Below are 72,089 nucleotides of genomic sequence, written 5' to 3' on the forward strand. Positions count from 1 at the left end.
TAAAAGGAGCCAAAACCTATGATAAAACCCTTAAAATGATATGAAATAACATAGAACAATTGGGTTCAATCAGCATGCATTGTATATTCAAGTTTCCAAATCTACTATGACTCTCATGTTTTAAACTTTGTCTTCTTGGGTTTAGAATTTCCAAAAGGAAAAAAATGATAAAAGAAATAGAAAAAAATATTTGAGAAAAGCCAAAGAAAGAAAGATCAAAATAAAATGGTACCAAAAGAATAAAGCTTTGAAATAAGACAGTTCATTGGTGGTTTAAAGAACAAGTTATGCTCCAAGAGAAAGAAAGTAAATGTTAGTTGGAAGCCTTTTCTATAATTCATGATGCTTTATCATTTCATATCTTTTCACTTCATCTCATTTCATTTAGCCTTTTCCATCATCATAACTCTAAAAATCCTCTTGATTATCGTTAACTTAGGACCAATAATAAGGCTCCAACAAATAAGATGACTCAAGGTATGCCTATAATGCAATCCTTGGTTTTAATTTTGAATTTGACCCCAAAGAGTAAGTGAATGTTCATTTCAAGTAGCACTATTACCGAGGAGCCAAACATTAGTTTCCTAAGATAATTTGTGTCAACTTATTGTTGACCAGGGTGAAGAGCCTTTTTAGATTGCTTTTTTAGTTTAGTTGTATATTTGTCCCACCACATATTCATTGATATGAGGGGATGTACGGATCGACTAGAATCAAGTATAGGATGGAATAAGACCCCAAGAGAACCTACCTCTTGTAACTTTAGACACAGGAAACCAAATGGGTGATCGAGGTAGGGCCTTAAGAGAACCTCTCTCTTACAACCCTAGCCATGAAGACATCACAAGATTGATAACTCTCTTGATACTGTCAAGTATTCTCATGAGAATATAAGGATACAAGCAAGGCTCACACAATGAGAAATAAAATTCTCATATTATTAATTATTCAAATCATCTACTACTACAAAAAAGAGTTTTCACTACGCTAATTTACGGCGGTTATTAGAAAAAAAACTGTAAAAAATATGACGGTGGCATTTCTGTAATTATAGGCATACTTTTAAAGGCGGTTATTAAAACCGCCGAAAAAATACTTTTAATGGCAGTTTTTTAAATAACCGATGAAAAAAAATACTTTTAACGGCAGTTTTTTAAATAACTGCCGTAAAAAGTCTATCAAAATTTTAAAATCCATCGCGCGATAGTTTTCACTTTTCAGAGTCAAAGCTCATAGTCCCCCATACCATCCTCACTCGATTTTCCTCCTCCTCCTACATTTGTTGACATTTATCCATTACTTCTATCATTTCCGCCATGTTCTTCCATCACCATCACTGTCACTGTTGCCGTCGCCATCTCATCCTCTTCATTCTTATTTGTGAGTTTTTCACCTCCATTCTTTTCGTGGATTTCATAGTTTTTGTGGTTTGATATGATTTTTTTTTTGGTTAAAAATATGATGTTTAATCTAAGTTTTTCACCTCCATTCTTTTCGTGGATTTCATAGTTTTAGTCTTTGATTTTATTAGATCTAAGTCTTTGATTTTATCTTTATTAAATCTTAGTGCTTCGATCTGGTGGCTGAAGGTGAAGCTAGTGATGTTATTACGGCAAGAAAGAATCAATATTTGCTCCATCAGAATGCTTTTAAATAACTGGTGAAAGACTTCCTTTGAGGCTTTATTCTCCCATTTCCATCTTGATCAGTAGGGTGAAACATAGACTAAAAAAAAATTTTCACTACAGTTATTTATATAACCGCTGTGAAAAGTCACATACCACGGTGGTTCTTAAACCGCCGTGAAATCCTCTACATTTTATGTCGATGGCATAGACGTCGGTCTCAAAACCACCGTAAAAAGCTCATTTTAACTGCCGTTAAATTTTTTTTTGTAGTAGTGATCTCTCCTCTTGAAAAGAGTACATGTTGAATAATTTATAGACTAAGAATCTTGAAAACCCTAAAATGAAAACCCTCATTGATACCTAAGCCCTAAAAGCCCATTATAAGCTATTAGAGCTTAAAACACCACCAAATAAAATGCATAAAAAATAGATGGGAAAATGCAAAAAAAATAGGAAAATTAGAAGACCTTCTAGAATACTCTAACTTGCTAGTCAAAATAAAATAATCTAGATCACTCACTACCTAAGAGGATCCCATCATTAATGATAAGGATCTTATTTGACTCTACTAATTAATAAAATACATATTAGGAAACTCTTTGCCTTCGAGAAGTAATCATATAAAATAGGAAACTGTAAAATAGGAAACTAATTAAAACAAATAGAATCATATTTAATGTCATATAAGATCACTCATGATACTTCTTGAATCTTCATGGACCTTCCAACTGGATCTTCATAATTGCTATTCATGTCCATAAGCATGCGTGGGCCTTTTAGACATCCATTTGGGCTTGAATATGATTGAATCAAATTCTGAAACTCACATGGTCTACAATATAATGTATTTGGGCTCTAATTTAAAAGATTATAGCTCCAATAGACTTCTTCCAAGTACATATTTGTGTTGGGCCTTTAATAACATAGAAATTGACTTCAAATGCTCCTTTTGGGCTCTTAGAACGTGCTCTTGTCTTTCTCAAGGTTGAAGTGTCCAGACTCCAATGACTCACATGCCATGGTGGCTTTCGGGTGGCCTTCCATATGTCATGTTAAGCTCCACATGTATCCATGTCATCATCTAAGCAATGATCTATGTCATCCTCCATATAGGCATTCTTGACTTATAAATTCCTTAAATACTTTGGAGGGCATATAGGGCCTCTAACTGAATGAGTGCTATTTCAACTTCACTACCTCCACATTAAACGCCCTCCTAGTATGCTATCATTCATGCATTAAAAGTGGAGAGATAGGATTTTTACAACCTTATGATAAAGTGGTTGATTAAGTGGATTTGAGAAAGAAATACCCCAACTTGGTGAATAGAGTGAAACAGTTATATCTTGAGTGTTCTTCTCTTTTGTTCATTCCTATTACATTGATTGTTCTCTACTTTAATCCCTTCTCATAAACGTGGATCACTATGATTGCTTTTTTTTTTTTGAATTCATAAAGATTCCCATTTGTATTATTGCTATTCCCTTCTTTGGTCTTGTATTGCCTTTGTCCAGGAATACAAAGGTTTAAGTGTGGGGGAATTGATTGGGCCCAATTCTTTTATATCTCTTCATATCTTTTTCAGGGCTTTTATCATAGTTAGTAACTCTTTTAGTGATAATTGTGCTTGATTTAGATTGAGAGTTGTTACTTTGAGTTAGTGTTTTTTTGAGTATAAAATTGTCATAATTAGTTATTAATTGTATTCAATTGAATTTTAGGAACAATTAATGCTTCAAATTGTTTTTTTTATTGCAGGAGCCAAGATTGGAGATCAAGGATTATACAATAACAGGACCTAGAATATTGTTCCTAGAAAGCTTCTTCGTTGCGACCAAGATAATTATGCACCGCAGCGCAATTGGAAGATGTGCATTAATGTCGTCTCGAGATGTCTTTGCCACAACCACAATTCAACTTCGCCGTGACAAACAAAATTTTGCTGAAGCTCCTTTCAGGAAAGCTTCACCGTGGCAAACAATTCCCTTCGCCAGGGTGAAGTCCTCATATCAGCAACCCAGATTCAGATCCTAATCATAAAATTAGAGTACTCACTCGTTAAATCCGACCCATTTCACCCCCTAAACATTTAGAAACCCCTATTTTTGACCTATCACTCCATTCACTCATCCATGGCCTCCCCCATTCGTCCTCTCTCATTTTCCCCCGTTAAACCTTTATCTTCTTCTATTTTTCCTACGTTTTCCACCATGGGTATCTCAAAATCATTGATGATTGTGGTGCTTCCTCCTGCTCCAGTGCGTGGCTAGGTATCAGTTTTCTTGAAGATGGGTTGATTAGCATGAGTTCCAGAGCTTCAAAGGTTAGTTGATTTCATCGATAGTTCTAGTTGCTCTTTTATGAATTCCTAGATCTAGGGTTTGTAAAATTGTGGCTGAACTATGTTGATTATGATTGTAATTAATTCTAGATGATTATCTTGTGTATGGGATTAGTTAATGTTGAATGTGAGCTTCTGTATATGTGATTACATATATGTTTCTTTGTGATTCTGTTGATACTCTCTTTCTTGCATGATATTGTGTAATTGTTGAGTTAATCTAGATTTACATTGAACCAAGTACATTAATTAATTGTAATACAAATACTTAGTGCGCTTCATAGGGTTTTATGATTAGATGGTCATTTATTAAGATCCTAAAGTTAAAGGATTCTTGAAAGTTTTTCATTTAGAAAACTTAGTGATTTCTACTCCTAAAATCATTTTGAGCTATGATTGCCAAAGATCTATTTTTAAGAGGTTCAATCAACTGTTTTTTAATACTTATTTTTCCATCCATTCCATCCTAATCTCCTGAAAATCCAAAATTATATTTACATTACACTTTATTTCAATTAATAGTTTTAAATGAAAACACCTCAACTTTTTCCTAGTCAATCTATGTTTTTATGACATTTAGTTAACTTAGGGTCAATAACTAATGGCTTTAACAAGAGAACGACCCAGGGTTGCACCTTATAGTGCTATCCTTAGATAAATTTTGCATTTAACCCTAAAGCATTAAGCGAATGGTTAAATCATCCATTCTTCCAAACTTAACCCTTAACAAAATATATTATTCTGTCCATGTCCTCTCTCCCCCATTTTGGTGCCAAACCATGCAAAAAAATTAGGAAAAATTTTGCTCCAACAAGCTTTTAGTTATTATACTGTATAATTTTTCAATATCGGTTAAATTTTTCTGGGTCCTATCTAATCCAATACTTTTAAAAATTTATCTCTCTGCCCCAATAACTTCCTTCTGATGAGGAGAGGTTCTCTTTTTTTCTTTCATATTTAATTTTGACCTATAACTCTTTCTATTCAATTTTTTCTAGAATCAACTTTATTTATTTTAAAGCTAACCTCCACACTTTTAGAGGTTAGCAATAATTTTAAAATTTATAATAACCTTTAAAATAATTTTTCTCATTTTTTCATGAATTACTGAGGCCTCTATATATTTTAAAATAATTCATTTTGACCATTTTTTCCTAATCAGCCAAAAATACCATTAATTACAAAAAATTCAAAAATAAACTATTTTCATGTTTTCATTTTCATCAAGCCTCAACACTGTTCTAAACCTTTTTTTGTTCTATTTTTATGAATTTTTGGATATTTTGAGAATTTCGAGCATAATTTCCTCTTCTACTCTCTTCTGGACCAAAACTTTTTAAAACGACAGTTTCACTTCAAAAGTTATTCTATCTATGTTTCTACTATACTGTCTGGCCCTCAATCAATCCTAAATTCCTCATTTTGCATGTTATAATTAATAGGATATGACATGCAACATATATTTTGATTTTAGGAGAGGTCCTATAGGTTTCCAAAATTAAAAAAAGTCTCTATAATTTAGGTAAATTAAAGGGGAGGTTAATATATTTTACTCAAATATATTTTAATGTATTTTGACATTTCTTGTTATGAGTTTCAACCTAAAATGCTTATGTCATGATACTAGATTTGCCCCACGATTTAAGAAATTCATTACAAATAGAAAAACATTTTATCTAATCTAAACCATAAAATTTTAAAAATTGTTCACTAAGGCATAGAAATGTAAATATGAATTTTGAAAGAAAGAACCTAAAAGTGTTACTGAATACATGTGTGCATCTAATAGAAATTTCTACCCAGCTTTTTGATGCCATGTTGCGTTTGAATTGGTTGAGGCACAATTTGACCCAAAACAAAAAACAAAAAAAGAATGAGTTGAGCCACCATACAATTCAACTAGGTTTTCTAATTTGATTTTGAAGGAAACTGACAGTTAACTACTTATATTTTTTCAATTAATACAAAATTACCATATCTCTTAGCAAAAATCACCAAACAAAACCACCGAAATTAAAAAAAAAATTGTAAATAAAGACATGTTGATATTAATATGAGTTTTAACAACAATAGTATAGGTTTTGACAACTTTTGTGAACAGATCACTATATGCAATTTTTTAATTTCAGCAATCTTTTTCTGTGATTTTTCATATCTCTTTTCTTTTAATCTTTTAGTGCAAATTAAAAGGGAATCATGCTACATGATGAGAGAGGCAACATTCAATTTTTAATTCATGATAAGCACAATTGTACCACCTTCGACTTTAGAGTGCTTCGTGTGCCAATAATTGAGACAGAACTTTTAAGTTAATCGAAAATTCTTTAACCCAAAGTCATTTTAGAATTGATGATCAATGTTAATATCCACCGGCCAATACTCAGCATTGCAACAACTTTAACACCAACAAAAAACACTACTCAAAACAGTTTCAGATATTGAGTTCTCGTTGTGAAATAGTTGAGGAGAGACAATGCTCTTTAACCCAACTTTTTAACTATCTGTGACGGGTGATGTTTCCATGAGGAAAATATAATGAAGTGCATGTGCAATGTGGAAGAAAAAAATTACATGCAAAAACAATAGAATGAGAAATTAACAAGAAATAACATGACCGGTTCATTACGAACCAGCCCTCAATACCCAAAACAAAAAGAAAAGCGCTACGTGAGAAAGTGTACATATTTGCAAGTTTAGGTCTTGACTCCCTGAAAAGACGAATATAGGATCCTGAAGAGTCCATCTGGGTTATCTGCATGTACCTGTTGAAGAGGAAAAGTTAGTTTCATTACACAATGACAAGCTACCACATGTACTACAATACTCCCTCGTTTCCATTTAAAATACAGCCACTTGAAGCGTAATTAATAGGCCCAATAGAATGCTGGACAATTATAAGATCTAAATATGACTCAATCAACTCACAACTCTCTGTAAGTTGAGCAATTCAAAGAAATTTCTATCCTCCAATTTACATTATTGGTACGACGCATGCTACCACTCAATAATCTAAATGTTGCACTTAACAAGTCTTTGACAGACTAATGGTAGCCTAGTTCCAACATACTCAACATCACAAACACGCGCACACACAAGGTTGAAATGCATTTTTGCCCTAAAAATACCCTTGGATGAGCTATGAACACCTTGTAGAAAATTGCAGGGCAACATAGCACATAATCTTTCAAACTCGGTACAATGTCCCCCTTTTTAACAATCAATAATACAAACCAAGAGACTTCCATTGACGCAAAATTGGTTATTAAAAAAAGGACAACATTGCAACAACATTGAAAGATTATGTGCTACATTGTTATGTAATTATCTTTAGAGTGCCCATAGCTCATTCAAGAATACTTCTGGAGCAAGAATGCACTTTAACACATATACATTGTGTGTCTCAAAGCCTGAAGATCTATCTCCAAAATCAACATAAATGCGATATGTTCAAAAGGTAAGGACCAACAAACACGCCAGCAAGCTTAAAGATCAACTAGAGAACACATTTCAGAGTTGATCTTAAGCATTCATGTTGGGACGAATAGATAGACAAGACAACAAAAGGGAATGTAATCAAAAAAAGATTTGTAGCATCATGCTTTTATTATTAATCAAAAATGTCTCTCTTTTTATTACTTAAGCAAGGACATAAGGTTATTTTATCATCCCAACCTCATTCATTTTTCATTTTTGTAACTAACTTCCCATCATACCAAACATAAAAGACATGCAAAGGGCACAAGCATACTCTACGTGACTAACTTACCCAGTGGCCAGCATCTTCAAGAACATGCATTTCAACTCCACCACCTTCCTCGGCAGCCAGCTCCTCAGCAGCATGGATTCGTTCAAGATCTTCAAGAGCCCATCTGTGTAGACTTCTCTCTGCTTTCAGAAAGTTCATATGCACACCACGAGGAACATTTTCAACAATTTTCCTACGAGAATGAAAAAACAAAAAAGGAAAAAGCTAAATCATTGACTCCATAGACAAACTTTTCCAGAATGGATTATTTTTATTTAAATTTTAGTGCTTATATCATTAACTTAAAGATTCATGAGTGCATTAAATAAGGAATACTTTCTCCAGTTATGCAGCCAACATTTCTTATTCAACTTGCACAGGCAATTTAAATCATGATAATTCATGACAGGATCGACCCCATATTGTGCAGATAAGTCAGGGCAATAAAATTCACACAACTACAGCTACTATAATAGCTCATAACAAGTACCACAAATTTGTTTCTTCATATGACTGATACATTTCAGCAATCGCCTTTAGGTCAAACATCCACGAGAAGCTTGACATTCGTGAGCCAAAAGGACTGGTTGGTTGTAGGTTAGTGACTACCCACTGCATGCCAAAAATAAAATTATCATCACTCTATCAGGACACTATTAATATTATTTTTCTCTTTATCATGTTTTAAATGTATAAAGTCAATTTCATTATTCATAACTTGACACAGACAAAAACATATTTTCAATCAGTCATCAAAAAGCCTGCTCAACAGACTTGAGTGTAGTTATTTCAATTAGAAAAAAACATATATTGGTCTTGGGATCTTATGATTAATAATTCATTTAGTTTTACAGTAGCAGCATACATTTTACAATTAATATGAAAATGAATTGGAAAGATTAATAATTCAATCTGTATTAGTTCTTTTGAATTTTCAATTTTGTTCGTGCATTTTTTTTTCTTTTTAAAGGAATGTTTCTTCCTTGCCAAACGTTAAAATGTATACCCCTACTATATTTACATATTATACCAAATAACTTCAGAATGAGAACCCAACAGCAATCAATATTGATGAACGATGTGGGAACGTTACCTGCGCGACATCATTAGAAAATCCTCGTTGAATTAGAGCTTTGACAACTTCCCTCTTCGATGAGACCTTAAGAAAAAGATCATAGAACAATTATAACTTTTCTCACAAAGACATAAACTTAATAAATTTTTTAGCAAGAGTTCAAGGCTTCTACTAAGGGACAACCATAGTACTTTGAGAACCCTAAAGAAAAAGGGGGAATGAGAATTAGCATGATTGACATGCACAAAATGTTGAGAAACACATTTTCTGATAGAAAGATAAACGTTATTAGCAAGACAACAGATGAGGATAAGTATATCCTCTAAAAGCCAAGGAAAACACAAAAGAAATGTTCCCACATCTCTTGTGCTACGTCTGTGTCAAATCTAGCAAATCCAGAGAGCCCCAAGCAGCTTGCTTATCTTGTATAAGAGACATGGGTGAGAAGTCGCATGCTAGCATTGCTTGCTCAGGCCCTCAAGAAAGTGGGGAAGAGAGGAAGTTGAAGCATAGAAATCAAGAAGGCAACCAAGCAGTACAATTACTTTAGATATAAGGTTGGAGGAAGAACATCAAACATAAGTCAAACAAAAATCTCTCCAACAACCAATCAAGAGACTCCTTTATTGCGATCCTCTCTGATAGGCTTCTACCATTTTGCAGTGGATTCAACAGACAATAAGATAAAATTGAACATTGAGCAATACCTTTTACAGTAGGTTCTACTTTACACACAATAAAATATGCCACATCTCATGCTGGAATATAGAGAATACAAAACAACCTCAAGACTCACCAGAACACAAATGCAGCCACATAGCATCACCAAGTTAACAGCAACTCATTCGGCCAAATAGCATCACACATGAAGGAAGTGACACAAGACATAGAAGGCACCAAATTGAAGAAAAGAAATAAACAGCAACACAGAAATTGAAGTACACAAAAACAGGGAATAAACCTACTAGCATTCAGTAGGTTAGCAACTCTCAGATATTTTCCCCAAATCTTTTCCACACTTTCTGTCCCTAATATCCCTCCTAACTATCTCTTTATCTTCGTATCAGCAACTGCCAACTCAAACTCTTAACGTCCACTGAGTCAATTATTCACCAATAGGTATTACAAGTATACAACAAGATATTTGCAGCTTAAGGGAATCAAAGATCTCAATGAATAAGGAGCAGAACCAGCAATATGCTAAAGCATACAATACCCTGTCAATCTATCCGATAATCTCTCTCTCTGCTATAATCAGAAAATAATACATTAAATATCAATGGCTACAAACTATATATGTTAGTCGGCCCAACCACAAAGTATCTTAATTATGCGGTATTAATGTTTAGCAAACTATTGTTCAACACAGACACATGACATGCTAGAGCATTACCTGACCAATGACAACCCTTGCACATAGCCTATCAATCAAGTCCGTTGTTAAACTAAGTCTATAGATAATGGAAAACAAAGGGAAAAAAATAATATCAATATACCCATGGGGGAGACAAAAACTTTGTACCAGCATTAAGTTTGTTGGGTGCTAAGTAAAGCTTCTTATTCTACTACAGATTGAACTACAAGCACAAGAAGCATTACCAAAGAGTGCACTCTCAAATGAGTTATTAAATATTTGTTATTTCCCTATTCAACCATACTTTCATCCCACTAAGTCCCATGTACCTTATCCAATTAACCGGTTAGGTAGCTAAAAATGTTAGTTAGATGCTAAGAATGTTGGCTTAGTCAGATGCAACTAAACTTAACACAAGTGAAACAAGCAAGTTTAGCTGACAAGGAGATTCACTTCACCCATTGTCCATTCCATAATAAAATAGAAAATCATAAACAAATAGTTAGTAACACTTATCTACAATAGTTAATTCATTTTTGTCATTCCCCTTGGTTAACTTGTAATTAACACCTACTTACTCAGTAGTTTGTAATCGAAGCAAAGAGACTCAAGTAACAACTTTTGCTATGGAAAAGAGCTCCATCACGCAACTCTCCAATAAAGAAGTTGCTTTATAGAATTATAGGTTAGGCCACCCAAGTCCTAATTATATGTCTAGAATGTTTCCAAATTCTACTAATAAAAATGTTTTTTCCCATTCCGTATGAAGTGTGTTAACTGTCCAAACATACAAAAGGCAATTACAAAGCCCATCCTCATCAATTTTCTTACCCTTTTTCTCTCATGCATAATAACATGTAGGGACCTACCCGTGTTTCAACCTTAACAAATGCAGAAATGGTTTCTGACACTAATAGATGATCACACACAAAGTTACTTGGGTGTTTCTTGTAACATCCTGAATTTTATCGGGTTTTAATTACCTCTTTTGGTTGATTTTGAGGATAGATTAGTGATTTAAATGTTGATCTTGGTGTTTGGGTTGGAATTGAGGTATGTTGCAGGAATAGGTGAAGGTACCTCCCTCAGGGTATGTTAGCCGCGGCGAAGTTTTACTTCGCCACGGCACACCGGGAGTTCCAGGGGAGAGTATCCTTTCGGGAAGGTTTCACCGCGGCGAAGGTTAGGGCATGCCGCGGCGAAGATTTTCTGGGCGAGCGAGAGTTTCCTCTCGGGAAGCTTTCGCCGCAGCGAAGTTGGGTTTTCAGGCGAGTAATCCCTCTCGAGATTAGTTCGCCGCGGCGAAGGAGTCCAAATCTCTATAGTCGCGGGAGGGGTTCAGTGTGCAAAAATTAGAAAAATCTGAGGTAGAGAGAGAGGCTCTACTAGGGTTTCGAATTTCTGGCTTGAAGGGGACATTTCTAAGGATCCATTACCTCAAGTAAGTGATTTTAACCTCTAAGCTATCTTCTTTCTTGGAATTTATAAGGATTTATGGTGAAACCCTAGAGTTTTCTAGGTTGTTATGGAATTGAGGTTTTTGACCGATTGTTTTGAGTTTAATTGCTTGCTTTGGGTTAGCCTAAGTATTTAATCGGTGTAGTTTTCTTGGATTTGGAGAACCTTGAGTTTTTGAAGCTAGGGTTTATGAGATTGGAAGGTATGTGATTGAAGATGACAATGTGGAGATTGATTTTGAGTTTTGTGACTTGGGTTATATTAAGGAGGGTTAAATTGGATGTTTAATCGGTTTAGAATGTTGTTAAGACTCCAATTATTCAAATGGGATGTTTAGGTGTAGAATTCCTATAGTGGGTCCTTGAGGTTTGAACTCTAATTGATGCTTAAAAAGGGGATTTGATGTTTTAATGGACTTTTATGATTTTGGAGTGTTGTTTTGATGGTTATACCCTTTGAATTGGGTAGAGCTTTGGTTGGAGCTAGGAATTTTGTGTCCCCAAGTGTTGTTTTGGCCACATTATTAGTTTGAAAGCTAATACATATGGTTGTGTGTTTGTGTGCTTGTGTAGACCGGTTGTGAGCCTTGTTGGTGCACAGACCGTATCGTTGGTTGTTATTCCTTGCTTAGGCGAGAAGTAACCACTTTCTAATCCTTAGTACATGCTTCTGTGGTATTGTGAGTAGATTTATGTTTTGTGCTCCGAGTAATAATTATGTTCAAAGTATATGTTATATATCAAAAGGAAAACCGTCTTGTGGGGTTTCGATTGATGATAAATGAATCTTGGAATCGTGAAAGATATGCCACTGAAAGAAGTTAATTATAAAATGTTCAATTACTATTTGATTATGGTTTGAGCATGATGCATGAATTGAGATTTGGTGAGAGTTTTTTATAGTCACTACCACGTGGTAAGACCTCCATTAATGCATGATAGTCACTACCTAGAATTGGAAAGGTTGGTTACTGAGACTCCGTCTTACCCCGTGGTTTCCAATGTTTTCAGGTGAAGTTTCTAGGCGTGCGCCTTTGGGAAGAGACGCAGAAGCTTGAGCTTGGTTAGCTTTAAGCCTCTAGCATTTGTTTATGTATGGCTAGTTATATATTGCCACAGTTAGGGTCCTTTTTAAATATTTTGATTACCCGGCCTTGTTGTAAATTGGGAAAATGTTTTCTCCTTATTTTAATTGGCCGGAGGCCATTTCTATTGCTTTGTGAGACTTTGTTATACATGGTTGAAAACTAATTGGATGGGCTGATTTTGATGTATGTTGTTACCCGGGCCGGAGGCTCGGAGGCCCAATAGATGTTAATGAATGATTCTTAGTTGCATGCAACAAAGTTCGAGTTTGAACCGAGTTTAAAAGTTAATTTCTAAAGTTATGTAATTTTTTTCTACTATGGTAGTTTGTTGTAACAGGTTTCCTTTTTTACCATAGTAGTGAATTTTACGACAAGTTTATAATGTTTTTGGGGTAAAGGGTTTTACATTTCTCACAAAAGAAAAATCAGACTTCACCTAAATCATCAGGAACTTCCACAAAATGATTATGAATCAATTTGACACATCAACAAAAATTCTACAGAGTGATAATAGGAGGAAATATGTGAACTCAAATCTTCAAGCATACCTTAAACAACATGAGATTATACACCAAATAAGCTTTGTAAACATACCGCAACAAAATGGGACAGCAGAAAGAAAAAATTGTCACCTCCTAGAAGTACCTTAATCCACCATGATAACCAATAACGTGCCAAAATTTTAATGGGGGGAAACACTTTTGACTGCCACACTCACAAATCGTCTACCATCCAAAACCCTCAACTTCAATACTCCAATCCATTATCTAAAACCTACCCAAACTCACTCATATTTTTGACAAAGTGTTCGAATGCATGGCATATGTTTAGCAATAACCATGGTAACAAACTTGACCCTCACACCATTAAGTACATATTTCTTGGCTATTCCTACACCCAAAAAAGGTACAAATGCTACTCACCCAGCTTGAAAAAAATTCTCTATCACAATGAACTTTAACCCTACTGCACCAAAACACCCATTCAGGAGGAGAGTGGAGAGGAATGAGAGTTTTTCCTTCCAGAAAATGAACCTCAAACAGCACCAAACCTTACTAGATCCACACCTAAACCCCAAACCACCGTGAATCCACCTTAGGCCGAGCCCATCCATTCTAGCTAATCATGGCCTCAATCTAAACCTGGACCGAACTGAAGAGCCCAGGAATGCTGGAAATGAGGAATCTGGTATGATGGACCCTAATGATCCAGAATCCAAAGAGAAGAAATCAATCTAGAACCCACAAAAGGCATGGAGATTGAAGCTGAGACAAATCAGCATATTGAAGTGCCCTCTAGTGTTGACCAACACCAAGAGTCAACTTCAGCTCCCAGTCCTGATGATCTCGAATGGCCTATTGCTTTGAGGAAAGGGGTAAGATCCTGTACTTGACATCCTATTGGTAATTCTTTTTCATATGACCGGTTGTCATCTTCCATGCGTAGCAGATCTTGTACTTTCCAAGAGGCAATAGAGGATCCAAATTGGAGAAAGGCCATAGAAGACGAGTTAAGGGCCCTAAATAAAAACCAAACTATAAATCACTCTATAGGTTGAAACAATCTCCCAAAGCATGGTTTGAGAGATTTACTAAAGCTGTCAAAAGTGTAGGATTTATTCCACGCCAGGCAGATCACACACTTCTTGTGAAACATTCAAGAGGTAAAATAGATATCCTAATTATCTATGTTGATGACTTCATTATGACTGGTGATGATGCAGATGAAATAATCAGAATCAAGAAGTCCCCAGAGAGAGAGTTTGAGGTAAAGGATCTAAGGCGTCTCAAATACTTCTAGGGCATACAAGTAGCAAGAATCCGTGATGGAATCTTTGTCTCTTGAAGGAAGTATGCCCTGGATGTATTGAAGGAAACAGGAATGTTAAGAGTCAAGCCTGCAGAAATTCTAATGGAACCTACTTGCAAGCTTGACAATCAAGAGGAAGATAAGGAAGATGGAAAAGATACTACAAGGGATGACCAAAAAAAAAAAAAAGACAAAGAAAGATCATATTCCTATTGATGCTAAAAGATACAAGAAGCTAGTAGGAAAACTTCTATATATCTATCTCATGCTCGCCCAAATACAAACTATGCAGTTGGTGTTATTAGCAAATTCACTAATGAGCCTAGAGGAACACATGAATGCAGTATATAAGATCCTGCATTATTTAAAAGTGAATCCACGTTGAGGACTCTACAAAGGGCAAATCTCACGAAATAAGAGCATATACTGATGCTAATCATGGTGGGTTTCTTCGTGATAGAAGATCAACTTCAGCCTACTGCATTATGGTGTGGGGAAACCTAGTGGCATGGAGGAGTAAGAAACAGACCATGGTTTGTGAAGGCTTATGTACACTAAGTATTAAGAGAATTGAAGTTTGCACCTAATGCACCTATAAGATTAAGGTGTGATAGCATGTCTGCCATGCCATGGCAAGAAACCCAGTTCATCATAAACAGACGAAGCATTTAGACATCAGGAAACACTTCATCAAAGAAAATGAGGATTTGAGAATCGTCAAAATAAAACATATGCCATCACATTGCCAAGTGGGAGACTTATTCACTAAAGCCCTAGCCAGACCATAAGTTGAAGAACTCAGAAGCATGCTAAAAAAGATAGACAATGAGCTTGAGGGAGAGAATTGACGATACTTGGGCCTTGGGCCTTCATTATTATGCAGCAGTTAATTAGATTAAATTTCCTGTCAATCTAATAGAGACCAACGTCCTCTCTTAGTCTATGCTAGGAGGAAGGACCGAAAGGAAGCTTAAAGAAGTCTTGTGTCCGTTTGTGTCAGTTATTTATGTCATTTATTTTCAGCTTGTCAGTTGTTTATGTCAATTATTTTCAATTATTTGACAGACCTATATAAACTTGTTATGTATGAAGTTATGGCCGGCAATATTATGAATTATTCAGATAACTCCTCGTCTTTCCCTTAGGATTATAGATTCTGGTCCTAAGTCTTCTTCTCTCCTTGTTCTCTTCTATTCTACTCTCTCTACTTTCAGGATTTATCATTTTGGCATCAAAGCCTCTTCCTGGTCCTGTTAGGTCAAAATGGTGAATACCCGAAACTCTTCCTAAAATAATCACCCAACCCCACTATTACCCAATCCCTCTTCTAATACTTCAAATTCTACAGCTTCTGAGTTATTAACACAACAGTTGGCAGCCATAATGGCTAAACTTAATTCATTGGATGAAGACATGGTAACGTTGAAGCAGCAACGAGATTTTCCAGAGCCGAAGGGAAGCCAAAACTCTGGTGGCAAACAAGTTTGTGAGGACATGGAAAATGATGAACAAGATGCGCCCTGGTGGAATAAAAATCCCAACCGAAGACCACACTCTAAGACAGAAAAATATTTTTGTTATTACCAAACTCCTGATGATTTAAAAGTTGATGTAGCGGCCATGAATTTTGAAGGTGATGCTTTAGATGTTTTCACTTGGGTTGCTTTAGGAAGAACCATTCATGATTGGGAGGAATTAATTCAAATAATGCAGGAGCATTTTGGTCCGACTAAATTTCAAAACCCAGATGTCTATTTATGTAGTATACGGCAAACAGGGTCTGTCTCAGAATATCAACAAGAATTTGTGAGGAGATCTTCGTGAGTTTGTGGGTGGCCTGAGCATTGCTTGTTAGCAGTTTTTATCAATGGGTTAAAAGAGGAACTTCAATCGGATGTTAAAATCCAGAAACCACGAATAGTTTACAAGGCCGCTAGTTTAGCATTGGAGTTTGAGGCAAAACTGTTGAACCAGAATACGCGTCATTATGGTTAGCGTTCTAACATAACACGTGTTGCTGTTGATAATTATTGTTCTCGTGAAACTAAAAATTATAATTCATATGGGCAGTTTTCGAGTTCAGTTACCGGCAATTCTCATGCAACTTCTAATAACTCCACCCATTCAAGAGCAATTACCTTTACTTCCTTCTAACTTATCGCAAATTTCAAACACCGAAAAACAAATTAAAAGGGATGAAGGTTTGTGTTATAAATGTGGTGAGAAGTTCTCTCTAGGGCACCGTTACAATTCTTCTTCTCTTAAACTTATGGAGATCAATGAAGAGCCGGAAGAAGTTTGTACTGAGAACATCAAACCTATGGCTACTATAGAGAGCAGGTTTGCAGAAATTTCACTTCAAGCCATTCTGGGCAGTTCGTCTACAACTACGATGAAAGTAAAAGGGATTTTGGGCAATCGTCAAGTGTTGATTCTCACTGATAGTGGGTCAACACATAACTTTGTTTCAAAGTCCCTTGTAACAAAGCTGCATCTTCCTACACAGCCAACCCCTGCTTTTGGAGTTCAAATAGGAGATGATAGGCAAGTTGCATCTCATTCTATTTGTCGGGGGCTCCAGGTACAGATACACACCCTTACCGTTAAGGATGACTTTTTCCCTTTCACTCTTGGTGGTGTAGACATGGTGCTGGGTATTAAGTGGTTAGCTTCTCTTAATACAGTAGAAGCTAATTGGCAGAAGATGTATGTGATATTTTGGTTGGATGGGAAGCGTTACAACCTTCAAGGAGTCCCTAAGGATAAAACGAAAGCTTCTTTGCAGAGCTTTTCTTGTGAGGGAACTAATTCTTTCATTACTCAAAACTTACAAAGACTGTTACATTCCTTTTCTTCGATTTTTGATGAACCCAAGCATCTACCTCCATTACGTGAACATAGTCATGGTATACCCTTGTATCATGGGTCTGTTCCTCCCAATATTAGGCCATACAGATATCCCCATTCACAAAAAGATGAGATTGAGAAGCAGGTTGCTGAATTGTTGCAAAAAGGCTTTATACAACCTAGTGTGAGCTCTTTTGCTAGTCCTGTGTTGCTAGTTCCCAAAAAAGATCCAACTTGGCATTTTTGTGTGACTACCAGGAACTCAACAAAATCACAATCCTAGATAAGTACCCAATACCAAATATAGATGAACTCATTGATGAATTTCATGGGGCTTCTTTCTTTTCTAAAATTGATCTTTGTTCTGGTTACCACCAAATTAAAGTAGTGCCAAAAGATATTCCCAAAACTACTTTTAGAACCCATTCAGGTCACTACGAGTTTACTGCCATGCCTTTTGGTTTTACAAATGCCCCTTCTACTTTTCAAGCTGCTATGAATGATCTGTTTAGACCACATCTAAGGAAATTTCTTGTTGTTTTCTTTGATGACATTTTAGTCTATAGCAGCAACCATCAAGAGCATTTAACTCATCTACATATTATGTTCCAAATTTTGTCCCAACATGAGTTCTTTGCTAATCCAAAAAAATGCCTCTTTGCACAAACAGAAATTTCCTTTTTGGGTCACATAATTTCCCAAGCAGGTGTTGCGGTGGATCCTGACAAGATAACTTCAGTTATAAACTGGCCTCAACCTTCTAATCTCACTAAACTTAGAGGATTCCTGGGTCTTACAGGGTACTATAGATGTTTTATTCGTCAATATGGTCAGATAGCTAAGCTACTTACTAATATGACAAAGAAAGATGCTTTCCAATGGAGTGCAGCTTCAATGATCGCTTTCAATGACTTGAAGCAAGCTTTAATTAATGCTCTAGTGTTACAACTGCCTGATTTTTCAAAAATGTTTATTGTTGAATGTGATGCATCATCCACTGGGATTAGTGCCATTTTGCAGCAAGAAGGTCATCCTATAGCTTTTTTCAGTAAAGGGCTATCTTTTTCAAACAGGCATAAATCTGCTTATAACAGGGAGTTGCTTGCTTTAGTTTCTGCATTCGAAAAATGGCGACATTATCCACTGGGGCATCATTTCAGGTTCATATTGATCATTTCAGCCTTAAATATCTCCTGGAGCAACATGTTACTACAACAGAACAACAACGTTTATTAATGAAACTTCTTCCCTTTGAGTTTCACATAGTGCATAAATCTGGTTCTTCAAATTCTTAGAGCCGATGCTTTGTCTAGGCGTCCAATATCAGCTAAACTCTGTTTTAGCTATTCCTCATGCCTCTGATTTGGACAATCTTCCAGTTTTATTGTAGAATGACCATTATACAGCATCCATAATTTCATCTCTTCAATTTGATTCCAAATCAGTTCCAAACCTTACTTCGGTAGCTGATAAGTTGTACTTCAAAAATCATTTGGTTATTCCAGCTCCTTTAGATTTATCTTCTAAGTTGATTTCTGAAGCACATTCTTCATTCACTTGTGGTCATGGTGGTGCGCTCAAGACTTTGAAAAGATTGCAGCAACATTTCTTTTGGCGCAATATGAAGGAGGAAGTTAGATCTTTTGTTCAAAATTGCTTGACATGCCAACAAAGCAAATATGTGCCTCAATCTCCTGCAGGTTTGTTACAACCTTTGGGTATTCTTGAAAACATATGGGAAGATATTTCTATTGACTTCATGCCTAGCCTACCAAAATCTAATAACTGGGAAGCTATTTTAGTGGTGGTGGATAGCCTCAGTAAATATGCTCACTTCATCGGTTTACCTCGACATTACACTGCTAAAGCTGTTACTGCAAAATTCTGTCAGGAAGTGGTTAGCTTACATGGTTTTCCCTAGTCAATCATTTCTGACCGTGACACTATCTTCTTGAGTGCTTTTTGGCAAGAACTATTTCGACTTAGCGGCACACAATTGAAGATGAATACTACTTACCCTCCTCAAACAGTTGGTCAAACTGAAGTTGTAAATAGGTGTCTTGAAACCTTTCTGAGATGTTTTTCCCAGGATCATCCCAGAGTTTGGAGTCAGTTTCTTCCATGGGCTGAATTGTCCTACAACACTGGGTATCACACTTCTTTCGGATGTACTCCATTCAAAAATGGTTAATGGTAGGGACCGTCCAACTCTCTTACCAAGGGCGATAAAAGGATTGCGGACTTGGGTGATTTCCTTGAAGAAAGAGATGCTATTCTGACAACTATTAAAGACAACTTGTCTTTTGCTCAGACTCGAATGAAAGCTTATGCTGATTCTAAAAGGCGAGAACTTAACTTCCAACCTGGTGATTTGGTTTTCCTTAAAATTCAGCCTTACAAACAACGCTCTCTTGCCAAGCACAAATTTGAAAAGTTATCTTCCCGCTTTTGTGGCTCATATCCCATTGTTAGAAAAATTGGTGCAGTAGCTTACGAGTTACGACTTCTTGATAATGCTCGAGTACATCCAGCCTTCCACGTTTCCTTATTGAAACCTGCCCATGGTTGTTCTTCCAACATTGTTTTACCGCCTCTGCCTATTAATGCTGATTGGGAGTTTCAACTTGAACCTAAAAAAATCCTTGATTCCCGCCTTTCTGATGCCTGCAACTCTAACTGTCCGGAAACAAAAACTGATGAGCTTCTGGTGCAACGGAAGGACCGTGCCCCTGAGGAAGCTAGCAAGGAGTCATATGACTTCATTGCCAACCAGTTCCCCTCCTTTCGCCTTGAGGACAAGGCTTCTTTCCCAGGGGGGGTAATGATAGAGACCAACATCCTCTCTTGGTCCATGCTAAGAGGAACGACTGAAAGGAAGCTTAAGGAAGTCTTCTATCTGTTTGTGTCAGTTATTTATGTCATTTATTTTCAGCTTGTCAGTTGTTCATGTCAGTTATTTTCAACTATTTGACAGACCTATATAAACTTGTTATGTATGAAGTTATGGCTGGCAATATTATGAATTATTTAGATAACTCCTCGTCTTTCCCTTAGGATTACAGATTTTGGTCCTAAGTCTTCTTCTCTCCTTGTTCTTTTCTATTCTACTCTTACTCTACTTTCAAGATTTATCACAATCTCCTAGGATCACGACAAATTTGATTCTGTTATTTGAATTTTGAGTTTATTTTTTTTCCTGATTCTCCTTTGATTATGTAATCAGCGACTGATCCTAGAATCTTCTAATACCCTAGGATTATTCCCATAAGAATTGTACTTAGTAAATCGAATAGAATAACCTTTCCTGGCATCAAATTATTCACCATATGTAACATTGTGAAAGAAGTTATCATCAAGAGCTTTGTTTAATTTCTTTCAGGACACATTAATTGAGAAAAGCAAAAGAAGAAATCAAAGATCTGCTACCTCATTAGGCAAAATATTCAAGAATGATATGAGTTCTGCGGGGTGGTCCTCTCCATCTCCCCCTCCTCGAACTTTTCCAGGAGTTGCATCCAAAACCCAGACCTTGAAATAGCATATAAGAAATAAGACACAACTTAGTGTCACTGATACATGAATACAAACAAACAAACACGAGAGAAGACATAACTATAAAAGCAATCTTTAACTTCCATTCACCCTTCCCTATTCAAAGCCAATGAAAACCCACACAACTTCTAGGTCTTGCAAACTAAGCGATTTGAAAATATAACCCACCAGTCAAGAAAATATTATTCTCTGACACATACACAATATCTCATTAGATATACAGCCAAAAGAAATAGCTAGAAATTTATCACAACATAGGATTTATCTCAAACAATAACCTTGATTTCAGGGGCTTGGAGCTGCACAAAAAATCTTTACTTAATGTTTTTATTGTCTTACACACTACTAAGAATTGAATCCCATCAAGGAATTTGTTCTAAAATCATCTTGTCATAATAGGAACTTTGCCCTCTCACTCCCCTTAAGATCTGAAGCCGTCTTTTGTACATTATAAATATACCATGAGGTGCTAGGATGATCAAAGGGAGATCTTTCCTTCCTAAGGTCCCTCATGTTACCTCTCCATATCCTTGTCAAATTATGTAGAGACCACTTAGAGGGAGAAAACATACTCTGAACAATAAATAAACAATCATAATGCAAAGGGGAAAAAAGACAGTTTAAACTTACTCTAACTGGACGAGCAAGAGGCTTTGCAGCTTGATCCACCATGCTCAAGACAACTGGGGAAATAGAGCAATCATGTAATATAACTCACAAGGACAACTATTCAGAATAATATATATGTTCTAAACGACACCACTAGAATCAAACTAAATTTAAAAGAAACAAAGTAAAAACAAAAACCTTTTCCTCCGAAACTATGACCAACCAACACACGAGGCGTTATCCTTAGCTCTCGAACCTAGAGAAAAGAAAAGGAAGGATGCTAACACATGAAGTGAAAATAAAATTTATACCCATAACTTAGATCTACTCAACTATCCTAAAACAGAACATATTGACTGCAAGAAATTTTTTGTGCATTGCAATAAAGTTTGTGTTATTACAAACTATTAAATCAGATGGAATGTTTTGAATAAAACACTCTTAAACAATTAAATTCCCCACTACTGAAATCACTAGCCAGTTCATTGTCAACAGACCGTTGAATTATAAAATTTTATCCCACTAGGTAGGTAGAGTCAGCCATTGAATAATACCAGTAACTAATTGTTCTGTTAAGCAAAACAAAATGGAACGAAAAAAAATAACCAAAAGGCGTACAACAGTAGGGGCCAAGTCCCAAAGGGCAAACTGCAACAACTCTTGGGTTCCCCCCGCCAGGTCCCTCAAAATTAGATGTAGAGTAGGTAAAACCCCATATCGTGTAGCTTTTGAAGGTAACAACACAGGGTGATCGGGAAGAAATGGATGAATGAGAGATTCATGTAGTTTGAGCACACAATTTAAATCCAATAAAGTGCACAAGATATTTAGGTGCAACAATCAGCTAACGTACAAAATTTTAAAGGCATTAGCATGAAAACTAATTATGACAAATCGTGAAGAAAGCATACCAATTTCAAAACATCAAGAGCAGCAGAGGCAACAGTATGAGGACCCCTTTTTTTTATTGATGCTGAATTGCCATGACATCGCAGGTCCACTAAAAGAAACTGTCAATAAAAACAAAACAAGCATAGAAGATAGAGATAGTTGTAAATCAAATGCCCCGTCTAACTACGATGTTGGAAATAGATTCTATTTCCCTTGCAAAAAAATCAAATTATGCACAAGGGAAATTTCTCACTTGCAAAATCATTTTTTCCCATTTTATTCCCTTTATTATTCTATCTTATTCTACATAACAAAAAGGTAATAAGTATTCTAACATCTTATTCCACAGCAACAAATATGAAAATAAATAATTCAAAATGTGTCATACAAAGTCCATAAATCAATGTCTAGTATTGTCTGGAATAATTAATAAACTAAAGCCCAAATAATTCATAGCATAAAAACATGTGGAAGAATACCTGCCACATTGGAAATTCTCGAGACAATCTTTGAGCAAAAGTTCCTGCAATATCATACTTTTTAGAAGTGCATTTGCAAACTAGCAAGCTCATTCATTTCAAAAATTTACATCTCTCATTGGACTCTTCTGTTTCTAAACTCTGCTTACTGTCAAAATCCTATTTAATGATACTTAATGTTTCATATTAAGAGTAGGGAGATTGATTAGAGAGAAAAAAATTCGATGTATTCTCTGAAGGGATTTTATACCATTATATACACTAATTCAGCAAGATAAAAGGAAAGGGAATAAATATGATATAACGGTGAAGAATCAATCAATAAAAGAATCAAATAAAATCAGATCAATGATTCCTTAAAATAGGGAGTTAATTTCCGAATTTTCACACTCCCCCTTAACTTGAATCATAGATACTAATCAAATTCAACTTGCCCACAAAATCTTCAAATTTCTCTCTGTGTAAGCCTTTTGTAAAGATATATGCTATTCGTCTCCATATAGGTACATGTATGAGGGTTACCAACCTGTTGTCAATCTTTTCTTTAATGAAATGTCTATCCACTTCAATATGTTTGGTTTTGTCATGTTGTACTGGATTGTGGGACAAGTTTATGGCAGCCATACTATCTGTGAATAGTTTCATAAGGAACTCCATTTCATCGTAAGTTCCTCTAGGACCCCTTTTATCCAAATTATCTCACATATCCCTTGTGCTATGGCTTGGTATTCTGACTCTGCACTGCTCCGTGATACTACTTTCTGTTTCTTGTTTCTCCAGGTAACTAGGTTTCCCTAGACATAGGTACAATAGCCTGCTGTGGATCTTTTATTGTCATGAGCACCTATATAGTCAGCATCAGTGAATATCTCAACACTTTGCTCTTAGCATTTTTTTGTACAATATTCCTCTACCTACTGTGCCCTTTACCTATTTTAGGATTTTGTAGACTGCTTTGAGGTGCTTTTCCTTTGGAACATGTGAGTGTTGGCTGGCTACATTGACCACAAATGCAATGTCTGGTCTTGTGTGAGAGAGACAAATAAACTTTCCCACTAATCTTTGGTACTAGCCTATATCAGCATTGCTCCCTTCATTTTCTTCTTCTTCACCTCCTTCATCACCGTCATCGGCTTCTTACTTGCTCTTGGATTCATCCTTCTTTTTCTTCTTTCTCTTGGTTGTGACTTCAATAAAGGCAGAGCTGGGTTTACATCCCAACATGCCAGTTTCTTTGAGTAGGTCCAGTATATACTTGCATTAAGATAGGTTCCCTTTTTTTGATCAAGTTACCTCCATTTCTAGGAAGTATTTCATCTCTCCCAAGTCTTTCACCTGGAATTCTTGTGCCATGACCACTTTTATCCTCTCAATTTCTTCTGAGTCATCTCCAGTGAGGACTATATCATCCACGTACACACACTTAATAGTTTTCTTTTCCTGTCTGTGTTTGAAAAAGAGGGTATGATCACTTTGCCCTGGTACGTACCCCTCTTTTCTTAGGACCTAAATGAATCATTCAAACCATGCACGTGGTGATTGCTTCAGGCCATATAAGAACTTCTTCAACTTGCACACTATGTTAGGTTGTTTGTTTGGGAGACCTGGCGAAGCTGTCATATAAGCTTCTTCCTTAAGATCACCATTTAGAAATGCATTTTTGACGTCTAACTGGTAGATAGGCCAGTCTAAGTTTGTTGCAAGTGACATCAAGATTCTAACGGTGTTTAATTTTGCAACTAGTGTGAATGTCTCGGTGCAATCTGTACCATAGATTTTGAGAAACCTTTTGCCACAAGTCTTGCCTTGAATTTCTCAACGATTCTGTCAGCCTTGTATTTTACTGTAAATACCCATTTGCACCCCAGAGCTTTCTTTCCTTTAGGCAAGCCAACTTCCTCCCATGTACCGTTTTTCTTTAGTGCATCCATTTCTTCCAAGATAGCTTTTTTCCATTTTGGAGACATTAGTGTGTCTCCAATATTTGTTGGTATCTTGGTACCATCCAAGTTGCTGATAAATGCTCTATAATAGGTGATAGAGCAGTGTAGGAAATATAGTTTGCAATTGGGTGTTAAGTACAGCTTCTTGGCTTTTTTTCTCAAAGCAATTGGAAGATCTAGATCTATTCCTATCTTATCTGCATCATTTGCACCAGATTCATCAAATTCTTCACGCTCAGAAACTGCCAACGACTTAGATTCTTGGCGATGCTCAGGAATTTGAGGCCTATTGATTTTGGTCCGTCTGCTGTAAAATTTGTTGATGGTTTTATTATTCTTTATTTTGTTTTGAATTTGTTGCTCCCCCTCAGTTTGAGTCTATCTCTCACTTTCTTTGGGTTGTGCCTCAGTTTCAAGGGTTTCAAGGGAAAGAGGAGGTTTATATTCCAAGTAAGGTTGGATAGGACCTATGTCCTCTTCTATAGACTGCAGTTCTTTCACACTCTCCCCCTAAATTATGGTCGGATAGAAAGATTTGATTTCATGGAAAGTAACATCACAGGTGACAAATAATTGTTTGTTGCTAGGGTTATAGCATTTGTAGCCCTTATGAGTTGGCAGATAGCCTAGGAAAATGCACTTGACTGCCCATGGGTCTAGTTTGCCTTGGTTGTAAAGGTTAACAAACATAGTACAACCAAAGACCCTAAGAGGAAGGTAAGGGACATGATGGGTCTTTTGCAAGATTTCAAGAGGTGTTTGCAACGACAAGGGTCTACTCAGCATTCGATTGATAAGGAAAGTAGCTATAAGGATAGTGTCTCCCCAGAAGAATTTTGAGACATCATGTTTGAGGAGAAGAGTGCGTGCAACTTCCAGAATGTGTCAATTTTTTCTTTCTACAATACCATTTTGTTGAGGGGCATAAGGGTAAGAATTTTTGTGAATCATTCCATTTTGTTGAAGAAAACCGGCAAGGGTCTTGTTAATGTATCCAGTACCATTATATGTATGAAGGATTTTGATAGAAGTTGAAACGGGCTTTTAATCATTTGATAAAAATTTATAAAATTGGAAGAAACCTCTGTTTTGTCTTTCAACAAATAAGTCCAACACGCCCTAGAGTGATCGTCAATAAAAGTTATAAACCATTTGTGGTGAGTTCTATTAGGAACACGACTTGGTCTCTATAAATCACTGTGAATAGTTGAAAACGGAGAAAAAGATTGATAAGCATTTTGATGAAAAGCAGCGCGTTGATGCTTTGCAACTTCACAAATTTCGCAATGAACTCTAGAAACATCTTTATTTGAAAAACTCGAAGGGAACATTTGAACTAGATATTGAAAATTTAGGTTCCCAAGACGTTTATGCCATAAAAAAAGATCATTATCTATACGAAGAAAGACTTTATTGCACCTAACAGGTTTTACAGTGGCTTTATCGAAATAGTAAAGGCCATCAAGCTCTTTAGCATAGCCAATCATCCTCTTTGTTGATAGGCCCTGAAACAAGAAGTAGGTATCACAAAGATCAGCATGACATTTTTCTATTTTGGTGAGTTTGTGTATAGACAATAGGTTGCATTTAAGATTTGGGACATGTAAAACCGCACAAAGGGTGATGTAATCTGAAATTTTAGTACTTCCCATACCAACCATAGGGGACATAGAAGCATGAGCAATTTTTACTTTTAGAGACCCATCACAAGGAATATAGGTATTAAATAAGGCACGATTATCAATTATATAGTCAGAAGCACCAAAGTCAATTATCCAACATCTACCTAACCACAGACTTTGAACATTCAAAGGGTGCATAAAGTTACCTTTATGGACGACTGTGGCAGAGGGTTGGCTACGTGCTACCAGTTTAGAGGGTTGGAGATTAGAGAGTATCTCTACCAACTTTGAGAGTTCATTAGAAATATTTGAGGATGATGATGCCTTCTCCCCTCTTTTTTCAGTAATGTAGCCACGGCCTCTGCCCTCTTCTAGTTTCCCATAGATATCCTAGCGACGTCTTTTGCATGGCCTATTTTCTTACAATGCTCACAGACTGGTTTAGTTTTCTGACCTCTTAGGTCAGCATCACAAGAAACAAGGGCAAAAGATTCAAAATTAGTGTTGGAGTTCTCCGGGAAAGATTATAACATAACCTTTCAATGAGTCCTCCCTTTTCCCTTCTCTAAAGGCCTCCTGAACAGTAGGTAGAGGTATTCTGCTTAGAATGCATCCTCCGACTGCGTCTAAGTCTACATTGACTCCAACTAAGAATTCAAAAAGTCATTCTTTTTCCACCCTTTTTCTATACTGGGCTGCATCTTCAAAACATTTCCAAACTTCTTTACTTGGTGAGTCTAATTCCTGCCATAGAGCTCTCATATTTAGATAATAGTCATTTCGGCTCCCCATACCTTGTTTCATTTGCCAGAGTTTGGTTTTGATCTCAAAGAATTGTGTAGTGTTTTCCCCATCAGAGTATGCTTTGTGGACGGCTTCCCAGATTTCCTTTGCATTTGGCGGGAACATGAAGCTTCTTTTAACAGCGGGGTCATGTCATTAATCAACCACGATGCTACCAGTGAGTTTTCGGCTTTCTATGTACGTGCTGCTTGCGATTTCGAGGATGGGGGGCAAGGCGCACCTCCTATAAGGTAGCCCATCTTTCCTCTGCCTTCGACAACTAGTCACACAAATTGTGCCCACTCTCATTAGTTATCATCGGTGAGTTTTTCTAGGACGATCAAAACAGCATTCCCCTCCAATCCTGGGTTTGACGCCTAGATGTATGGGTTGGTCGGTCAACTCCATGGGCATTGCACTACAGGCACACTAAGAACAAGGTATTTGATTCTCCCCCTCCTGCTCTAATACCATGAGAGTAGAGAGATGGATTGAAGAGAAAAAATTTGATGTATTCACTAAAGGGATTTTACACCACCATATACACAAATTTAGCAAGATAAAGAGGAAAGGGAATAAATATGATACAACAATAAAGAATCAATCAATAAAAGAATCAAATAAAAGCATATCAATGGTCCTTAAAAGAGGCAGTAAATTTCAAGATCTTCATACACATTGGGCGCCACAAAAACGTTTCCACAACATACATCTAAAAGTTCCCAGATCCTTTGGTTAAAGAATTTAACCTAAATTCATGAACTCTGACATAGTGAGCTGATTTGACAAATCCCTTTCTTGAGTCCTGACCAGTACCAGGCATTTGGCCTTTCTTCTTCCTTTCTTCCATCTTTTCTTTTCTTCTTGGAGAATTTCATAATTTTTCGGTGTAAATAGTTCCAACATCACAATTTGTTGGGAAGTAGAAACCCATTAAGTGAAAGATTTCAGTTTCAGAGTCAAATTTCATAATTTATTGATCAGAAACCGATTAGAATTGGTGAAATAGGAAATGCACTAATTGGCAAAAATAGGAAATGATAGAGATCCTATGAAATGTTAATAAATTCACTTAAAAAATGCACTATGTTCAAAGCCTATAGTATATTTCATTGATTCCAGGTCTTCACAATCATAAAAGGCTCATCAATTACAAGCAAAACGTACCCCAGTTTTTCCTGCTACCTAGGATCCCATGCAAGAAAACAGCTGTTGGTGGATCAAGTAAAGGTCTGTCCATGGCAGAACTCCATGTCACCTACACACCGAAAAGTTTCTGTATCTTAGTCAAATGATTTGCCACAACATCCCCTTAGCAAAACATAATCAGAAAACACAGGTCTTTTTCTTTTACCAAGGTTCCATCCAAATTCAAGACAAAAAGCCAAAAAGAACAGATTAATGATGCTCATTGATATCCAACTTCTAACAATCGTTTCTCTAGTAGGCATCCTGGTATAAAGCCAATTCTTTTTAGCATAGATCCTGTAAAGTTTTTCTGAGATTTTTAGTATGCAACATTCATTATTGCAAAGGCACAGGCTACGCTTCATTTTTGGGACAGGATCACAACATACACAAACAGTACCCATCAGAGCCCTGGAACTAGTTTCTTGAACACCCCAAACTTCTTGATCCAACCAGAAATAGTAAAAGAGAACATATGCAACAGTACTGGGGTTACACTACTCAAAATTTTAGCTCTGAATCCCCTCCTTTCACTACTACGCAGCTTCCTATTTAAATTGTCCTGAAAATCAAGTTAGTGCTGCTGAAACTCAAATCACCCAGCCTAACAAAGCTGTAGCAACTTCCTGACCAAAGCATCTTGCACTAAGCAGTATACAAGGAAAGTTGGTTGTGCTAGTACCACGTACAAGAATTGAATTTAGAGTTGGGCTTTCTTCTGGGCCTGGAAAAAGTGGGATGGGTGGTTTGTATGGCATAAAAACCATAGGCCAGCAGGTGGAAACATTTACTAGATGCTCTCTCAGGAAGCATGAATAATATGGTCCCCATATTCAGCAGAAAAATTTCATCTTTTATGGCATGCTTTCCATTATAAAAATCACCATGGCACAAAAGTAGCTTTACCCTGCAGTCTGATGAACCACATCAAAGCTAGACAAAGACTTGTGACCAATTGCAGACACATCATACTAAAAGCAAACAAACCCAAGATAGCAATGGCCTCACCTAACTACTGAGGCCAACTGAAAATGACAATAATGAAAAAAAGCAGCCACTGAAGAGAAGAACCCAGTTGCTTTGGCTATTTATAAAATTTCTATTTTTATTTGAACTGAAAAAATTTAGTAAAATGTGGTGTTGGAATAGGATTTAATCGAAAAATATGAAGCACTAACACTCCATTAAAATAGCCAAATTCATGTCTGGCACATATACTCTTATTAGCCATGGCACAATACATCGCAATACTTCAAATTACAAGGCAACACTTCAAGAGTTGTTGTGTATTGTGTCCTTTTTGTGTTAGCATCCACACTTCCTAGGTAGAAAATATTTTCAGTAAAAGATTCTTAAACATGGAAACAAGAACCAAAAAATAGTTTTATATTGTGTTTTCACTCAAGATACAGGAAGCAAATTGTAATTATCTGAAAGATAGATGAAAGAAGGTTTATACGGAATAATTTTCCAATATTTCAAGAACATATTAAGCCATACATCAAAAGCACGAAGTGTCTAAAAGTAAATATGAAACTGAAAACTATTTGTAAAAGATTTTGAGAGTCAGGGAGAGAAAGTGAGAAGCATCTTCTCATGCACACCCTAGCTTCTTGCATTGCAGCCTAAGACCAATCAAACATGATACAGCTTCGTGCAACACTCAGAACTCAGGAGAATGTCAAAATGTATTGAATGAATACAACACATTTACTCTCTAGAAGGCAACAACTACTCCTAGATGCAATTCTGAACCAAGATACAGATAATACTTACGAGTTCTCCTTGAATCAGGTCATACGCCTACAAGGAAACAACAAATATTTCAGTTGACAGAAACAATAATACAAAACATATACATGTCCTCAACAGTATGTAAGATGTCCTAGTTCTAGCATCTGGCTACTCGGTATTTAAAAAAAAAAAAAAAAAAAAACTGTTGGCCTATTTTAGAACTAGAAAATTAAAAGAAATAAAAAAAATTAAAAAAAAAAAAGGGTGTGCTTGTATCTAAGCAGATATGAACTACGCATAACAATGCATGCATAGAGCAGTCAAATTACCAAGATACCAGAAGAAGTGCTGACTACATTGCTCCTGTGCACAGGTTTTTCATCCACTAATGCCATTGATATTTTCTGGCATTTGACAATGCTGCTAAAAGAGCTAGAAGCCAACTGACAGGCATTGAAATTATCATTCTACAGCAAAAACAAGGGAAAAAATCAGGGAGGTTATTAAAGAACTTCAGCACCACATATCTCAAGTGTTGCAATCTCCTTTTTTCCCCCCTTTTGGGTTAGAGTGTTGCAATCTCCTTTGGAAATTACCACATTGATGAGACCACCAATGAGCTCATCTTAAAGTCAGACAAAAATAGAAAGTAAATTCTTCTGCTCACAGATTGTTGTAATGGTAAACGAAATCAACTGAAACAAAATAATAACACACTGAAGAGGAAATGCCTATGCACCAAGTGATAAAATTTTTTAAAAATACTCCTCAATTTAATGTTACTGTCAGATTGCTCATGTAAACAGTTTCTATAGACCCAAATATATAAACAATGCTCATGCGATATGCTGCTTGGGCACAAAGCAACAGATGATATAATAAACCGCTTATCATAATAGTATTGCCAAAGTGTTTCTCAAATCATAGAAGGAAAATAGCTCCTTAGCATTGAGGCATACATCTTATTTTGAGATGAATCATAATATCTAGTATCATGGAAGTGTCTGGATCATAGGTTGCTCAAGTAAATGTATAACTTAATTTGACTGAACACCCACAGTATAGACTCTTCATTTCACAAGGCCTTGAACAATAAAAGCATAGCTCCAATAGTGATGCAAGCATGACTAGCAAATAACATAGACCAAAATATACGCCCAACATCTCCACACAAAACAACTCAAATCCAAAAGGCCACATCTACGAACTATTTATACAATCTCACCTGTTACTTTTTTTTATAACTCCAAGTTTACCCACATCCATCACTTTACAGAGAAGCAAAAACAACACAAGCAATAGCACAATTTAAACACATTCGTTAACATGGAAAATACCACCGTGACGCTAAAAATGAGACCACTTCACACCAATAAGAAATTCATAATTCATAAATTAATAATATGTCGTTTCTTAATATAAAAGTACCATGACCTCGCTGCAACTTTTTTCTCTATCAGAATTTTATAAGTAACAGTCTCATATACAAAATTAAGGAATATTTCATATGCTTCTTTGTTGGTCTGATTATTTCATGTGCTTCGGTTGTACAATTAAACTCAGGACTGACTGATGACATGTGAAAATAGCATTTTTCAGTCACATTATTCTTTTCCCCTTTTAAAAAATATATATTCCATTCCACGATAATTAATAATATTAATACTAAATACAATTAAAATGTGAGCGCAGAAACCTGAACTCTTACTGCTGTTTTGATTTCTTTCTTCAATTTTAGTTACGTCACTGCACAAAGTGTTTGTCGAACCTAAATTGTCATAACTATTTTCCTTGCTCAACAATTCGCCAAGTAATAGAATCGTATGATATAATGATACGATTCATATGAAAGGTCCTATATAGCAAATCAAGCTTTTCCACAATTTATAACAGAGGAGAGGAGTAATCATGGATACACATAACAACAGCCCCACGCCGGGGAATAAACAACAACAGCTTCAGCTACCACTGGAATGAAGGTTAAATGGAAACCATTAAAACAAAATGGATACAGAAAGTCATAAATAGAAGCAGGATATCCAACCAAATGAACACAGTCAACGCCACAAGTAAAACCGACAGTCACCAACGCAATAAAAACAAATCAACCAAAAAGAAAAAAGAAAAAGAATGAAAAACATAAGCATGAACAAGAAATGTACCTCCGGCAGCCGCCAAACCTTCGTATTCCTCCATAAATTCGGGACAGAATTCACCTTCTTTAATGAACCACTAACCGACCCCCCGCCGGTGCAGCACGGCGGACAATTCAGTACCGTCGACATTTCACAGAGAAATTCAGTAATTCACCGTCTCGATGGGGCACAATTGCAAGCGAAATTGAAAGGGAAGGAAAGAGAAGTGGGAGAATCAGATCAAAAGGAGGAAATCTCGAGAGAGAACGGAAACACCGAAAAGATTCGGTATCCCGAACCTCCCGTGGCGGTGAGTTAGAGAGACAGGAAGGAGGCTTCCTTTGTTCTAAACTCACAGCAATTCATTTGCAGGTGCTTTGTTCTTGCTTTTCAAACCTTCTTTGTGGCATCCAGAACGTCGACGGTAACAGTGAAAAAGACCTGTACCGTCCAGACTTAAAAGGATGTTTGGAAGCAAAAGTATTATTCCGCAAAACCGGACAAATTTCTCTACATATTTATTTAGTCTACTGTAAAAATATTTTGAAAATTATAGTTTTGATTCTATTCAAACACTTTTTAGGTCTCACTAACTTCAAACCACACGTTTTCCTTATAGGTTATTGGACCTGAACTTGGGAGTTGGGACCTCACACCGTCCAAGGGTCAATGACACGCAGTTTTATTGCTAGCTCTCCTCCTTAATATTAGTTAAATAAATTTAAATAAATTAAAAAAATTTATTAAATTAGTTATTTATAATAATTAAATATTATTTGTTCTAAAATATCTTTGTTAATTATAAATTAGCTAAAACTACTATTTGATTGAAATTTTAACATTTGTAACGTTATAAAAGCTATTTTGAAAAGAATGGATAAATATGAGAGAGAAAGTGAATTGGAGTCTTATATTTAGGACCAAATTAAAAGTCAAACCAATTCTCATATTAAGGACCATAAGTGATATTATTTATTACATTAATTTACATACTATCTTCTTCTTTTTTCAATTCAAAATCTATGTATTATCTTCAATGGACAATATAAGAGTTAATTAAAGACTTAACTTGTTACCTAAATATAAAATTTAATTCACTTTATTTTTAATATTTATCTATTTTACTCCCAAATAATCTCTATAGTGATTATATATATTAAGAATTTTCTATAAAGGTGTAATTCATATGCTCATAATTAAAATTTATTTATTGTGAATAGATAAATTAACTTCCTTAATATCAACAAATTTATGATCTAGCTTTTATATAAAAATCAAAAGCAGTATTAAAAATAGGATACATGGCAAATATTAATTCTGTATAAGGCTTTAGATTTAAATTTTGGTGAATATAAAAATTGTCATTAGGCGAATTTTTCTCAATTACACATGACAATACTCAAATTTAATGGTATTGAGGGTTGGTAATATTTGAGTCAAACTTGCCAACCTATAAATAATTGAGTCTTTTTAACCTTGTACTGTCAAACCCGCAATCTACAGTGAGTTGGCTTGCCAACTAGCAACCTAACCATCATTTATTTTTTTATTTTTCTTCAATTTTATTAATTATTATAACTATTTATATCTTATTCATCAAATTAAAAAAATGCCTATATCAGGTGCTTTCAATCAAGGATTTGAAGAAAAACAAAAATTTCATTATTTTTTTGATATTGTATAAGAAATAATATTAAAAACAGAAAATAAAAAAAAAAGTTGATAATTGTCAGCAAGTTGGTGGCAAGAGTTAGAGTTGGCTAAAAGGCAACCCGCTTGCGAATGAGCCTTTTTGGCCTATGCCTCATAAGTCCTACTCGTTGCAGGTCAACCCTAAACTGTGAGTTGGTCCGTATTACTATTCTTAATCAATAGAGGTATGAAAATAAAATTTAACCCAAAAAATTATAATAAAATATTTTATTCAACGTTATTATTAATTTTGTAAGTGTAAAAGTTTATTTTTAGTCCCTCTTGATTTTGTAAAGAGTTTCAATATCTTTAAACACTAATACACTTAACAAAAAAAAATGCTAATAGTAAAATTTTTAATAATGATAAAACATTATAATCAAAGACACGCATACACAGAAATATATCAGCACGAGTCTTGAGTGTAGGACTTTAGCCAAGTGTAGCAACTGATGTTGCTATTATGACAACTTGTCATTAAAAACTTGTCATTAAAAACAAGTAACTGGACTAATCAATGAATAAAAACCAGAAATCATATTTTTAATTTATTAAAGAATTCAATGTCATATATATAATTTTTTCATAAAATTTATACAAATTTGATCACGAAACAAGGTTCTAAATTATTTTACGAAAAAATTAATGGCAGGTGTCTTGTTCTCATTTCTCAAACCATTTTTGTTATTTTGTGGCAATTGGGAGATTGGTTAGAAGGGAAGACCCTCACCGTCCAAACGCCGAACGACCTTCCTTCTTTTCGGCTACTAAATATCCAGCAACTTTGGACCAAACAAATTTGGTTAAATTGAATTTTTAGGAAATTATCATAAAAATTTACTATAAATAAGTTAAAAAGTTTTCATAAGTCAAGTTTATATATATTTACAGATCAAACTTTCATATTTACAAGTTAATGCGCCCACGAATTAATTCTAAGTCCAATATAAAGAAGTAGATCCGGTCAGACTCCTTTCTCTCATTTTGTTTCTTAGGATTCTATTTCGTTCCTTTTTTTATCTTTGACTGAATAGTATCCCATTTCCACTATGAAATCAAGAAATAAACAGTTCAAATTTAATATTTTATAAAAATATCATTATAATATTTTATAGATTACTTATTTGGTCCTAAATATAATATTTGTTTTATAGTATAATTTACACTATAAAATAAGTCTTACATTTAAGACCCAAAGAATATTTTTTTATTATTTTTGTATGCTGTAGTTGTGAACCCCCAAATCAAATATTGATAATTTAAATTTATTTTTATGAAAAATTTACACTACAATTATTTTTATATACTACAATTTGCAGTCGTTAGTGAAGTAAAACTACTACAAAATTTCAGAAGTCACTCACTTCGCAACGGTTTTGTGGATGGTGACAGCATTTGTAGCGGTTTTCCAAAGAACTGCTACAAAGTGTTGAAATTTGTAGTTGTTGTCATCCAAACCACCACAAAGTGTCACGTTATACACTATCTTGGCTTTGTAGCTATTTGGGTGACAACCGCTACAAAATAAGACAGAAAACTAACATTTTGTAGCAATTTCTCTTCTTCTTTATCTCCCCTTCTTCAAGCTTCTCTCTTATTGAGAATTTTTTTTAATTTTCATCTAAATTTATATTGTTAATTATTACTTACATTTTATTAATATTGTCTTTTTTTTTTCCGTTTTAGTATTCCTTCTCTCTTGCATGGAAATGTTGAATATTTTCTATCCGTTTGCTACTCATCCTTCCCACATCTATATTTTCCAAATATTTTTAGCTTTCATAAATTAAATTTCATATCCCGTAATAACTATACTTCAATCTAACATTCTAAATCTTACAAAAATTTGGCTCTCACAAAATTTATTAAAATCCCACTTTATTATTATATAATACTACCTCTGATTCTTAATATAAAAGCTCATTTAATTTTATTTTGATTCTAAATATAAGATCCTAATCTACTTTATCTCTCATATTCACTCATTTTTTCCGAAAATAGTCATTATAATAATGATAGTTCTAACTAATGTACTTGATTAGCAAAGATATTTTGAGAAAAACAACACTTATTTATTATAAATAACTAACTTAACTAGTTTTCTTAATCTACTCAAATTAATTAACTAGATCTTATATTAAGGATAAGAGATAATACGTATATAATTAACTAAAATTCACTTTATTAAAATTTATATAATACATATGTAACTATATAATTAAATTCTAATTATATTAATTAAGTAAATATAATTTTTATTTTTTAATAGTAGAATGAACATTTGTGCACAAAAATGCCGCCAATTTTTTCACAATGGCACTAATTTTTTTAAAAAAATAAAAATTTTGTAGCCGTTATATAATAACCGCTACAAATTTTAATGCCATCACCAAATTTTTGGATCCCTGCCAAATCAAAATTTCACTCCATACATTAGTAGCAGTTCTTTAAACCACTATGAATTTTCAAATTTCATTTTCTACTAGAAAAGATTTTGCCCTATAATTAGTAGTGGTTATGTAATGACTACAAAATGTATGGGAACTTTCCCATCATGTTTGTAGCAATTTTTAAACTGCTACTAATGTCCACATGGTGTTCGTATCTGGTTTCACCATTTATAGTGGTCGTTGAAACCATTAAAAAAATAATAGTGGGTTTGGCTTTGTATGTAGCAGTTTTAAAAAACTGCTTCAAAATTATTTGCTTTAATAAGTGATAGAACCTAATCTTTATATGGTTTTCTCAAGTGTTTTATAATGTTTTGCAACAATTTTACCCTCATTATACGTGCATTTATATCCATTTGATTACATTGAGTCATGCATTGCATTTTGCTGTTTAAAGGGTAAAAAAGAGTCATTTTTCTCTTCTAAATTTTAATTGCCTTGATCTGTAATTAGTTGGTCTTTACAAAGCTCTTTGTTGTGATTTTCAGGCAATTGGAGAAGGACCCAAGAGTCATGATAGAGCATAGATGGAGTCAAAATGTTACAAGGACCAAAACACAAAAGTTGGGAGTATTCTGCCTCCCCAGGTCATGACATGAACTACTTAGGTCGCGACCTAGATGCCATTTTACTGAAACCACGTGTTTTGGACCTGAGTAAAGATGTGAGCTCTCTGTCTTCCCAGGTCGCGATAAGAAACCTCTCAGGTCGCGACCTGACCCCCTTGAGTCGCGACCTTACATTCCTGAGGTTGCAACCTAAGTGCGTTAAGTGAAGCTGTGCATTTTGGAATAGGTTTCTGAGCTTCTATACCTAAGGAGGACAGCCACCACACACAAAAAAAAAAAACTCTTCCATTCTGCAGATTTGCATAAGGTTGAGCCACTATCATCTCCTCTCAAGTCTCCATTGATCCTACACCTAAAAGTTCCATTTTTCTTCATCTCTTCATCATTTTCTGTATTTCTAAACCAATCATACCACTCCATACCCTTCTTCTCCATTTTTCCAACCTTATTTTTAGCTTTAACCATGGCTATTCTGTTAGGATTAAGGTTTTAATGATAATAAAGTGAGTAATTTGTGATTCAGCATGTTGATCGATCATCTGATCGATCAAGGTTTTATCGATAAGCTGGTAGATAATAACTCTGTTTAATTAAGTAAACTCAGCAGAAACTTTGATCGATAACGTGTTAGATAATGTATTGATCGATTATTTGATCGATCATTCTTAGTTGCATATGAAAATCTGGGATAAATTATCAATCACTTGATCGATAATCAGGATACAAATTTAATAAGTGTTTATCGATCACATGATCGATAAACCGATTATCGATGAGAAGACAGATAAATGGTAATGCACTTTACTCATTCTATGTTTTGCTTTTGTCGTCGTTTATCGATCAAATTATCGATCAGCCATTTATTGATAATATGATCGAACATTGCCTCATAACTTTTCGTGCAGGAATTTATTTCAGTGGCTTATCGATCAGCTAATCGATAAGAACACTATCGATCACATAATCGATAATCAACATATCTTTGTTACATCGTGGCTCTTCGATCACCGGATCGATAATCAGATTATCGATAATATTATCGATAACCACACTTCATGTTTACTTTGTTTTCAAATAACATGATCGATAAATCAGCTCTTTGGTTTTACAAGAAAAGACCTCTTTATCGATAACATTATCGATCAACCCTTTATCGATCATCTATTCGATCAACTTACATAGCCTGTGCTTTCACAAAATATACGTTTGCCTATTGTTTATCGATAAGGTTATCCATCATCTATTTATCGATAAAGTGTTCGAAAATTAGTGTTTCAAAAGTCATTTCTATAACACTCTATTTATCGATAACCTGATCGATCAACAAGTGTTCAATCACTTGTTCGATCATGAGGCGATTTCAGTTTAAACCTTAAGCCTTGATGTTTCTCAAAATTTATCATATATTTCATTCGAGCTTTTCTCAGCCTTCATAAATGTCTTGTTTCACTATTTAAAGAGTGTCAAAATCAAAAGCAACCTTGATCTTCATTGTCTATGCATCATAGTATGATATCACTATTTCCTTTTATCGATCACCTGATCAATAAATCGTTGATCCATCACTTGATCGATAATCTTAGTTCTCTAGTTCAAAAGTTTTCACTCAGAATAATCGATAACCTGATCGATCAAATAATAATCGAACATCACTTCGATCAAGCACGTTCAGTTACTACCCAGTGCATCTGACAACTGATTGATTCTAACCATAAACTATGAATATTTGATTATCAGTTGTTCAGATCTACTCTTGATCTTATTCCACGAAGAAAAACTTATTGAATTAATGTATTTTTGCATATTATGAAGAAAATCCCAATGGCACTCCAACGGTTGTCCAAGTAGCTTGTAACCTACCTTGTCAGAAGCATTAATAGCGAAAACCGTTGCAACTGGAAAAACACACAACCGGACTCACAACGGCTTGAAGCTCTTCCGTCTAACAGTTACTAAATGACCTCAACTATAAAAGGCGCAAAGAAGCATTAAATGAACAGATTGAATACACGAGCTACCCTCTGTTGATTTCTACTGTTGCATTCAATACTCTGTTCTTCTATAACACCGAGCGTCAGTGATTATCATTTATTCACTCTGTAAGAGAGTTTATTTACTACTCATTAATCACGTTTGTGTGATACTCAAGGGTGTGGACTCTTGAGTGGAGCTGTAACCTTACGGGAAGTAAAGGGGAGTGATTGAGAGTTTCAATTACTGTACTAAGGCACCAAGAGCCCGATCAATCTTGGAACATAGTGAAATACTCAGAGGTGTTCTGAGGACTGGATATTGGTCAAGTGGTTGAGACCAAACCAGTATAAATCTTGTGTCTTCCTCTCTACAGTGAAATCATTCTAAACTCACACTCTCTGTTTACGATAGTTCTTTGTTTTAATTTTGTAAATTTTTATAACTCACCCAATTCACCCCCCTCTTGGGTGAGAGTGCCACTAACATATTCATTCCTGGAGCGATTACGATTGGTTTAAAGGCATAAGAGGCTAAACCCTTAGCCTTTTGGTGATGGAAGACAAAGCTTGAGCTCAAGGACTTAATCTGGGAGTTTTCTTTCTATAATCTAAATCATTGTTTAATATTGTGTTGAATTTTTCTAGATTTAGGAACTTTCTACACTTGTATCGAACTTGGTTTATGATTGTAGATCTTGTGTTTAGACTATTCTATTGTATTTGGATTGGATGATGTTAATGTTGATTAATCTATTTTAATATTTCAGTTTGAATCCTTGTGTTCAGTTTGATTATCAGTGATAATTGTTGATTAATTTGAGTGCTTGGTATTCTGTGGCTGTCGATTGACATTCAGAGGGCATTTGCATCATTCGTTCATTTACACTCTAAGTGGTTTTCAGCAATGTCTTAAGAGGTGTTAATTAACTTTGATTAAAGTGAGTTTTCATTAATTAAGACATTGGACCCAAGTAATTACTTGGGGTTTTCTTCAGACTTAGAGGTTTTCCAAACTCCCAATCATTCTAAAGAGCAGTGATAGCTGAGCTTTCATCATTAAGAGACTGTTTAACCATAATTCCCTTTTAATCCAAAACATTTTTTCATTCATTCAAAACACCAAAAATAGTTAATTTTCTGCACTTTGCATTTGTTGCACCACTTTTAAAACAACTAAAACCCCCTTTTTACAATGTTTTTGAAACCCAATTTAGACTAGGATTTCCAATAACAAGCTCCTCGAGAAGAACGACTGGTTACATCCTATACTGTATTTTATCTAGTGCAACTCTCTTTCTTGACGATCCGGAAGGTGACAGTCTGGCACATCGATCAATAGCGCCGTTGCCGGGGTGCCATTGAATTGGTTCCCTAGTAATTGGTTTTTCTTCACCATTGTGATTTGGGTTGATTCTTGTAGAGTTTTAGTTTTTGAACTTAAATCTTGCATTTCATAGCATCAAAAGTTTTGAGAAATAGAACCAAATATCTTGTTTTTCTATATAGTTGCATTTGTATTTTTTGCATAGCATTTTGCATTTTATTCTAGCTTGATCCTAAGTGTTTTAGCCAATTGCTTGAGATTTTGAACTCTGTGCATAGTTTGCTCAGCATTTGGTTGAAGTACTTATTATTTTTCTTTAAAGATTTTGTGAAAATAGCTTTCTGTGACCTTAAGTCCTGACCTAACATATTTGGTGTCGCGACCTAAGTGTTTGAGTTGTGACCTGACTTATGGCTTGTCGCGACCTCAACTTGCTATTATCTAGTATTGCTCTCAGTCTGTTTAAGTCGCGACCTGGGATTTTGCAAGTCGCGACCTCGACTTCCTTTTCTTTCAGGGTTGCTTTCTGTTCGTTTGAGTCACAACCTGAACTTTTTCAAGTCGCGACCTAATCTGGTTTTCCACTGAAAATCTTCCTAAGTGTCCAGACTTACTTTTTTTTTGCATAACTTTTTTTTTTTGCATAACTTTGCTTTCTGCACATACTTTGAGAGTGTATAGCACTTCATACACCTCAAACTCACTGAGCATTATTTGAAATCATTGAGTTTGCCTCAATTTTGAACTACACACTTGGTAGATACACGGTTTTGAACTTACATTTTTCTTGAACTCTATCTGTGCTTAAATTTTTAAGTAATTGTGCATGCCTAGAGCATGTAGAGGCAAGAGAGGTAGACCTACTGCATCTCGTAGACCACCTATTTTACAAGACATAGCCCATTCATCTAGTGAGAGTGAGGAAGTAGAAGAAGAAATTATGGCTGAAGTACCTCTTCATCATCCAAACAATGGGAATGGGAATGGTAACCATCATAGACTTAATAATGGTGGTAATGAGGGGCAAGGAGAAAATAATGGCCAAAATAGGATTAATAAACAACCTAGGGGTAGGACCATTAAGGAACTAACTCAATCTGATGGGAACTTTGAACCTATGCCTAGTGCTTTTCCTACCTTCAATGCAGATTTTGAAATTAAAGGTCAATTGATTCACTCATTGCCTAAGTACCATGGTCTTGCACAAGAAAACCCATACTTGCACCTCCGGACTCTTTATATGCAATGTTTGTCCATGAAGCCAGTAGGAGCCAGTATTGATGACGTCATGTGGAAGATTTTTCACTTATCTTTGGAAGGCAAAGCTAAAGAATGGTACATGAACTTGCCACTCTATATGGACAATGCCTATGAGTCATGGACCAGTTTGAAGAAAGCCTTCTTGGATAAATACTTTCCCTCCACAAAGATTTTAGCCGCCCACAAGGAAATTTCAGCAGCTAAGCAAGAGCCATTTGAGTCATTCTTTGAATTTTGGAGTCGATTTCAGAGATGCTTATCCGGTGCCCCAACCATTAGATTCTTGAGGAGCACTTAGTGCAATATTTCTACAATGGGTTGTCAACATATGATGCACAAGTTTTGGATGCCACTGCTAATGGGTCTGTTTAAAATATGGAACCAAGGGCTGCATGGGAGTTAATAAGGACCTTTGCTCTTAATAGACAACATGTGAATGCAAGAGATTCAAGAGACCCCAAATCTGAAAGAGACCCTCTCTTGGTTAAGTTAGCACAAGACATGTCTAAACTTGCCAATATTGTTGAGAGTCTCCGTTCCAACAACACTCAATCCCTTGCATTAGTAGCTACAAGTTGTGAATTTTGTAGTTCACCAATACATACTATTGCTAATTGCCCTGGGCCAGTTGAAGAAGTAAATGCCATGTACCAAGGAAGAGAGGGGCAATATCAGAAAAGGGACCCCTACTCAAACACCTACAACCTCGGTTGGAGAGATCATCCAAACTTCAAATGGGGGTGGGGGAGCAAATAGACCAAACCAGTTCCAAGGCAATCAGTTCCACAATCCTGGGGCCTCCTCAAGTACATTTTCAGATCCTTCAAGAGCAGTGGTGATAACTCCACCTAACACTATGACATCTCAACCACAGCCAAGAAGTGATGACACTTCTCAACTTTTAAAAAGCATGGCTGCTTAGATGACAAATATAGAGGGGCGAATGAAGGAAAGTGATGACAAGTTTGTTTCCATAACCACCATATTACAAGGGATATAGAAAGATAACTCAGATGTTCATAAGAAACTGGAGGAGCTCACTTTAAAGAACACTGATGTCATTAGTCATTTGACCCAATTGTCTAATGCGGTCAATGATATACAAGCTAAAAGTGGAGGCAACATTCCCTCCAATATAGTGATCAATCCAAAGGGGCTCAACGCCATAACTCTTTTAATCTAGGCATCATGCTAGGTCATTTAATCTTTGAAAAAGGAATTGAGGTAGATAAAGCCAAGGTAGAGGTGATATCTTCTTTGCCCTACCCAACCAACTTGAAAGAGTTGAGGTCCTTTTTAGGACATGTGGGGTTTTATAGAAGGTTCATCAAGGATTTTAGTAAAATTGCTTTACCTCTTTCCAAACTACTGCAAAAAGATATTGAGTTTCAATTTAACCATGCATGTGAGCTTGCTTTTGATGAATTGAGGAATAGGTTAGTTACTCCTCTTATTTTGACTTCTCCCAACTGGGATTTGCCTTTCGAGATTTCTTGTGATGCTTCGAACTTGAGTGTGGGGGCAATGTTGGGTTAAAGGGAGAATTCTATTTCTAAAGTGATTGCTTATGCCTCTAAAACTCTAGATACAGCTCAGAAAAACTATAACACTACTGAGAAGGAATTGTTTGCAATTGTTTTTGCACTTGATAAGTTTAGACCATAACTAATAAATTCTAAAGTAGTTGTGTTTACAGATCATGCAGTAGTGAAATACCTCTTCCATAAACCTCAATCGAAGCCGAGGCTCTTGAGATAGATGTTATTACTTCAAGAATTTGATGTGGAAGGAAAAGACAGAGCTGGAAATGTCAACCATGTGGCAGACCACCTGAGCAGACTACCTTTAGAAACCAAAGGAGTACTCGATCCTGATATTATTCTGTGATTCATTCCCTGACCAATCTCTATGTGCATTGTCTGTTTCTTAACCATGGTTTGCTCACTTAGTTAACTATATTGCTACTGGTCTAACCCCTTCTCACCTGACCACCTTTCAGGTTCAAAAGCTTAGGAGCGAAGCTTCCTATTATATATGGGATCCATCGCACTTGTGGAGGTTATGGTCTAATCAAGTGATTAGACGGTGTATCCCGGAGGTAGAGGCTCGAGCCATTCTGGAGGCTTGCCATGATACCTTATGTGGGGGGCACTTTAGTGCTAGAAAAACAGCTAGGAAGGTTTTAGATGCAGGATTTTACTGGCCCACCTTATTTAGAGATGCAATCACTTTTTGTAAGGTATGTGATGAATGCCAACGGTTTAGGGGGGTTAGTAGAAGGAACAAAATGCCACAACAACCTATTTTGTTTTGTGAGATCTTCGATGCTTGGGGGATAGATTTTTTGGGCCCCTTTCCACCTTCCCACGGTTACACTTACATTCTCCTAGCCGTAGACTACCTCTCTAGGTGGGTAGAAGCCATTCCCACACGTAAAGATGATGCATCTACGGTTTCTAAATTTTTAAAGTCCACCATCTTCAGTAGATTTGGGGTTCCTAAAGTGCTAATCAGTAATCAGGGAACCTACTTCTGTAACAAGTTAGTCAATAACTTGTTGGCAAAGTATAGGGTTTCCCACAGAGTGTCCACCCCTTATCATCCTCAAACCAATGGTCTGGTTGAAGTATCAAATAGAGAGATCAATCGCATCTTGGAACAGATTGTCAAGCCCTCCAACAAAGACTGGAGTTTGCAACTAGATGATGCACTGTGGGCCTACCACATCGCCACAAGACCCCAATCGGTATGTCTCCGTATCGGATCATATATGGTAAGGCTTGTCACATTCAAGTGGAGCTGGAGCATCGATCATACTGGGCAGTAAAGAGCTGCAATGTCGATTTGGAGGAAGCTGGCATGAACTGACTCCTTCAAATTCAAGAACTTAAAGAAATGCAGTTGGATGCCTACAACAGCTCAGACACCTACAAGCAGAAAACCAAGCTTGTCCATGATGCCAACATCTTAAGAAAGAAGTTCAAGAAGGGTGACAAGGTGTTGAGGTATCAAGTTCGATTCAAATTCAAGAAGGGTAAGTTCAAGACGAGCTGGGATAGACCCTACATTGTGACGAAAGTGCATAACTTCGAGATGATAAAGCTCAAGGAGGAGGCCAATTAACTTTTGAATCAAGGTAGTAAGATTTAATTAACTTTAATGTCAATTGTTGTATTGATTGCTATGCAATATCATGTGCTATTATGTGGTTGAGCTAAATGATGATGATGATGATGATTGTGTAGCTATACTCCTTGCTTTAAGTGTTTTGGCTATTGTATGTTAGAGTGCTACGTGTATGAGGTAAAATAGTTCCCTATTAATAGCAAAAGGTTGGAATGCTTGTAATTGGTGTATGTTGATGTTATGGTTAATTATTCTTGCTACTGGGATTTCATTGAAATCTCACCTTCCCAAAATTAATCCAACATCTTAGGGCTTGAATCATCTAAAGGGAAGCTGCAAATTCAAGGGTAAATATGGTGGTGAATCATGAAAACAATTATATTTTGGTTATGTATAAGTATGATTGTTGTGATACTGTAACCCTAAAAAAGCCATCAACTTGGAGTAGTGTTTTGATTACGCTCCTGAATGAATTTAACTATGAAATTTGGCATGCTTAAAGATCACACTCAAGCTTCACTTTGATAGGTAGCACGTTAAAAATGGACCACTATGCGATTTTTAATGATTCTTCAAAGTTAAGTCTCAAAATCTAGAAAAAGATTTTTACCAAAATAATAGTGGTGACTTCCACAAAAGTCTGACACTTTCTCAAATGGATTTGGTTTACAAAATTATTTTTCCTTGAAAGAGAATTCAAAGGGCTTTCCATAGAATTTTGAACTACTCCATTTCAATTTTTTTAGATTAAGTTATGATTTTTTGAAGTTGGACCAAAAATTTGGAACATACCAAATGAATAGTGAATTTCAAAAAATTAGTGTTTTTTTAGAATTTTTGAGCCTAAGACCATCTCATGTGGTCTAAATTGGTTCCAAATGAACTCTAAGTCATTCTAATAGCAAGGTGTAACACGTCACGACCAAAGTTCATGTTTGGTCGTGACGAATTGGCTAAAACCTCTCTGTTCCAGATTTCTCTGTTGGTTTTGAACTTCACTTGTAATCAATTTCTTTTAATTCTTTTGAACCTTTCTTCAAACCAGTTTAACTTGCTCAGTTTTAGTTTGGTATAGGAGTACAGTGTCTTAGGATTTGTCTAGCTTAGTTATTTTTTCCCTTCTTAGGAGTTTAGGAAGTTTGTTTTGGTGTGTTTTTGTTCATGTGTGCTTGTGTTCTGTATGTGCTGTATTTGCTATTGCAGACGCCTTCTCGTACTGCCCAAGCTAAAACAAAAGAGCAAGCCTAAAAGATCATCTATTCTAGAAGCCTATTATCAGAAAGAGAATTCCCAGAGACTACAAAATGTGAATTTTACCAGCTGGCTATCTAAAGAGGGTTTGGGGACATGAGGAAGAAAATGGAGCATGGCAATAAGTACTTGGTTAGGGAATTTTACACTACCATAAGATTTGAAGATACACTGATGATTAAGCTGTGCCAAATAGGTGTGAAGTTCACAAAAGAAAATGTTCGCCAGCATTATAATTTGTCGGTGGTGAAAAAGTGTAAATTCCAGCACTACAGAAAGAATCTACAAGAAGACAAGTAGTCTGATACAACATTGTTTTGTTCCTTTTGGACTTTATTTTCTTTTTGTGATTGGAATTTGCCATAGGGAATCGGATAAATCTTGAACTGGAACGACGTCCTTAGTACTTTGTGTGTGGAGGGTGGAACTTAGGCCGAAAGGGGCAAAGATAAAGTATACCTAGAAAGAAAGGTTATGAATAATGAGGCCCGCATCTGGCTAAACTTTATGTGCTATAATGTTATGCCTAGCGCCCATATCTCTGACAGCACCAAGGAAGGTTCCTTGCTACTGTACCTACTAATGAAAGGGGAAGTAGTTGACATTCCTCTGATTGTTTTGGAGTCCATTCTGCAGTGTGCTCGCTCTACCGGGGCTAATTTGGTGTTCCCTCATTTGATTTTTGAGCTGTGCATTGAAGCAGGAGTAGCAGTGGAGGATGACAACACATCATTTGAGGGGGTCCAGACTAAATGCTACAAGCCCTCCAATAAGTGGGTTGTAGAGGTATGTAACAGGAAAAAGGACAAGAGAATTACTGAAGACGAGCATGCTGACACTGTAGAAGCAGTTGAAGGGACCGGTGGCTTTAGTATCACCATGGAGAGTCTCAGCTTGCAAATCACACTACTCCAAGATAGTTTTGATTAGAGGATGATAGCTCTGCAAAATTATGACCTCACCTAAGAAGCTCAGCGATGGCAATTCTTTGACCCTTTGATGTCAGCTTTGGCTACACAGTTTGGGATTCCTCTGTCTCCTGGGTTTAAGGGAGCATTCAACACTCCCTGTCCTGGTTACAGAGGGTCATTCAAACCACCTGCTGAACCCTCTAGCTCAGAGTCGTTGAACATGGAACCACCTACAAAGGTGCAGAGGGAGAATAAGGAGGACTAGAGCTTTCTTTTGCTCTGTTTGTTTCCCATTTGCTTTGGGTTTTTTCTGCCTGCTGATGTTGATGGCTTTAACTGGATTTTGTGATGATGTTAAACTTTAACTTGAATTGTTCTTGATGATTGAATTTGCTTTGAGTGCTTTCAATACCGTGTTTCGCACTTTCTTATCTGTGTTTCATTGTGCCTTAATCTGTTTTTGGGTCTTGCCTTCCCTAATGAGGACATTGTGGCCTTTAAGTGTGGGGAAGAGGAGTGTTTGTGCTTAATTGTATCCAATTTTGCCTTTGCCTTCATTTTTGTGGCGGTAAGTGGTTACTTTGGTCGTGACAAAATGTTGATTCCTGTGTGTTTTGCCCTTGGCCTGTTGTTTCATCACGATTAGTGTCTTTGTTAGCTACGATGAAGTTTCATTTCTGTGCCTCTGTGATTGTTGTAGTCGTGGTGAATTCCTGTGTTAGTCACGACGAGCATGTAATGTTTTTTTCCTATAAAAGTTGGTTCATAGCTGTACAGAAGGCTAACTAAAATTCGCCCATATTTGGACTTTGAACTGCTTATTTTTGCAAGGAAAATTTTTTTTTTTCAATTTTTTTAAAGTTGCATTGAAACAGTTTCAGTTATTAACTCATTCATAGGTGGTTGAAACTTTTCAAATGGTTTTCATTCTTTGATTTGCAATTTTAGTGGATTTATTCATGTATTGGGATTAATCTTGCATTCAGTTGATTGAGCATTGTGGATGAACATGAGAGATCAAACCTTGGAAGTATTTGAGGCCAAATTCCTTTCTAGTGTGATTTTTCCACTTGATTTTACATTCTCTAGAACTTGTTCTGGTTCTTTGTCAAAGCTTCATATGCATTGGTGTTTTGGATAGGATAAAGGCATTCATTTCTAAACCTTTTACCCAAACACAAGGTACTTTATTTAACCTTTATTCACCCCTTTGAGCCTTCTTCAAATTTAAGTACCAAAACATGTATCGTTGATTATAATCCAACTATACTTACTACTATATTTATGATATTATACTTTATCTTCTTGGGGTTGGAATTGCCAAAATCAAATCGAAAAAAAAACAAAAGCAAAAACAAATTAGAAAAAAAAATTTAGGTCCATAAAATAAAAGTTTTGAATAAGACAAATTCCTTAGTGGTTTTGAAGATTAAAGTGTTATGCTTCAAGGATTTCAATGTAAAGTTAGTTGGGAATCAATTCTGGTTTTTGGTACTTGTTTTATTTCCTTTTATCATTCCTTCTATTTAGCCTTCATTCATCACTATATCCCTTAAAGTCCTTTTGATTCAGTGCATCGTTGCATTTCTAGTAGAGATGGTAGAACCACTATAAGCTTTATGGTAGTTTGTTTTGTCAAGTGGACTTGAGAGAAAAATGACCCAATTAAGGTTAGCTGAGTGATACACTTTTATCCTTTGAGTGATCTCTGATGCTCATTCCCTTTAGTTGATTGGTTGTTTTGGTTAATCACTCTGCATGGTTTTTCTTACTGTTTTTGCTTGTAAGAGAGTATTGCTATTTGATTTGTCGCTTTCATCCCACGGGTTGGTTGAGTTACCTTTGGTCTTTGATGTATTCTTGAATGGTTGTGAGGAATACTTGTTATCGTTTGTACTCGACTCTAGTCTTTTCACAACTCTTGCATTTTCTCTTTTTATTTTGCCCAGGAGCACAAATGTCTAAGTGAGGGGGAGTTGATTTGACCAAGTTTTACTGTATTAATTCATGTCTAATTGTATGTTTTTAGAGGAATTAATTGGTTTAAAATGCATGTTTTAATATGAATCGTAGTAATTCATAACTGTGAGTTTGATTTCTTATTAAGCACCTTGTAAGGACAAAACTGTCAAATTGTGCATCATTTTAATTAATCATCATTTATGAAATTGAATTGGATATTATAAGTGCTTAATTTGATTTGTAGGTCAAGGGTCAAGTGAAAAATATGTCCAAAGGACCTAAGTTCAAGAAAATCGCAGTTAAGGCTCAACAAATTACAGGAATTCCATAAAAGGGCCAACTAAATACAGCTGTTCATTTTGATTAGTTAGTCATGACAAAATGGAAGTTTAGTCACGATGAAAAGGACGCTGACACAGAATCAGGTTTTAAACCTTAGCTTGTGATTTTGGGATATATACCACACGAACTAGCCGCCATTCACCATCCAGACACTCCTACTTTCATCTCTAGGGTTCTTCAAGGGTTCTTGAGGTTCTCCTATTGATTTCCAGTGATTTTACTCCCTCATCCACCTTCATCTGTTATGGCTGGAGCTGTGATTTCAGAGCTTAGAGGAGCTGTTTCTAAGGTCATAAGAGCCTAGAACATCTTGCCTTGAGGAGTTTTGATGAGGGCCTGAGCTTAGGACTTAATTTGGGGAGTTTTACTTCATCTTTTCCATTACTTTAATAGCATTTCAGTTGTTCTTGGTTAGAATTTCTGTGTTGTTGTTAAAGCTGAACTTCAATGATATGATCTTTTTATTTTGGATTGGATTCTAAGTTTATGCCTTAGTATTCATTTTGTAATGAGAATTCTATATTTAGTCTTGTGAATTTGATTGATGTCTAATCGAAATTCGGTTTTGATTAAGTATGGTGCCTTACTAACATAATTGGTTATTGTGTTCAAGTTGTTGTCATCATTGCATCAATCTCACCAAGTGTGCATTTGTGAGGGTGGTTAGTTTTGTTGTGAATCTTTGGGTTAAAGGTTTTATTGGCAGTCTAATTTCCCTAAGGTTGGAAGGTTTTCTAAACTAGTTAAGTTTGGTTTTCAAGTAAACCTCTATAACAATTTGAAGTGATAAGGGCTTAATCAATTATCCAAGGGGCATTTTGATCAATTAAGTTTACAAACTATCCATTTGATTGCTTTCTTGCATTATTGTTTTAATTCACTAAAAGAAAAAGACCAAAAAGACTTTTCTACATCATATTTGATTTTATTGCAACTTAATTCAGTTTTACAATCCCCCGATTTTATCTTTTTGTACGGTTTTGTCACTTAGATTACATAGGAACAAGTCAAGTTCCTTGAAGGGAAAGCCAAAGAGTGGTATATGAATCTACCATTATATGTAGACAACCCATACGAATCTTGGACTGTACACTAAGGAGAGCATTTCTTGACAAATACTTTTCATATACTAAGATCTCCACTGCTAGAAAGGAGATATCTTCTGCTAAGCAAGAGAAAGGAGAAACTTTCTTTTAATTCTGGAGCCGATTCCAAGATATGCTTACCAAGTGCCCAAACCACCAGATTATTAAGGAGTACCTTGTTCAATATTTCTATAATGGGTTATTGCCACATGATGCTGAAGTATTAGATGCTACAGCTAACAGATCAGCCGAGTTAATGGAGCGGCAAGTTGCTTGGGCATTAATTTGCACCTTTTCCTTGTAGCACCAACATGTGAGCCCTAGAGATGCTAGGGGGTACAAGGGAGACAGGGATCCACTTCTTGTGAAATGAGCCTGTGACATGGCTAAATTGGCATCCACGGTTTAGAATCTAAGGAGCAACCAACCTCATACTGAACCTCTAGCCTTGGTCACTGCTTCTTGCAGCATATACGAGTCCCCATTGTATAAAACTAAAGATTGTATTGGTCCTGCTGAAGATGTATCTGCTATGTATCAATAGAGGTTGAACCAATGCTAAAAATAGGATCCATATTCTAATACTTACAGCCTCAGGTGGAACGATCACCCTAACTTCAAGTGGGGGGAGGAAACAATCAAGGTCAAGTTGGGAATTATCAAGGAAATAACTACCAAGGTGGTTCCTCAAGTAACTATCAAAGACCTAATCCCTCTACTGTTGTAGTTTTGGTTAATCCCCTACAACAACCAAGTGTTGGAAGTAGTGAGTTGTAAATTATCTTAAAAGGGATTGAGAACTTGTTTAGCCAAATGTCCAAGAGTGACAGCAAGATAGCTTCCCTAGAAAGTTAAAGGGGCACTTAGAAAATTAAAAGGGCACAATGAAAGGGAAATGGCCTGAGGTAGCTAGAAGTTAAGAGAAAAGAAAAGGCAGGAAAGATGAATGATTCTGAAATTGACAAAAAGGATTGAGTGAGGCCTAAGAAGGCAATACTGGCATTTGTGATCAGTCTTTCGGAATAATCAGTCAAGTTACTAGCTAAGGGTAGGCAACTTATTCTTTACTCAGTCCACTGGTCTAAAGGCTCCAAAGAATAGAACATGACTCAGTTATAATGTGAAAGAATCCAAGGTCACAGTGGATCCTGAAAAGGCTTACGATAGAGTGCAGTAACTCCTAAGGTCGCAATAGATCAAGCCTGAGGGAAAGTTGCTAAGCCATAAGGGTAGTATCTCTTTAGGGCACGAGAATGAGATGACCAGGGATGAGTTTAAGATTGGGAAACCTCTTCAGGTTGGTTGTCTAGTATAGAGAGAGTACCTTTGACTTTTTCACATATACCATTATTGTTGATTAGACCGAGCTCAATTCTATTCTAGTCAATGAAGGAAAGTGAGGAAAGTAAGAGCTGAAGGAACTAAGAGCTGTAAGTCCTAAACAGTATGCATTCAGGCAAGCTATATGTGAAATAAGAATGTGAAACAAAGGAGATAGGCCCTTAAGGTAAAGATGAGAAAGGCAAAGTATGCCGAAAAGACCTGATAAAGGTAGTGTTAAAGGAACTTGAAATGCCATTGTATAGTAAAATACCATGAAGATGGGCATACTATCATGACATTATTATGAAAGAATGGGCCTAAAGTATAGGAAAATGTGAGCAGTAATGATAAAATACTTAAAAGCAAAGGCCATGCTTGTATAAGTGGCAAAACAATAAGAAAGGAAAGCTATATAAGTATGGATTCCAGGGTTGAAACCTGGTAATGAGATATAATGAGAAGTTAAAAAGGCCAAAATTAAATATAAGTGGGGATATTCTGTCACACCTTACTATTGGATCCACTTAGGGTTTAATTAAAACCATTTTAGACCACATTGGATGGTCTTGAGCTCAAAAAATTCATGAAAAACGCTGATTTTCAGATTTTTACTGTTCATCGAGTAAAAATCCAACTTTCTGGCCCAACTTCAAAAATTCTTAACTTAATCTAAAAAATTTGAAATGGAGTAGTTCAAAATTTTATAAAAATCTCTTTGAATCTCTTTCAAGCAAAAATAATCCTGTGAACCAATTCCATTTGAAAAAGTATCAGGTTTTCGTGAAAGTCACCTCTATCCATTTGGCAAAACTCCTTTTTTCAGATTCTAAACCTTAACTTTGAAAAATCATTAAAAATGGTATAGTTGGCCATTTTTAACGTGCTACCTATTGATTTGAAGATCATGATGTCAACTTTAAGCATATCAAATTTTGTGAGAAATTCGTTTGGTAACTTAATAAAACATGGTTCTAAATTGGTGTCTTGCTTAGGGATTACAGCTCCAACCATAAATGCTTATACATAACCAAATATAAATATTTCCTCATGATCATCACTATATTTATCCTTGGATTTGTAGCCCCCCTTTTAATGATTCAGTCCCTAAAATGTTAAGTTAAATATAGGGAATGAGATTTCAATGAAATCATAGTAGCAAGATCAATCAACCAAAACATTAATATGCATCAATTACAAGCATTCCAACCTTTTGCTATTAATAGAGAACTACTTTACCTTATACATATAGCACTCTAACATGCAATAGCCAAGGCACATAAAGCAAGGAGTATAGCTACGCAATCATCATCATCATCATCATCATTTAGTTCAACCACATAATAGAACATGAAATTGCATAGCAATCAATGCAACACTCAATATTAAGGTCAGTTAAATCTTACTACCTTAATCCGATGCTCTTTGATTTTCTTGTTCTTCTTTCTTGCTTTCACAAATGCCAAACCCTAACATGGTAATTCATAAAATGGGTAGCAAGAATCATCAACCATTTCTCATAAAAATCAATAACATAATTCAAGGGCAACCTTTGTCCCTTAAAGCTTCTACCTTTGTTCTTTAAATTTTAGAGTTAGTTTCCATAAACCCTAAAAATTCCCTCTTGACTCATTCCTTCATAATTTTTTATGTAGAGTCCAAATATCTACTTGGATTTAACAAAATAAAATTCCTTCTTTCAGTTTTGAACTGACCGAACCATTAGGGTTCCAAAATCCAAAAATTGTAACTTTGATTCTATGGCTTCCAACACTTGTTCTTTAGGTTTACCTTACACTATTTTCAATTTTAAACACAACAGAAGCCTCAAAAATTTGAAAAACATATCCTAAGGTTCAGTTTTGGTCTTGGCCGAACCATACCTCTTGGAGTTCAACCATGAAAAACTTTTCAAAACAACACTAAATCACTTGAAACCACCTTGATTCATAGTATCCTAACTATGTTTAACAACAAAACCTCCTTCCTTACACTATACCCATTTTGGCCAGCAACAAGAAGGGACAAGAAGTGATTTTTCCAACCATACAACTCAAGAAAGCAAAGCAAGGAACATCTTAGAACAACTTACCAAGCTTGAATCTTAGTTGGAAGATCAAAGTAGCTTGCCTTTCTCTTGATTTCCCTTCAAGCTCTCTCTTTTTCCCTCTCTTCTTGCCTTAGCCAAATTATGATCTGATTTAGGAGGAGGAAAAGCTCAATTAAGGCATCAAAATGTCCCAACCACCATCATAAATGAGTTGCCAAGTGTCACCGTCCTACTTAGTCTTGAAACCTCTCTCTTAATTAAGTAAATTATAATGTAATTAAATTCCAAAGTCAAGATCCTCTCCACTTAATGCTTGACACTTGGAAAGATTTGATTACCATCCATTAGAGGCTTGATAAGTGGCAACTTGTGGACCAAGTAAAGTGCAAGACTCTAATCTTCACTTTATCGGTGCACTTTTACTTTGGGTTTAACTTCTTTTCTATAATTACAGTGCTCTGGCCTTTGTAATTATTTTTTGTCATAACCATAAATTATTCTCCTTATTTTTATCTTTCCAAATTGCCCTCTTTGTCTCAATTTAATTTCCCAATAATTAAATAAAAAGGAAAACTAATTTCCTTCTCTTTAGTGATTTTTCCACTTTTCAAAGGAACTGAGAAAAATCTTGGATACTTGAGGGTCTTCTTTTAATTTTATAATCTCTTGTAATTCCTTGGGATATCATAAGAATTTTCTTGGGATTTTATCCTCCTTAAAAATATTTATTTGGAATTTTCTAAATAAAGGACCTTAAACGAGCTTAAATCGCCCTTAAATTCCTTTGTAATTTCTCTAAGGGCAATTTGGTCATAAAACTAATTTTATAATCTCATATAATTCTCAAGGAACCTTGTCCTTCTTTTTCCTTAATTTTTGGAGGCTTGAAAATATTTTTCCATAATTATTCTTGACTAATTTTCCTTAATTAGTCAAACTTTTCATAATTGGCTTGGAAAACTATAATAATTATTTTCTAGCAAAAATCTTCTATTTCTCCTTATCCTTTTTGGCCTTTAAATATTTAGGAATATCCCTATTCCTAAATGCCATATTACTGGATGTGACATTTCTCCCTCTCTAAATAAATTTCGTCCTCGAAATTTAAAGTATATCTTATTAGAAAAGTTCAGAATACTTTTCCTCTATCTTAGTCTCTATCTCCCTCGTAGCTTTTTCCAATATAAGACTTTTCCAGACAACCTCGACCAGTGAAAATTGCCTATTTCCCTAGTTGTTTGTCTTTATGATTAATGATTTCTAGTCTGATCTTAAAAGACGAGTTGTCTTGGAGCACCATGTCATCATAGCTTATGACATATGTCGGGTCTAAATGGTACTTCTTTCATTGAAAGACACGGAAGACATTATGAATTTGACTTACATTCGGGGGAAGGGTCACCCTACTGGTCTAGTCTTGGATAAAATTTGAAACGGTCCAACATACTCTGGACTTCTTAATCTTTAGGGATCGACTGACTTCTATTGTTGGTTACACTTTAATCACCAACCTCAATCTTTAACGGTCTCCTTTAATTTCTGAGTAGCTCTTTTGTCTACTTTGAGCCGTTAGAAGTCTTTGCCAAATAGCTTTAATCTATTGGGAAGTCTGATCTACTAAATTAGGACCATACTTCTTTCATTAAGCTCTATCCAGTACAAGGGAGATCTACACTTCTTCCCATAGAGTGCTTCATATAGTGCCATTCAGATACTAAATGGAAATGGTTATCTTAACCGAATTTGATTTATGGTAAGTACTTATCCTAGTTGCCGCCGAAATCAAGCACTTATGCGTGTAGCATATCTTCTAACATCTGTATCATTCTTTGTGTCTGCCCATCTGTCTTAGGATGGTAGGTTGTATTGAATCTGAGAGTAGTGTCCATTTCTTTTATAGGGACCTCCAAGACTTCAAGTAAATCTCGGGTCTCAGTCTGAAACAATACTGCTTAGGACACATGGTAGCCTAACAGCTTCCTTAACTTTCATCACCCGTTTTCTGTTAGACTTAGTGCATTCTTGCTAAAATGGCTAAAATTTCTAGCTTTTGCACTTTCTCATATTCTTCCCAGGGTCACACTTTCTTAGGATACTCTTGCCTGAAATACTTAACTAAACAATGCTGACTGGAAACTGAGGCATTGATTCTGATAAGCTCAACCCTGGTACTTTGCTGTCTTAACCCCTTTCCTGATCTATCTTTAGTCGGGTCTTTCTAGCTTACATTCTTGTCTCTATATCACATGGGTTCTTCTTGTATCTAAGACTAGCCTGAATTTCTCTTTTTCAGGTCTTATGGCTCTAATTCTTCTAACTTTGGCTTTCCACTGTTAGTTGGAAGGAAATTAAATCCAGCCTAATTAATGATAAGGTTATCTGGAAGGAAGTCATGGGTACTCTCTCAGTATCGGTTTACAACCGCAGGAGGTTTCCATATCCTTAACTCATCCCTGGTCCTTATCTTCCCAAAGTGGTACCATACTCTTAAGATCTCTGGGAGACTTTTGACTATAGGACTAAATATAGTCACCTCCTCTCAGTTGGTCACCTAACTGATAATTCCCTAAAACTTGTTCCAAGAACCAATACCATTCTCTTAGACTTCATGTCAATTCCCTAGGCCACCTGTTTGTCTCTTTAGGTGCCCAAGCCAATCTGTCTTAGGAGTTTTCTTATTCCTCCAGTTGCTCTTACTGTTTCTTACTATTTTAGAATGTTATAGAGAGAGGACTTTGCAACTTCTCTTTCCTCTACTTTATCTTTCAACAGGAGCATACTGTAACGTGCATAATGTCTAGCATTTCAAATGTAAGGAGTGCAAGCTCTTACTAGTTGCTATGTCTGTAACGTGCCAACCAGACATCTCATCCCTAAAAAGGGAGCCTTTCTTTCTGTTCGCAGTTGCTTTTGGAAGTCATAGGGAGAGGACTTTGAGATTCTTCTTTCTACTTGCTCTAGTACACTGCTAAGCTCAGATACATCTAAGCCTAGCTTCGTTCTTGGCTAGTCATACTTCCATTGGGTAAGGTCAACTCCGCTTGCCTTGTCTCGGCTATCTCCCTTTCCTACTCAGATAGGGTATCTTGCTCCATCTTGAGCAACGTAAATTCTAATCTAGAGGACTAATTCCCATTTTCTGTAGGAAAACTCCTAGCCAAGACCTTATCCCTTGATAAAGGCGCCTCTCAACCTAAACCCCAAGCAACTGAGTATCTCTTAACATTAAGGGGAACATGCCAACCTCTAAGCTAGTTCCCTGTATAGCTATCTGTCTCGTCCTCTTCTTCTTGATCCTTAAGACATTTCACTAGGGCTCTCCATCTTGACTTCACTATCTTAAAGTTCCTATTCATCTATTCTGGGACTTGAGATAGCCACTCTATCATGGTGCCCTAGCCTTAATGAGGCTGTAAGAGTTTATCTAGCTTAGGTTGCCACTTACACCTTCTTAATGGTGTAAAGACTTAATCCCTAACTGTCTTATTTAACTCCTTATCATTACTTTTCTTTTTGAGGGGGAATCTGGTAACTCTAAATAGTGGCTACTTCTCTCTTCCTGACTTCTACTTATCTTACTCTCTAGGACCTCTAAAAGTTGTTATGTCTCGTTGAGATACCACCTCAACATCTGAGAGTTATTATGTTCATCTGTCATGACCAGAATCCTTGTTTGCAATGATAGAAGTTACCACCTCCTTTGGTAATCACTCTGTATTTGTCTATCGCCACTAATTCCCTTGGTTTATCATGACGAAACACACTTTTCTCTTAACCTCTGCTAGTCTTACATAACTTCATTCATCGTACTATTACTTGTCTGGGCTTCCGTTACAAAGTTTAACTTAACTTCCGAATTTACTCTATTCTTTCAGGGGTAAGATCAGGGTCTTGTCCTTGCCATTATGGGAAGACAATCAATTCAATCCCAGCACCACATTAACTTTATTGAAGGCCTACATATCAAGTCTAAGGCAATATAACAATACTCATAACCAACTATACAGTTTAAGCACACATTAGATGTAATTATCCTATTATGTGTTGGTGTGGACACATGTATATCATACGGCAACATATTCATAACCAAGCCGAGTCCTTTAAAACAATCATATGAGAGAAGAAAATGATTAGCACCCTAATTAAACATTACAATCACTGGGAAGTTCTTAATAATGATCTTTCCTTAGACTATTTCCAAAGACTTTCGGGTTTCTTCCCCTGTGATGGCAAATACTCATCCTCGAGTGCGTGGCCTTGCCTTCTCTGTATTCTACGGGTATTATCTCGAGTAGTGTCCAGGCTTACTATAACTGTAGCAGACATTCTGTTTGGCCATACATGGTCTATCACTCTGACTCTTGCCGCAGGATGGTATTCCTTGCCATTTGAGGGCTTACCTCCCTTCTTACTCTTTCGGTTGTCTCATAGCCTCTTCCTCTTCTTATTCACATCAGAAGAGGTGCCACCCTGATCTCCCTTCTCTAACTTGGGAGTAGGCTTAATCATCAAATGATGGTTCAAGCTGTTCTCCATAATTCGGTAGGTCTCAACTGCCATGTTGAAGTGCTCGAACTGCTGGGGAGTAATATCTCCCTTAAGGACTGCTTTAGTCCTCTGACCATTTTCTCAGTCATCCACCTCTCATCCTCCCGGTAACGTAGGTAACTGGAGTAGTGAGAGAGAGACGGATAAACTTAGCTAAGTACTCATCAAATAACTCGTTATCCCTCTGCTTTAGGATTAGGAATTCTGCTTCCTTTTCATCCCTGACTGACCGCAAAAGCACCTTTCATAAAATTGCTCCAGGAACACTTCCTATGTCACTCGTGTTTCAATCATCCAGAAGAATCTTGGTATTCTTCCACTAATGATTGGCGTCCTTTTCTAGCTGGTAAATAGCCATTTGGGCTTTCCGCTTAGTCGGACAGTCCAGAACTTCGAAAATCTTTTCCATGCAATTAAGCCAGTCCTCTACTACTTGGATGTCAATCACTCCACCGAAGGATGTGTTGGAAATTGTGCCCTAGGGGCCAATCATTGTGTTATGACCATTGTTGATTTATGAATTTCTTAATTATGTTATCATATTATTTGCATGTTTACTGTGATGACTGTCCTTGGATAACTCATGATTTATCCTAAATGTCCCTGGTCGGTCATCTATGTGGGAGCAGAGATGAAATAAGACCAGTATGACTTTGAAGATATATAGAGATATAAATTACAGTCATAGGCACATGTAAGAGTACAAGGTGTTGGACCGACCCGCTATGAGTGAGCTGCATGGGTTAAGTCATAAGCCTCTCTCATATACAGACCATGTCACTGTGCCCTTTGACCTGAGATCATCATGGATTCCTACATGAGAAACGCTCAGCTTTGACCTAGTCAAAAGTCACTTTTGACCGAGTGATCATAAAGACTATGTTCAGGCTTAGTGGTTTTTCATGTGGAGGAATGTGAATGGTCAAGATGGAATTTGTCCCTCACATTCGTAGAGAGATATTACTGGGCCCCTCGATGAGTGAGTCTGAGAAATGTATGGCCATACTATAATGGAAAGGTAGTTCCGTTTCTATACTCAAACTACTTAGGGATCGAGAAAGTAACAGTCATGAATAGGAGGATGACGTTCTCCATGCCTCATCCGTGACCAAAATGTCGTGTGACAAAAGGGACGTGATATGGTTGTATGAAAGGTTACATCGTTCAACGATCCTCATATGATTTGGGTAGTCGTGATGTCTTGCTAGAGACCGCTTACAACTTATGAGTCATTATAGTTAATGGCCCACTGCCAACTTCATATGGGCCTATAAGGTCGCACACAAAATAGCCCAACACGAGTTATGATGTCCAGATTCATTGAATCTAAGATATGTCCAGATTTAATGAATAATATAGGGTGGACGTATATATATATAAATTCGTATATATATATTATATATAAGAAATATATATATATCTTAGATTTAATTTATTAGGATAAATTAAGTCTATATATCAATTTTAAATTGATAAGATATAATATAATATTTCAAATTTGATTTATGAGAATAAATCAAATATAATTCCGTCATATCTTTATTTTGAATTAAATAAATAGGTGAATTAAATCTGTAGGACGGATTTAATATAAACCATATTTATTTAATTGTTTTCTTATCTGATCACGCAATATTTGATATTGTATTAATTTCGGAATTAATTTAAGATTAATTTCGAAATTAAATATCCTTCATAAAACCTATAGCATCCTATATATTTGATATGAGGAGCTAGGGTTTTGGGTGTGAGAGTGCAAAAACTTGCAGATAAGAGACGGTCAGGAAATAGAGAAGGCAGGACGGATTCTTCAAAAAACCCTAGACGGACAAAAGGCGCTAGCACGTCGTTCGTGGTTGAAAAGCTGTGCGTGTGGATACCAGTAGAGGAAGTCGACCTGAATTGTCGACTTCGAGCGATAAAAGAGGTGAGCAGAGGCATCCTGAACGGCGGAATCCCCGAGTCACCAAGAAACCGAACATCGAAGGTAATGCTTCTTACTACTTGACTTAAACACAATCAGTAGATCTGGGCAAGGGAATGAAAATTTTAAAGTTTATTCCGTTACGCTTCTTTCAATTCCCTTCAGGATAGTAGATTGTGCTTGCAAAAATGAGTCATCCACTGCTGGATGCTATCGGGGTCTACTGCTGGCATTGCCAATCTAGGCAATTGTTTGTTGCTTGCATTGCTGAGGTTTCTTCCTCTGGTTGCCTCCAGTCGAGGTTAGCCACCGCCACTACTACCACTGCTATAATTACGGCGTCACTTTCTTGTTCCTGACTAGCTTGTGCCGTCCTCATCCCTTCAATAGTCTTTTATTGCGATTCTAAGCGATCCAAAATTAGTCATAGCAGATCGGGAGGGACCTTTATGTCGTGTCCTAAGGGTCTCTCCGGCAAAGTGTTTCATTGGTTCTAACCAATATGCTAACTAAACGGATAGCATATCTAAGGAACAAGAAAATAAACAACATGCTTGGATTTCATTTAACAACATATGCATTCATAATACATCATTTAAGCATCAGTCATCAATCACAGCAATATAGTTTAACATACATGGCCATCTTACAAACATACATAGCCATCAAACATGCCAGACTAACCTACTACGGTTAGCTGTAACAATACAAGTCCTACATTAGTGCTACAAAAGTCCAACTGACTACCCAAAATGGGAAATAGTGAAACTCTCAAGGCTTTGGGTCTCTTAACTCAATATCGGATCCCAATGTTTGATACAAACGACAGAACTCATTCTTCCATCGAGGTATAAACAGGAGCACATCTGTCATCATTAGGATCCAGTCTTCTGCATCTACTCAAGGAAATGTATTCCTTACGAAGATCTCAAGGGCATCAATGAGATTATTGAAGCTAGCACTATCCATGCGACTACAAATGTTTCTCACACTGTTTTTCCAAAGCTGGGTCTGAGGGAGTACTCTAAGCAATGCTGATATCTAGTCCATCATCTCTAGGGTAGTATCTTCCCTAGTTACATAATGGTAGAGCCTCCGGATATCCTCTAGATATCTCAGGTACACATGGGCATTCTGATTTTCATCGGGCTTAACGTACCAGCCCCTCTCCCTAAAATCCCTAGCTAGGTCCTCTATGGTGTGGAATTTTTTCATAATTGGAAGTAGTTTGACTTCACTAGATCCAGCTCCATTATCATTAGATATTTTAATGACCTCAATCCTTTGAGGGTCATTGGAAGCAATTGTGGCTATGTCAGGCGGAGGGTTACTCTCCCATAAGGTATCATATTAGAAATCTGCTACAAGGCTATAGTCCTCATCCTCATCGAATCATTGAGGGAAAGGTTCTCCTGGTCTCCTTTGGTTAATTGAACCCTCTGAGTCACCATTACATCCACAACAAGCCATTCTACTTCGTCCTATATTGTAATAACCGAACCATCCAATAAATAGACAGTAGTATTCCCCAGCAACAATATGTCAATTTTCCTTTTAACTGACATATTAACTAAGCAGAGCGTTCTATCCTATACTAGAACCTCTACTCTGATACCAAAAATATCACACCTTACTATCAGATCCACTTAGGGTTTAATTAAAACTATTTTAGACCACATTGGATGGTCTTGAGCTCAAAAAATTCATAATTTAATATAGAAAACTTGAAATGGAATGGTTCAAAATTCTATGAAAAGCTCTTTGAATTCTCTTTCAAGAAAAAATAATCTGGTGACCAATTCCATTTGAAAAAGCGTCAGGTTTTCGTGAAAGTCACCACTGTCCAATTGGCCAAAATCCTTTTTCCAGATTCTAAACCTTAACTTTGAAAAATCATTAAAAATCGTGCAGTTGGCCATTTTTAACGTGCTACCTATTGATTTGAAGCTCATGATGTCAAATTTAAGCAAATCAAATTTCATGGAGAAATTCGTTTGGTAACTTAATAAAATGTGATTCTAAACTGGCATCCTGTTTAGGGATTACAACTCCAACCATACATGCTTATACATAACCGAATATAAATATTTCCTCATGGTTCATCACCATATTTATCCCTGGATTTGCAGCCTCCCTTTTGATGATTCACTCCCTAAAATGTTAAGTTACATATGGGGAATGAGATTTCAATAAAATCCCAGTAGCAAGATTAATCAACCAAAAAATTAATATGCATCAATTACAAGCGTTCCAACATTTTGCTATTAATAGAGAACTACTTTACCTCATACATGTAGCATTCTAACATGCAATAGCCAAGGCACATAAAGTAAGGAGTATATCTACACAATCATCATCATCATCATCATCATCTAGTTCAACCACATAATAGCACATGAAATTGCATAGCAATCAATGCAACACTCAACACTAAGGTCAATTAAATCTTACTACCTTAATCCAATAATCTTTGATTTTCTTGTTCTTCTTTCTTGCTTCCACAAATGCCAAACCCTAACATGACAATTCACAAAAAGGGCAGTAAGAATCATCAATCATTCCTCATAAAAATCAATAACATAATTCAAGGACAACCTTTGTCCCTTAAAGCTTCTACCTTTGTTCTTTAAATTTAAGAGTTGGTTTCCAAAAATCCTAAAAATTCCCTCTTGACTCATTCATACATAATTTTTCATGTAGATTCTAAATATTGACTTGGATTTAATAAAATGAAATTCCTTCTTTCATTTTTGAACTGACCAAACTATTAGGGTTCCAAAATCCAAAAATTGCAACTTTGATTCTATGGCTTCCAACACTTGTTCTTTAGGTTTACCCTACACTATTTTCCATTTTGAACACAATGGAAGCCTCAAAACTTTGAAAAACACATCCTACAGTTCAGTTTTGGTCTTGGCCGAACCATAGCTCTTGGAGTTCAACCTTGAAAAACTTTTCAAAACAATACTAAACCACTTGAAACCACTTTGATTCATAGTATCCTAACTATGTTTAACAACAAAATCTCCTTCCCTACACTATACCCATTTCGACCAGTAACAAGAAGGGACAAGAATTGATTTTTCCAACCACACAACTCAAGAAAGCAAAGCAAGGAACATCTTAGAACAACTTACCAAGCTTGAATCTTAGTTGGAAGATCAAAGTAGCTTGCCTTTCTCTTGATTTCCCTTCAAGCTCTCTCTTTTTCCCTCTCTTCTTTCCTTGGCTGAATTATGATCTGATTTAGGGGGAGGAAAAGCTCAATTAAGGCACCAAAATATCCCAACCACCATCATAAGTGAGTCGCTAAGTGTCACCTACCTACTTAGTCTTGAAACCTCTCTCTTAGTTAAATAAATTATAATGTAATTAAATTCCAAAGTCAAGATCCTCTCCATTTAATGCTTGGTACTTGGAAAGCTTTGATTTCCATCCATTAGAGGCTTGACAAGTGGCAACTTGTGGGCCAAGTAAAGTGCAAGACTCTAGTCTTCACTTTATCGGTGCACTTTTACTCTAGGTTTAACTTCTTTTCTATAATTACAATGCTCTGACCTCTATAATTATTTTCTGTCAAATCCATAAATTAGTCTCATCATTTTTATCTTTCCAAATTGTCCCCTTTGTCTCAATTTAATTTCCCAATAATTAAATAAAAAGGAAAACTAATTTCCTTCTCTTTAGTGATTTTTCTACTTTTCAAAGGAACTAGGAAAAATCTTGGATACTTGAGGGTCTTCTTTGAATTCCATAATCTCTTATAATTTCTTAGGATATCATAGGAATTTTCTTGGGATTTTATCCTCCTTAAAAATATTTATTTGGAATTTTCCAAGTAAAAGACCTTAAACGAGCTTAAATCGCCCTTAAATTTTGTCCTTATTTTTCCTTAATTTTCTAAGACTTGAAAATATTTTTTCATAATTATTCTTGACCAATTTTCCTTAATTAGTCAAACTTTTCATAATTGGCTTGGAAAACTATAATAATTATTTTCCACCAAAAATCTTTTATTTCTCCTTATTCTTTTTGGCCTTTAAATATTTAGGAATATCCCTATTCCTAAATGCTATATTACTGGATGTGACATATTCTCCTCAGTTGACCTCTCATTAAGGGTAAAGATAAATGTTTGACCTAGAAATTTTGAGGACAAAATTTGTTTTGAGAGGAGGAGAATTGTCACATCCTAAATTTGGGTCTAGAAGTACAATAGAACCTTATTTTTATATAGTTTTCTTAAGCATTTTCTAATGTCTTGCAACACTTTTACCCTAATTACGCATGCATTTATAGCTTTTTGATTACATTGGTTCCTGCATTGCATTTTGCTATTTAAGGGGTAAAAATGGTCAATTCTCCTTCCTTAACTGTAATTGCCTTGATCTGTAATTTGTTAGTCTTTACAAAGCTCTCTTGTTATTATTTTCAGGCCATTGGAGAAGGACTTAAGACCTAAGATAAAGCATTTATGGAGCCACAATGTTACAAGGACCAAAACACAAGAGTTTGGATGTTCTGCCTCCCCAGGTCGCGACATGAATTGCTGAGGTCGCGACCTGGATGCCCTTTTAATGAAACTATGCGTTTTGGACTTGAGTTAAGACTGAATGCTCTTTGTCTTCCCAGTCGCGACATGAAATTTCTGAGGTCATGATCTAGGTCCCCCAAGTCATGACCTGACACTCTTAAGGTCGCAACCTGAGTGTGTTAAGTAAAGTTATGCGTTTTGGAATAGGTTTTTGAGCTTCTATACCTAAAAAGGGCAACCACCATGAACAGGGAGACCCCTATTCTACAGATTTGCAAGGATAGAAGTCTCCTCCATCTTCTCTCTAGCCTGCACTAACCCTATACCCAAAACCTCTATTTTTCTTCATCTCTTCATCATTTTCTGCATTTCTGAACTGATTAAACCACTTCAACCACCTTCTTCTCCATTTTTCCAACCCCATTTTTAGCATCAACCATGGTTGTTCATTCTTGGAGCGATTATGATTGGTTTGAAGACATGAAAGGCTAAATCCTTAGCCTCTTGGTGATGGAAGACAAAGCTTGAGCTCAACAACCTAATAGGGGAGTTATTTTTTTTTTTGAGTAATAATAGGGGAGTTATTAGTCTAAACTTGTGTTTGATTCTGTGTTAGAGAGATTTCTGGATTTAGGGATTTCTGCATCTATTTCGAACTTAATTTATGATTGTAAATCTTGTGTTCAGACTATTGAATGTATTTGGATTGGATGCTGTTAATGTTGGACCATTCATACATATATTTATATCAGATTTGAATCCTTGTGTTCATTTAATTATCAGTGATCATTGGTGATTAATCTATGTGCTTGGTATTCAATGATTGTCGATTGACTTTCTGAGGACATTTGCATCATCTGTTCATCTATACTCTAAGTGGCTTATAACAATGTTTAAAGAGATGTTAATTAACTTTGATTAAAGTTAGTTTTCATTAATTAAGACATTGGACCCAAGTGATTACTTAGGGTTTTCTTCACACTTAGAGACTTTCTAAAACTCCCAATCATTTTAAAGAGTAGTGATAGTTGAGTTTTCATCATCAAGACATTGTTTCACCATAATTCCTTTTTAATCCAAAACATTTCTTCATTCAATTAAAACACTAAAAACATTTAATTCTCAGCATTTTACATTTATTGCACCACCCTTAAACAGTTGAAAACCCTCTTTTTCTTTACCCAAATCATCATGTTTTTTATTACCAATTTAGACTAGGTTGTTTTCCAATAAAGCGCTCCTTGAGAAAAATGATTGGTTGTACCCTATACTACATTATCTGGTGCAATCACAATTTTTGATGACCCGAAAGGTGACATCCTAAACCAATCAATGGCACTATTACTAGGGAGCCAAGAAATTGGTTCCTTAGTAATTGGTTTTTCATACCATTATGATTTGGGTCGATTCTTATTGAGTTTTAGTTTTTGAACTTAACTTTTACATTTCATAGCATAAAAATTTTTGCAAATAGAAACAAATATCTTGCTTTTCTATACTTTGGCATTTGCATTCTTGCAGAGCATTTTGCATTTTGTTCTGACTTGATCCTGAGTGTTTTGGCCAATTGCTTGAAGTTTTGAACTCTGTATATAGTTTGCTGAGTATCTGGTTAAAGTACTTGTGAATTTTTCAAAGGTTTTGCAAAAGTAGCTCTCTATTCTCCCATCATTGACATCTTGAACTCACCCTATATTAACTTGGCAAACTCTTGATAGAGATCCTCATTAGTAGCTCCGAATATAATATCATCCACATAAATTTGATCAATTAAAAGTTCCTTTCTACTTCTTTTGATAAAGAGTGTAGCATCTACTTTGCTTCTTTCAAATCCTTTTTCTATCAGGAAATTACTAAGTCATTCGTACCAAGTTCTAGGAGCTTATTTTAAACCATATAAAACCTTTTTTCAGTTTGTAAACATGATTAGGGAAATTAGAATCTTCAAAACCAGGAGGCTGTTTGATAAAAACTTCTTCCAAAATATAACCGTTCAAAAATGCACTTTTAACATCCATTTGATATAATTTGAAATCTTTTTTGCAAGCAAAGGCTAAAAGTACTTGGATGGCTTCCAATCTAGCTACTGGAGCATATGTTTCCTCATAATCAATTCCTTCTTCTTGATTATAGCCTTTAGCTACTAGTCTGGCTTTGTTCCTGACGATTTGTGTAGATTCATCGAGCTTATTTTTGAATACTCATTTGGTGCTTATGACTGAATGGTCATTAGGTCTGTGTACCAACACCCAAACTTGATTTCTCTCGAATTAGTTCACCTTTTCTTGCATTGCTACTATTCAAAATTTATCGGATAGAGCCTCGTCAATATTGGTTAGTTCAATAGGTGAAATCAATGCAAAGAAACGCATTTCATTGAACACTTGTCTCTGGGTTTTAACCCCTTCGTTGACTTTACCAATGACTTGTCCTAAAGGATGATTTCTATTATGTCGCCATGCTTTAGACTGTTTTAAATTTTCTTGAAATGAGGTTCATTTAAATCATCCTCATTTTCTAACGACTTTCTGAAAGCACTTTGTTTGAAGATTTGTTTAAATTCAATTTTTTAAAATTTGAACGATCTCAGTATCATCATTTAAAGCTTTTGAAATCAACTCAGTTTTAGCAAACACAACATGTTTGATTCTTCAATAGTGAAAGTACGTTTGTTGAAAACTCTATAAGCTTACTACGATTAGAGTAACCGAGAAATAAACCTTCATTAACTTTAGGATCGAATTTACTGAGATTTTCTTTGTTGTTGTTGTGAATGTAGCATTTACTCCTGAAGATCTTTAGATGAGCCAGGTTAGGCTTTCTTCCTTTGTATAGTTCATACAAAGTTTTCCCAAGTAGTGTTCTGATGTAAGCTTTATTGGAAATGTAGCAAATCGTGCTCATTGCTTCAGCCTAGAACACTTGTGAAATCCCTTTCTCATTCAACATTGCTCTTGCCATTTTCGTGAGCACTCTGTTCTTTCTTTCCACAACTCTATTTTGTTGAAGAGTTCTCAGTGCTGAGAAGTTATGATCAATCCTATGCTCATCATAATAGTTCGCGAATTCATTGTTCTTAAATTCTCCTCTATGGTTAGACCTAATTGACACAATAGAAATACCTTTCTCATTTTAGACCTTTTTAGCAAAAATGATGAATGCATTAAATGTCTCATCTTTAGAGGAAAGAAACAAAGTCCAGGTGAATCTCAAATAGTCATCAACTATCACAAGAGTATACAGGTTTCCATCGAAACTTTTGACTCTTGACGGACCAACCAAATCCATATGAAGCATTTGGAGTGGCCTTTTGATTGAGGCTATCATCTTTGATTTAAATGAGGACTTTGTTTGTTTACCCTTTTGACAAGCATCGCAAATAATATCATGCTCATATTGAATTTTAGGTAAACCAATAAACAAGTCCTTTTTTGTTAATTTTGAAAGTTGATTTATGTTAACATGTGCAAGATGTTTATGCCAAAGCCAACTTTCCTCCTTTTTGCTAATAAAACATTTTTCAAAAGTTTTGAATCAATTTGAATAGTATAACAGTTACTGTCCCTTAGAGCTCTTAGTTTTACGTTCAATTCCTCCCTCTTCAGTGGTAAGTCATCTTTACTTATCACTAGGCATTCCTTTGAATCAAAGATCACCCAGTTGTTTTTATTAGTACTCTGACTGAAACTAAGCAGATTGTGACACAAGCCATCTATGTAGTACACATCTTCAACCTTCATCCCTTTGTCACTTCCTCTTTCTCTGATTCCAGCAATTCTTCCAGATTGATTGCCACCGAAGCTCACTTTGCCTCTTTCTCTTGGTCTGAATGATATGAATTTCTCGGTATCACCTGTCATATGTCTGGAGCATCCACTGTCAATGTACCATTTGTTTATTCTGGATGCTTTGAGACATACCTGTAATAGCACAATCATGTTTTAGGTACCCATACCTTCTTAGGTCCTTTTTGGTTAGTATGGATTGTCTTAGGCACATAAGTACCTTTAGGCACCCATTTTAATATCTTGTAGCTTCCTTTCTCCTTGTGATGATAATAAGAAGTTGTATGACCTTTACGGTTGCAATAGGAATATAATACAAAAGGATTAGAGGAATAAACAGTATTTCTAAAAAAGGTAAGATACAACCAACCACCACTCTTCTTCTTTCCTTTCCTCTTATCTTGAGTAGGATCATATCCTATTCTGATTTTATCTATCGAACATCGTTGGGCTCCCAAAATTACTTTGAGCATTTCACTACCCTTGGTGAATTTTTCTAATGTTTTTTTTTGTGAGCTCCTCAGCTTTCTGCTTGTTTTGCTTACATTTTGTGCATACTGGAGCTATGGTGTTTGTTTGCTTCACTTGCTGTTCCTCCAGAAGCTTTGTTTTTTTTCTTGGAGCTTATCAACTCCTTTGTAATTCTTACTAATTCTGAATGTGATGAGGACCTTTGTCGTTCGCCTTGTGTAACATCCAAACTTTTGGGCCTAGAAGTACCAAAAATAGCCTGAATTGGATAGGCTACTAGACCCCTTTTAAGCAGAAGTCCCAAAGATGAGAAAGGAAGTCAAAGAAGTTTTAGGGACTAAACTGTAAAGTGAAAGTTTTAAGGGGATAAAGTATAATCAAGTTAGAGACTCCAGTAAAGTCTCGAAGGCCCAGAGAGAGAGAAAAGAGAGTAGAAAGAGACCAAGGGTTAAGTTAGAAACCTCAGAGAGAGGAATGTATAAAGTCAAGTCCAAGCAGGGACTAAACTGTAAATTCCGAAAGTTATGACCAACAGGGGTAAAAATGGAAAAGTATACAAAGAATTCCAAGAAAATCCCAAAAGATGGAAAATAATATTCTAAGGCTCTTCTGTAAAGAGAAAAGACAAAAATACCCTTAAGGCAGCTTAAATAGAATTTATGAGGTTATGACTGGTAAAAAGTATACCGTTTGAGGTAATTATTTAAAATAGCAAGAGACCTCAAAAATGTACACAAAAATAAGGTTAAATGGTTGAAAGGTTTTACTAATTTATAAAATTAGTCTCACAACCAAAAGGCCAGTGGAGTGGCTTTAATAAATTAAAGAGCCGATTATGCCGATAAAAGGGCATTTTAGTAAATGAATTTTGTGCAAGGCTTAAAGGGAGTGTTGTGGCCTAAGAAAATTCATAGATATTCTCTAGAATTAAAGGGAATTTATGAAATAAACAGAAAAATTTTTTGAGCTCCAGAAGGCCAAAAAGAAAGCCGGAGAAATGTGGGCCAAGTAAATTCGGAGAAACTTAGGAAACAAGTTTGATCCAACGGCTAGGATTTAATCTCCCTTCTCCTCCACCACATTTGTGACACTTGGCATCTTCTAGAAGGATGAGGTAAGTATGATGCAAGAAGATGATGCAATGATGATGTAAAAGTCAACTTGAAGTTCCAAAATTGCCCTTACCCTTTCTATTAGCCACCAAGGGTATTTTGGTCCATTCAAGCCAAATTTTTTTGCTATAAATAGGCACTCCCTCCCCTCACATTTCAGCCAAGGAAAGGAACTATAGGGGAAACTCTGCCGCTCTTGCATTTAGAGAGAGAAAGAGCTATTTCTAGTGAGAGAAAGTCCTCCTAAGTTCAAGCTTCAAGATCAAGGTATGTGATGGTTATAGCATATGATTTGATGCCTATTTCGAATTAGTTTCTATGCGTATCTGATTTTGAAATTTGGTATGGTTAAAGTAAACTCTATGAGCTTTAAATCCATGGGTAGAACACTTCATTTGGATATGTATACGATTTATGGTGATTTTTCAAAGTTAGGGTTTGAAATCTGGAAACAGTGTTAAACTTTTGGAAGAGTGTCGAGTTCCGTACAGTTTCGGTATTGTTCAACATAGAATTGGTTCCTGAAACTATTTTTCCTTTAAATATAACTTAGGTAGCTTTCAGGGAGACTTGGAACCACTCAATTTTGATTTTTCTAGAGTTAATTATGAATTTTCAAAGTTAAGTAAAAATTCTGGAGTTTCTACGTGAACAGTACCCGCGAAGCACAATTTCCAGATTTGATATTCTTGAATCTAAAGCCATCTAAAGTGGTCCTAATGGATTGTATGATCAATGTGACTATGTTTAGGACCTTTGAAACATTCAAGAGGATGTTTGGTGATGTTCATCCGAATGCCCACATGGTTGGATAGTCAAGGGAGTCAAAGGAAAAGTAAGAGAAAAGCTTGAGGTGCAAGGTAGTGAACTTGCCTATTGTCATTGCTTGATGTTGTATGCTTGTGTGTTGCCGTGTCCATGTTATTAAATGTTATTGTGACATGTTTTAGCTGCTGTAATTGCTATTCATGATGAGTAGATTATGTCTCCATGGCCATGCATCAAGAAGTTAGCTTTGAGCATGCTAATATGTCACTGATTAACAAGAGAATAAACAAGTTACGTGTAGTGCATTAGCATCCATCTAGCATGATTATGTGGTATTGTTTGCTACTGAGATTCTCTCGAATCTCACCCCTCCCTAACCAACCATATAGGTCAATCATCAATGGGCAATAATGGCATGAGAAGCAAGGAGAAGAAAGTGGAGAATTATTGATGTCAATGAATGATATTATTATTCATTGTGTAATTCTCTTATTATGTAATTTATGTTATGGACGCATATGATGCCATGTATTTAATTATAATACTTATGGCATGTATAGAAATGTATGAGCATGAATGGGAAAGAGTAAGCCCATGTTATGTATGCCAAAGAAATAAAAAGAATTAAAGTAAAGAGATGTTAAGAGATAAAACGTAGGGCCTGGAGCAGTGAGTTTGTACCTCCAGTTTGACCTATCAAACGAATGAGTTAGGTCACGAGATTTGGCATACTTATAGTACACATTCTAAGATTTAAGATGAGAGGTAGATCACCTCAATTGGATGTGTATACAAGGAGATAAAAATTTCGAAAGTTGAGGCACAGAATCTGGAAGTTCTAGATTTTTTGAAATGAACAGTAATATTTATTGATTAAACCATACGAATTGGGCAAGGATAAGTCTAGTTGGATATTTTTTCCTTAAAGAGCATTAAAACATATTTCTGTAGAATTTTAGAACACCTCAATACGGTTTGTATGGAATTAGTTATGAATTTTTGAAGTTGGACCTGTAATCTGGAAATTTAACAATGAATAGTAACCCGAGTAATTATGTTGAAATTTTAAATCCACAGGCTTTTGTCATGATCTGCTTGAACCATAACACTTACGAATGCATGCTCTGAGGGGTTAAAGGTAGGATGTTTCATTTTGGTATCAGAGCAAAGGTTTTGGCAAGTGTTGAGATAGAACAGAAGTTCTGGTAGAGGTTCTTACCAAGGTATAAGCAAAGTATTGGTTCAAGCAAAGCCCGGTATTAGAGAAAACCTAAATTAGAAAAGTAACGGGTTACTAAGATTGGTCCAACCAAGATTAAGGTATTGAGGTGTTTTCTTCAAGAAAAATAGAC

At 35.9% G+C, this 72,089-nt stretch overlaps 1 protein-coding gene across 2 annotated transcripts; it reads right to left on the reverse strand.

The window, feature by feature from the left end:
• Window positions 1–6,328: 6,328 nt before the first annotated feature.
• On the reverse strand, window positions 6,329–32,710 carry LOC114754208 (protein ABHD11). Of its 2 annotated transcripts, none has more exons than XM_028942978.1 (13): window positions 32,308–32,710; window positions 30,475–30,612; window positions 30,188–30,214; window positions 28,391–28,481; window positions 22,876–22,919; window positions 22,417–22,515; window positions 21,704–21,761; window positions 21,527–21,579; window positions 20,771–20,872; window positions 8,808–8,873; window positions 8,205–8,326; window positions 7,736–7,907; window positions 6,329–6,731 (listed from the first exon to the last, which is right to left on the reverse strand). In XM_028942978.1, exons 1-13 carry the CDS (start codon window positions 32,428–32,430, stop codon window positions 6,663–6,665), a joined length of 1,164 nt encoding a protein of 387 aa, XP_028798811.1. In that variant the 5' UTR covers window positions 32,431–32,710; the 3' UTR covers window positions 6,329–6,662. The 2 variants fall into 2 exon arrangements, with proteins under 2 accessions (XP_028798811.1, XP_028798812.1); XM_028942979.1 differs by having other exon boundaries at window positions 32,326–32,665.
• Window positions 32,711–72,089: the final 39,379 nt, after the last annotated feature.

The sequence above is a fragment of the Neltuma alba genome, unplaced genomic scaffold, assembly GCF_004799145.2.
Source record: "Neltuma alba isolate B1F8T4 unplaced genomic scaffold, ASM479914v2 tig00010110_pilon, whole genome shotgun sequence".
Taxonomy (NCBI): Eukaryota; Viridiplantae; Streptophyta; class Magnoliopsida; order Fabales; family Fabaceae; genus Neltuma; species Neltuma alba.

Coding starts and splice junctions, on each gene's coding strand:
- LOC114754208 (XM_028942978.1), bottom strand. CDS start 32,430: ATGTCGACGGTACTGAATTGTCCGCCGTGCTGCACCGGCGGGGGGTCG. Junction 28,482..30,187: donor ACCTGATTCAAGGAGAACTC/GTAAGTATTATC, acceptor TTCGGTGTGTAG/GTGACATGGAGTTCTGCCAT. Junction 21,580..21,703: donor TCATAGTTTCGGAGGAAAAG/GTTTTTGTTTTT, acceptor CTATTTCCCCAG/TTGTCTTGAGCATGGTGGAT.